At 34.4% G+C, this 72,089-nt stretch overlaps 3 protein-coding genes across 3 annotated transcripts; 1 reads left to right on the forward strand and 2 right to left on the reverse strand.

The window, feature by feature from the left end:
* Window positions 1-854: 854 nt before the first annotated feature.
* LOC120131029 (OVARIAN TUMOR DOMAIN-containing deubiquitinating enzyme 7-like) lies at window positions 855-27,605 on the reverse strand. The gene is made up of 14 exons (XM_039148139.1): window positions 27,494-27,605; window positions 23,052-23,077; window positions 22,633-22,739; window positions 22,378-22,453; window positions 21,421-21,560; window positions 21,270-21,347; window positions 21,076-21,160; window positions 20,813-20,962; window positions 20,512-20,632; window positions 19,811-19,935; window positions 19,649-19,710; window positions 1,624-1,659; window positions 1,223-1,364; window positions 855-1,032 (listed from the first exon to the last, which is right to left on the reverse strand). Exons 1-13 carry the CDS (start codon window positions 27,603-27,605, stop codon window positions 1,235-1,237), a joined length of 1,248 nt encoding a protein of 415 aa, XP_039004070.1. The 3' UTR covers window positions 855-1,032; window positions 1,223-1,234.
* Window positions 27,606-27,991: 386 nt separating this feature from the next.
* On the forward strand, window positions 27,992-33,058 carry LOC120131030 (PI-PLC X domain-containing protein At5g67130-like). The gene is made up of 10 exons (XM_039148140.1): window positions 27,992-28,059; window positions 30,329-30,433; window positions 30,517-30,655; window positions 30,750-30,872; window positions 31,046-31,183; window positions 31,340-31,438; window positions 31,549-31,852; window positions 31,944-32,167; window positions 32,250-32,336; window positions 32,573-33,058. Exons 1-10 carry the CDS (start codon window positions 27,992-27,994, stop codon window positions 32,762-32,764), a joined length of 1,479 nt encoding a protein of 492 aa, XP_039004071.1. The 3' UTR covers window positions 32,765-33,058.
* Window positions 33,059-33,162: 104 nt separating this feature from the next.
* On the reverse strand, window positions 33,163-34,476 carry LOC120130539 (F-box protein At5g67140-like). The gene is made up of 5 exons (XM_039147761.1): window positions 34,303-34,476; window positions 34,060-34,206; window positions 33,732-33,867; window positions 33,560-33,658; window positions 33,163-33,451 (listed from the first exon to the last, which is right to left on the reverse strand). The coding sequence occupies exons 1-5, from the start codon at window positions 34,389-34,391 to the stop codon at window positions 33,239-33,241; spliced, it is 684 nt and encodes a 227-aa protein (XP_039003692.1). The 5' UTR covers window positions 34,392-34,476; the 3' UTR covers window positions 33,163-33,238.
* Window positions 34,477-72,089: the final 37,613 nt, after the last annotated feature.

Below are 72,089 nucleotides of genomic sequence, written 5' to 3' on the forward strand. Positions count from 1 at the left end.
TTTAGATAAAAATAATAATGTTTCAGATAATTTTTTTAACGATTTATTATTTAAATAATAACAAAACCAATAATACTTTTTTTTAACTATATATTAAAAATGTCACGCTGTAAAATTTCTCTCAATCGTCATTTAGTGGTTTAATACACTTTCTATTAGATACATCAATCGATTTGATGCTCGAGATCTTACCACTTGTGTGACTTTTCTGAGGTAAAGGGGCATCTAATGCAACTCTACCTACAACATAGATTATTTATAAATAGAACACGTGCTTTTCTTTCGACAAAAACAAATGCATATATGCGTGCGTGTGTAATACATACGAAGAAATAGGCTAGTAAACTAACCTAACGAATACGAATGGGAATGGGGCATATTCATGGGTATCATATTAAAATTTAATTATTTTAGATTATTTTAAAATAATTTTAAAATATTTATGGGTATCATGTTAATTGAATTTAATTGTTTTTGGTTTTTTTTATTTCAAATTAATTGAATTTTAAAATATTTATGGGTATCAAATTAAAATTTAGGGTAAAGTAAAGTAATGGTCACTGAACTTTTTTAAAACTTTCATTTAGGTCACCAACTTTTAAAACTTGCAATACAATCCCCCAACATTTAGTCCGTTTGTAATATGATCCCTCAATATTTAATCTGTTTGCAATATGATCCCTGACGTAACTTTTGGGAGATCATATTGCAAACAGACTAAATGTTGGAGACTGTATTGTAAGTTTTAAAAGTTAAGGGACCTAAATGAAAACTTTAGAAAAATTCAGTGACCATTACTATACTTTACCCAAAAAATAGAGTTGGGAGTGGATAAGCAGAAACTGTCAATCCTGCCTGCTTAACAATTGGATGGATAAGGAATCCCGGGAATAAAGAACGGTCATTGCAAAGCGGGCATTGAGAACTCGTATTCTTTTTCCAGAGACTGCCAGCATATGTCGTTGTCGGACAGTTGGAAGCAAATTGGAAGAGCATGTAAGGATAAGATCCTACCTATAGCATGTATTAGATCTACAAAGCAAAGAAAATAAATAATCAGCAGGTTGTACTTTTATAAAATGGATTAAATTTTTCTGCCAAATGTGCTGTTTCTTCCTCGAGTAAAATGAGAATAAATTCTCATTGAAAGATTAGAATGAAGAAATATATGCAACCAGGCACGAAAGTCATTGAGGATGGTAATTGTGGCAAAAGAACTCACATGATACTAAGCTCATATGCAAAGTGCTCCCACGTCAGGTGGCCCTCCATCAGATCCAGGAGATGCTGCAGATTTCGCAGATACCCCTTTCTTGCCTTGTTTCCGCTCCTTTTTACCCTTTCTGACATCCATTGTTTGGTTACTAAACAGAAAAAGGTTCACAAAAATAAGTGCTTTTTGTAACAAGTCAAACACTAAGAAACTTGACATGCAAGAAATGCATCTAAACTAAGCAAAGAGAGAGAGAGAGAGAGACTCGAGCTCCGATATCATGTGCTACAAAAGAATGTCCAGAACGTGCCAGTGCTTAGTTGAACTCGAGTAATGTATCTAATACATATTGCATTTAGCTTAGATGGCATAAATAGACCCAAAAGCAAACTAGAGTTTAGGTGGTATACACTATAAGCTTATTCGAGGACCTCCCTGAGACAGATCTGTCGTAACCGGTTTTCGTCCGGGCACGAAATATTATATTTGGCGAGAAAATTGATGTGAATAAATGGTTTTGAAAATAATTTGGGAGTCGCCATCGGCCTTTTGGATCAGGTAGGTCGAATACCTAAAAAATTATCTTTTAAAAGAGTTTTTAAGAAAACATCAGTTAAAAGATAAATTGATCTGCGTTTTAACCAAAAATTCGTTCTTTTTAATAATAAAAAGGGATTCGTGGTCGGTTACGTTTAGGGAAGGATTAGCACCCCTACAACGCCCAAAATTGGTACTTTTTAATTATAAATTGTCTCTTATTATTAAAATTTAAAAATTCAAAAATATATTTAATTTATAATCCTATTATTTTCAAAATTATATTAAAAAATATTTATTTATTTAAAATATCCGAAAAGAACTTCTAGGTGCCTTAAGACAGCTCTTTTCTTCGATATTGATAAATATTAATTTAAATAATATTGTTTACTTTTTAATTTTAAAATATCAGAATAGGACATCCAGTTGTATTAAGACTGTCCTTTTTCTTCGATATTAAAAATAAATATTTAAAAAAAAATATTATTTATTATATATTTATAAAAATATTTAATAAAATATTTAATAATATAATAAAAATACAAACAATATATTTAAAAACAATAAAATAAATGAAAACATATAAAATAACTGAAAAAATAAAATTAAAAATCTAATTCAAAATTAATCTAAATTATAGGGATTAAATATGTTATTTCTTTATTTGGTGACTAAAATAAAATTATCTAAAATTTGGATATTAGAATCAAATAAATTAAAAGTATAAACTAAGGTTTAAAATATTATTTATTAAAATTAATGGATTAAATCTGTAATTTATCCTAAATATATTATTTTAATATGAAGGACTAAAATAAATAAAATTAAAATTCGAATACTAAATTAAAAATATTATAAATTCAATTTAGTGACTAAAATGTAAAATTTACAAATACGAAGGACTGCGGACGGGGTTTAACTATTTCATAATTACGCGCATAGTCCTTCCCGAAACGACGTCGTTCGGGAAGGACTATAAGAGTCCAAATCGGCTGGCCCGAAGGGCCAGCCATTTCATTTCTTCTTTCTTTTTTTTTTCTTTCTCTCAAACAGAGAGAAGAATTCTCTGTCTTCTCTCTAAACTGAGAGAAGCTCAGCCGGCCGGCAGCCGTTAGCCGGCGTTCATCCGCCGTCAACCACCGACGCCGGCCACCATCTTCGGTGGCCGGAAATTTTTTTTTTACATCTAAATGTAGATCGGACCGTCCTAATGACGGTCCCGATACTTTTTTCCGTTAAACGACTCCCAATCGGAGCAGATCTACAAATATACCTTCGGTTTTTGTTGTATCCGGCGAGATCCGGTGGTCGAGGCTTCCTCGGTAAGTCTCTTCTTCCTTTTTCTTTTTTTTTTCTTGGTTTTCTTGCTGCTGAGATCGTTGGTATTAGTTTGTATTTTCTCTGTTTTTTTTTTCTATGTCTCTCTCTATTCTTTTTTTTTTCTGATCTCTCTGTCTCGTTCTATCTCCCTGTCCTCTTTTTTTTTTTTTTCGCAGATGGGTGGTGGCTTTTATAGCCACCACCGTTGTAGCTGTCGGACCGGTCCAAAGAAGGGCTCTTGGTGAGTCACCGGACTACCAGTGGTGACTCACCGAGTAGCCATGGCGTGGACGGCTGGTATATTATCTTCTGGAGTCTTCGGTTGGGACGTGGCAGCGGCGGAGGCGGCGAGATAGCAACGGCGGCCGCGTGTCCCTAGGGTATCAGACCCTAGGGTTTCCCTCTAGCACCATCTGGACCGTTGGATCTTGCCAGATCCAACGGCTGTGAGCTGAGGCGGCTGGGTAGATTAGGTTTAGGAAACCCTAACTGGAAACCCAAGTATTTAGGGTTTCTGGTTGGATTTGGACCGGTTCTGGTTGGTTTGTAACTGGGCCGGTCCAGTTGTAATTGGTCTGTAATTTATTATTTATTTAATATATTTTAATAATAATAATATATAATAAATAATAATAATAATAATAATACTAATAATAATAATAATAATAATATGGATAAAAAATTAGTATCTTCAGCTGCCCCTCTTTGCTCATTCTTGTGTTAACAAGAATAGAGCAAAGATGAAAAGATAATAAATTTTTTTATCCATTTGGCTTTACTGTGATCATAATGGATATATTGAATAAATTATTCTCTTTCTATAGATGAGTTCTTCTTATTATGAACTTTCTGCTGGGGATGATGATGACCTCCTTTCTGTGATAGAGTCATTCAAAAGGTTGAATAAGCTCTTGATGAGTTCTTCTCATTATGAACTTTCTCTAGAAAGGCTAATGCTAATCTATCTCCTTCTGTGATAGTATCAAACAAAGGTTGAACAAGCTCTTCTCATTATGAACTTCTTCTTCCTTCTTCAGATGAGTTCTTCTCATTATGAACCTTCTCTGGCAAAAATAATCCATCAAGTGATGAATTCAAACAAAAGGTTGAACAAATTCTTCTCATTATGAACTTCTTCTTCCTTCTTCAGATGAGTTCTTCTCATTCATGAACTTCCTCTGGCAATGTTGATCCATCAAATGATGAATTTAAACAAAAAGTTGAACAAGTTCTTCTCATTATGAACTTCTTCTTCCTTCTTCAGATGAGTTCTTCTCATTATGAACTTTCTCTGGCAATGTTGATCCATCAAATGATGAATTTAAACAAAAAGTTGAACAAGTTCTTCTCATTATGAACTTCTTCTTCCTTCTTCAGATGAGTTCTTCTCATTATGAACTTATCTGGTAATGAATGATCCATCAAGTGGATTTGAAATCTTTGCTAAAATCTTTGAAATTTCTGTTAACAATTCAACAAGAATAAAAATGAATGAAAATGCATCTATTTTTGCAAATGCCTAAATATGATGCATGAATATTAAGTTGTTTGATTTCAGACTGGTGAATTGAGTATTTCTTCAATTATAAAAACCCAATATATCTGTCTTCTTCAAATCAAAGAATCTATCATCTTTGACAAATGTAGATGTAGATATAATGTCACAAAACCTCTTGAGAATAAAACTCAATAGTATAAACTTTTGAAAAGCTTGCATTCAGGCAACATGTTGATTCTGATAACAACTCATCTGATTATGAAGTGACCTTTCAAGATGATTTCACAGATATCGATAGTTCTTTTAATACCGAGAAATCTTGAATTCTGATTCTGATGAGGAGAATAAACTGTTATACTTGACAAAAATGGGATTCTCAAAGGCTGAAACTTCAATAGCCATGTAGAGATGTGTGGTCCAAATTCATCAATTGCAGAATTGGCAAATTTTATATGTGCTGCTTAAATGACTAAGGCTGCTGATGCACTTCTTCTAGTAAAAGATAGGAAGTCATTATGCAATGATCCCAATTATAAGCAAAGGCAAAACTTGGGCTATGATTTTTGAAAAGGAAGAAGTAGAAGAAGCTTGAAAATAAGCTTCTTAATGAAGATGATCATGCAGTTCATCTTTCAATTCTAACGATCAGTTTTGGGGTTCCTACTGAATCAGATCAGATAACTCAAAGAACACTTCCAGAAGATGCTATTGGCAAATTCATCTTCTAAACTCAATGATTGTTCTGTCCAACCAGATCAGATAACTCAAAGAACACTTCCAGAAGATGCTATTGAGCAAATTCATCTTCCAAATTCAATGATTGATTATGTCCAACCAGATCAGATAACTCAAAGAACACTTCCAGAAGATGCTATTGAGCAAATTCATCTTTCAAATTCAATGATTGGTTCTGCCAAATCAGATCAGATAACTCAAAGAACACTTCCAGAAGATGCTATTGAGCAAATTCATCTTCTAAATTCAATGATTGGACTAAGATATCACAACATTTATTTGATGTAGAGCCATAATTTGTAGATTCGAAGTATTTCCATGCTATTACACTGAAAAGGGCTATATTCATAATTCTGCCAATTAAGAATAGATTTTCTCTTATTCTGCTTCCTCCATGTGTTGATGCTTTTCCATTGACAAAGAAATGATGGCTTTCATGGGATCCAAGAACAAAGTTGAACTGTTTATAAACATGTACAGGAAGTGCCAAATTGACAGAAAGGATCTGTAAGGCTTTTGAAGCTTATGACAATGAGCTACCTTCGAGTGTCCAGAAGTATGTTCTTGATGAGTGCTGAAAATGGAATCTAGTATGGGTTGGAAGGAATAAAGTTACTCCACTTGAACCTGATAAGGTGGAAATGCTTCTAGGTTTCTTTAAAAACCATATACAAGGATCTGTATAGAAACATGTTTCCTAGTGATATCAATGTCTTGTTTCTTTTTGCTGGAATCAGTACTGCAAAGATCATCTTCTACTGTTTTAGTATATCTTTGAAAACAGATGTGCAAGAACTGAATGGTGATCGGTTGGAGCAATTGATGAGTAGATTTGGCGGATTCGACCTTGTTGTCGGTAGCACTACTTGTAACAATCTTGATGTTCATGGCTTTAAGCTAGTGATGATTTGCCTACTTTGTATTCCATGTATTTAAAAGTATTAACATAAAGTGATATTCAGAAATCTTTAAATTATTTCAAAATTATGTTAATTCAATAGAAAAGAATAAATTGAATTTCCAAAAATAAATTGAATCTCAAATAAATTGAACTTGAAATAGATATAATTGTATTCAAAGTTATGACAAGCATAAGAATAAAAATTCAAATGTCTCAACAAATTATAAGCATAAGTATTTCTAAATTAATCAAGTTGACACAATTTAGAGTAATGATGTAAGCTTTTGTCTGGAAGATCTCAAACGTTGTCGAAATGCTTGTAGATGTGAAGTTTCTCCCAAACTGTCAAAATCTTAAGAGAATTCAATTGCCAGATGCCTAATATCAAACTGCATTTGAGCCGCCTTTTCAGGTTTTCAACTCAAATCCTTCCTTTGGTTACAAGATGCCCTTTGCGGGTTTTCACCTTGACCCCCTTTCTTTTTCTTCTCTTTTTTTTTTCTTTTTCATTTTCTATTTTTTTTTCTTCTTTTTTTTTCTTCTTTTTTTCTTTTCTCTTCAAGCATAATATTTCTTGACAGAATCCGAGTTTATTGGATTTTTCAGAATTTTTCCATCCATTTCTGCCAAGATCAACGCTCCTCCGGAAAAGGCCTTTTTCACAACGTATGGCCCTTCCCAATTAGGCATCCATTTCCCACGAAAATCTTTATGTATAGGCAAGATCTTTTTTAGTACTAGATCACCCTCTTGGAATTCTCTTGGATGTACTTTTTTATCATGAGACTTCATCATCCGTTTTTGATACATCTGTCCATGGCAAACAGCTTTCAATCTTTTCTCCTCAATAAGGTTCAATTGATCAAATCTAGCTTGGATCCATTCAGATTCATCCAGTTTTATTTCTCTCAATATTCGGAGCGATGGAATCTCAACTTCAATTGGTAAGACTGCTTCCATCCCGTAGACTAAAGAAAAAGGCGTTGCCCCAGTAGATGTTCGAACAGTAGTTCGGTATGCATATAGAGCAAAAGGTAACTTTTCGTGCCAATCTTTGTAAGTTTCAGTAGTCTTTGTAATGATTCTCTTGATGTTCTTGTTTGCTGCTTCAACTGCCCCATTCATTTTTGGACGATATGCCACTGAATTTGCATGTTTGATCTTAAACTGTGCACAAAGTTCGGTCATCATTTTGTTATTCAGGTTCAGAGCATTGTCTGTAATGATCCTCTCTGGTAGACCATATCGGCAAACTATCTCTTTCTTTATGAACTTGCAGACTGTGGACCTTTTAATATTGGCATATGAAGCAGCTTCAACCCACTTGGTAAAATAATCAATTGCCACAAGAATGAAACAATGGCCATTTGATGCTTTTGGTGTGATTGCCCCAATGACATCTATTCCCCACATAGAAAACGGCCAGGGTGCTGTCATTACATGTAAAGGAGATGGGGGTACATGAATCTTGTCTGCATATATCTGGCATTTATGACATTTCCTCGCATAATCAATGCAATCTGTGTACATAGTAGCCCAATAGTATCCATATCTCATTATTTTTCTAGCCATGGAAAGACCATTTGCATGTGTTCCACATATTCCACTGTGTACTTCTTCAATGACGTTTCGAGCTTCGCTGGTATTTAAACATCTCAATAGCATTTGATCACTGCTTCTTCTATACATAATTTCTCCATCAAGAAAATATCCAGCAGCCATTCTTCTCAAAGTTCTTTTATCAATTTCCGATGCATTTGGTGGATAACTTTGATTTTTGATATATTGCAAGATATCATGATACCATGGTTTACCATCTACCTCTTCTTCCACATTATAACAATGTGCAGGAATTTCATATACTTGCATTTTGATTGGCATCATATCAACTTTCTTAGTTGCCTGAAACATAGCAGCTAACGTAGCCAAAGCATCTGCCATTTGATTTTCTTCTCGAGGGAGATAATTGAAGGTAATTCTCTCAAATTCTTTCACTAATTCAAGGGTAAAATTTCGGTATTCCAACAATTTGGGATCTTTTGTTTCCCATTCTCCTCGCAATTGATACACCACTAACGATGAATCTCCATATATCTTGAGAAATTTGATTTTTCTTTCTATAGCTGCTTTCAACCCCATGACACAAGCTTCATATTCTGCCATGTTATTGGTGCAAAAGAACTCCAGTCTACTTGTAAAGGGATAATAAATATTTTCTGGAGAAATTAACACTGCCCCAATTCCTCGTCCCAAAGCATTAGATGCTCCGTCAAAGTAAAGCTTCCAACATGCAAATTCATCATTTGTTTTGACTTCTTCATTCATGGATATGCATAACAAATCTTCATCAGGAAAATTGAAGTTCAAAGGCTGATAATCATTTGATACCCGACTGGCCAGGAAATCAGCTATGACACTTCCTTTTATCGCTTTTTGGTTGACATATACAATATCAAACTCAGATAATAACATCTGCCATCTAGCCATTCTGCCTGTCAAAGCTGGTGATTCCATTAAGAATTTCAAAGGATCAAGTTTTGATATCAACCAAGTAGTATGATATAACATATATTGTCTGAGTCTTCGAGTAGTCCACACCAAGGCACAACATAATTTTTGTATTGGTGGATATCGAATTTCACAATCAGTAAATTTCTTGCTCAGATAATAAATAGCTTTTTCTTTTCTTCCAGATTTATCATGCTGTCCTAGTACACATCCCATCGAATTTTCGAAGACCGTCAAGTAGAGAATTAATGGTCTATCAGGCATTGGTGATACTAAAATGGGGGCATTGGATAAATATTTCTTAATAATATCCAAAGTTTCTTGACATTCTTCATTCCAGACTTCAGGATTGTTCTTTCGAAGTAATTTGAACACTGGATCACATTTGTCAGTCAATTGAGAAATGAACCGAGATATATAATTTAATCTCCCCAAAAAGCCTCGAACTTCTTTTTTGTGTTGGGTGGTGGAAGATCTTGAATTGCTTTACTTTATCTGGATCAATCTCAATTCCTTTTTTGCTGACTACAAATCCCAAAAGTTTCCCAGAAGTTACCCCAAAAGTACATTTAGCAGGGTTAAGCTTTAATTGATACTTCCTCAATCTCTGGAAAAGCTTCCTCAGATTTTGAATATGTTCTTCTTTCGTTCTGGATTTGGCAATCATGTCATCTACATATACTTCAATCTCTTTGTGCATCATGTCATGAAACAAAGTTACCATGGCTCTTTGATATGTTGCCCCTGCATTTTTCAATCCAAATGGCATCACTTATAACAGAATGTACCCCACATGGTTATAAATGTTGTTTTCTCCATGTCTTCAGGATTCATTTTTATCTGATTATATCCTGAAAAGCCATCCATAAATGAAAACCATGCATGCCCTGCAGTATTGTCCACCAATGTGTCTATGTGGGGTAATGGAAAACTATCTTTCGGACTAGCTTTGTTGAGATCTCTGTAATCCACGCACATTCGAACTTTTCCATTTTTCTTAGGTACGGGAACAATGTTGGCTACCCATTCTGGGTATTTAGATGCCTGTAGGAAACCTGCATTGATTTGTTTCATCACTTCTTCTTTGATTTGCAACAACATTTCTGGCCTCATTCTTCTGAGCTTTTGTTGGATTGGTTTATATTCTGGATTGATTGGAAGCTTGTGTATCACTATATCTGTGCTCAAACCAGGCATATCTTGATAAGACCATGCAAAGATATCTTTGAACTCTTGAAGGAGATTTATCAATTCTTGTTTTATCTGGACTGTCAGAGTGGTACCAATTTTCACCTCTTTTATTTCTTCATCTGTTCCCAAATTCACAGTCTCAACCTCTTCCTTGTGTGGTAGAATTTTTTGTCCTCTTTTTCTACCAATCTTAATAGTTCAGTAGGAACATCACATTCCAGTTCATCTTCACAACCATTGATTTCTTCCAGACATATAGGCTGCTCTAAATTTATCACTGGATTAAATCTAGGAATAAACATGCTATTAACACGGTGACACCTGCAAATTTAAGTCGGAACATTTCCGAAAGAATATAGTAAATTTATGAAAATAAATAAATGTAAAAATGTAAGAAAATATAAAGAATGATTGCCATCTGAAAATTTTAAAGAAAATTTCTTATATTTAACATAATTTCTTTTACAAGATAACAAAAAGTTTTCATATTTTTGAGCTAAACATAAAGATTAGTTCTGAATATTACTCTGCATTAATATTAAAAACTATAGGAAGATCTTCAGTGGTCCAATTGGTGAGTGTTTCTCCAGGAAGACATGGTCGAATCCTATCCAAGTACTTGCCAGTCTTGTTGTCATTCATGATCATGTTGATAAATAATCCATTCATAGCTTCTTCAACTATGTCTTGATCTTTCGTCAACTTTTCTTCTTTAAAGGCTTCAACAAGCTGCTGTTCCACATTAATTGTTCCCCCTGATCTGAATATGGTCTTCAACTGTGGGAAATACATGTGTTTCCAAAGGATTTCTCCCCCTTTCAATTTTGCCTTTCTGTCTTCACATCTTCTTTTCATCTCTTTGTTCTTTTGCTGAAGATTGGGCTTAAATCCCAGCCCAAAACGGTCTTTTTTCATCTTTATACTGATAGGAACTGAAATCCCTTGAAGATTCTTTCCTAGACCTCTCCCAGCTTTAGCTCCGATGCCTAAAGTTTGTTGTACCGTCATCTTGGTGCAATCAGACAATTTGGGATATGGAATTTTGCTTCCTTCCGCAATAAAGGTTGCATTTACAAATTCAAGAGCTCGAAAAGAGCATTCAAGAGCCTCATCATTGGTGTCGATATATGGAACATCGCTTGTTACAGGCGCAATGATTTCTTCTTCAGCACTGACGCATATTAGTTGTCCATCAACAACAAATTTCAATTTCTGATGTAATGAAGAAGGAACGGCTCCTGCTGAATGAATCCATGGCCTCCCTAATAGACAATTATATGGGGGTGGATGTCCATAACCACAAAGTCAATATTGTACACGACTGGGCCAATTAACAACGGTATTTCCATTTTCCCAAGCACTTCTTTTTGAGTACCATCAAATGCTCGCACCACATTCTGATAACTCTTCATGTGTGATTGATCCAGAGGCATTCTTTGAAGTGTGACTAGAGGCATCAAATTGAGAGCAGACCCATTGTCAATCAATACTCCTGGCAACACATGACCATGACAATGTGTCGTGATGTTCAAAGCTTTTACTGACCCCATTCCGCCTTCTGGTATTTCATCATCTGTGAACGTTATGTAATTGTCAGCGGCTATATGTCCCACAATTCTGTCAAGTTTATTGAGGGATATATCTTCGGGGATAAATGTTTGATTGAGGATTTTCATCAAAGCATTTCTATGTGCTTCTGAATTCATCAAGAGATCAAGAATAGAAATTCTCGCTTGTTGTTTGTGTAGTTGTTCAACCACACTATACTCACTATGTTTCAAGAATTTCAAGAATTCTTGAGCTTGCTTTTCTGTCACAGGTTCATTGAATGCTGGAAGGGATTCATCCTCAAATACCTTCTGAGGTATTGCCATGGCTTTTCCTTTTGCTTTCACTTGTTCTGAAGCATTGGATGTTTCGGGAGAGTAACATCTCCCACTTCTTGTAAAGAAACCGACCTCGCTCACTGCTTCAGACGTCAATGTAGTACTCAAACTCTGTATTTTCTCTTCTGTTTTATCTAGAGAATCAGATCCTCCTACCATTGAAACATTGGTAGTATAATTCCAAGGTACCCTGCGGGTATCTTTGTATGGAAATGGTAGAGGAGTGGTAATAACTACTTTTGACCTTATTGGTGCCGGAATCACCGTGGATGATTTCACATTAATGATCACAGGATCATTTATTCTTTGATTTGGTTTAGAATCCTCTGATGAGCAAACATCATCTTCTTTTTTCCCAGGTTCTTCTTCAAAGAATTCTATTTCTCTGTTGTTCATCAATTTTTGCACCAAGTTTCTAAACTCAGGACATAGTTGAATTTTATGCCCTTTCTCCTGATGATATTCACAATAATTCTTGCCTTCATTCTGCTTTGGCCTGAATTGTTGTGGAATTATACCGGCTAAAGAAAGTTGTTGGAATATCCAAACAAATGGAGATTTAATTTCAGAAATGTCAGTCTTTGCTTTCTTTCTGTTCTCTTCCTGAATTGCATTCACGTTTTTATCTCCATGATTTGGCAATGGATGACTTGATGCGGATGGTGTATTGAATTCCAACTTCCCAGTGTTGATCAAATTTTGAACCACCCTTTTGAATGCTAGACAGTTTTCAATAGAATGTCCTGTAATTCCTTCATGGTAAACACAGTGTGCCTTTGTATCATACCAAGGAGGGAATGGTGGTTGCATGGGAACCAAAGGATAGGGCCGTATAACATCTGCTTTTAACAGCGAATCATAGATCTCTGCATATGGTACTGGTAAAGGTGTAAAAGACAACCTTTCATTTTCCTTTCGAGATCCTCTGGACTCTGCTCGATTATTGTTTGTTTCCTCTTTCTTAACCCTTGGCTGGGTTATTGTAACACTTTTCGATGAATCCTTGCTGTAAGAATTTGCATTGTTGACTTCATTCTCCTTTTTCCGGTACGCAGGTCTTTTGGAACTAGACCCATCATTTGATTCAATCTTGCCACTTTTCAAGACATTTTCAATTAATTCTCCAGAAATGACCAAATCTGCAAAATTTCTGGTTGCATTCCCCATTAGATGGTTTAAATAAGGAGCCTTCAATGTATGGACAAACATCACTGTGGCCTCTTTTTCTGACAAAGGTGGTTGAACTTGGGCTGCAGTGTCACGCCATCTCTGGGCATATTGTCTGAATGTTTCGTTATTCTTTTTCTCCAAATTCTGGAGAGTCCATCTATCAGGAACCATGTCTGTTACATGGCGATACTGCTCTAAGAATGCTTTAGCCAGATCTTTCCAGGATCTAATGTTGGCTTTGGTCAATTGAGTATACCATTTTAAAGCCGGTCCTGTCAAACTATCCTGGAAGCAGTGAATTAGCAATTTCTCGTCCTTCACATATCCTGCCATTCTTCGACAAAACATAGTAATGTGGGATGAAGGGCATGTAGTACCGTTATATTTATCAAATTCGGGAGCTTTGAACTTGATAGGGAGGATTAGGTCTGGAACCAAACTCAACTCACTAGCATCAAATCCATAGAATGATTCAGTTATTTCCACGGATTTCATTCGCTCTTCTAAGCTCTTGATCTGTCTGGTCAGTTCTTCATTTACTTTTTGTTTCTCATTTAGCTCATTCAAATCTGGGATCATCTGATCAGTATTAAGATCCCCTACTTTCACATCTGATATAAGCGGATTTTTGCTTGAAGATGCGGGATCCACTTGTTGATCTTCATGTGGTTTAGCTTCTTGTAATGCAGATGTACGAGCATTGATTTGTATAGGGGTAGTACCAGAGTGATAAATTGGTTCTGGTGAAAAACCTAGAGGATATATGGGTTCTTGGTCGAAAGATACAGGATTTTCATGCATTTTTCCACTGATAGCCTGCCTTTTAAACATGTCCTCTATCTTCTTCATCATACTGTCTTGTGAATTTGCAATACTGGCTTCAATTTTTTCCAACTTCATTCTCATTTCTTCTTGTTCTTTATGATGCTGTTCCTCAATACGCTGTATTTTATCCTCCATAATTCTCTTAGTAGCTTGTCTAGTACCGTAGTGATGTAGTATTTCTCTTTTGGCCAGAGTAACTGCGATTGAAAAATCTTTTAATATTATTTTTTCAAATTTTAATTAATGAATTTTAACTTAATAAATAAAATAATTCATAGTGAAAATTATGAAATGGATGATGAATGTATGCAAAATGCATGTATGTAAAAAAACATTGATCCCAAAAAGTTAACTGTCATAGAACAACTTTCATCGGCATACAAAAGTTTCTTTATAATAGTTCATAACTACAGATAAGGCATAGCTTTCCTATTAAGCTCTATAACTTCTTTCATTAACCATGAAACCTTCTTTCCATACTTAGAAACTGGATCAACTTGATGCTCAATTATTTTGGCTTCAACAGCTAGTTCCCCAACATATCTGGCAACTTCACTCATTTGAACCATGGCCTCGAACACCATATTACTTCTTTCTTCACTTCTTTCGACATAGAACTCGGTTGACTTTTGCCATTGCTCATTCGTTCCTTCAAGAGTTTGCTCTAACTCAGTGATTCTGACTTGGCAATTGTGCAGAATTTTTTCAAGATCTCTAATGCGTCTTCGCAGTGAAGCATTTTCCTCATTACTTTCCTTGAGATCATTAGGTCCTAGACGAACCTTTTCTTGAAACAATGATTCTTCAAGTTGCAAAATGTAAGTATTAAACTCTGAGTTTTTGTTTCTAGACTGCTCCAGATCCTCTTCAAGTTTTGTTCGTGCTTCTTGCGTTCTTTGATTAAGCTTCTGGATTTGAACATCTTTGTTTCTGCATCTTTGCATCCAATTGCTAGCCACCTCCTGCTCTATCTCAAGTCTGGTGTTGAAATTTTTCCTTTCCAGCTCCCATTTTTCCTTTTCAATATTGGATTCTTCCATCTTTTGGCCTCTGACTTCAAGTTCAGCAATCAACTGGTTCATTTCAGATTCAAATCCCTTGAACATGCTATTTTTCTCGCCTTCAAATTTATCAAAGATGTCATTCTTCATCTCTTCTAAATCTTTGGCTCGATCCCTTTCTCTTTGCATTTCATTCATGATCTCGCGGTGTTCAGCCTTGTGTTTTATAATTCGCTCTCTTCTGTCAACCTCGAAATCTTCCATTTTTTGCTTTCCTTTTTCCAGACTTTTGAGTAGACGGCTATTCTTTCCTTTCAGATCTTCAACTCGTCTTTTCTCAATGTTCAATTCTCTGGTCATCTGTACCGTCGATTGGCTGGGTCCTGATGCTTTTCGGGATTTATATAACTCCTGGTAATTTTTCTGTAAGGCTCTGTACTCATCCTCACCTTTTTCTTTATCTTTTCTCAACATTGCACATTGTGATGAATGAAAGTCAATGTCAACCCCCAACATAGCTTTGTCTTGTCTCATTTGCTCTAACTCTTTCGACCAGCCATCTCTTTCTGCTTCAAACTCAGCTCTCAAGATTTCAATCTCTGATGGAACCACCTTAATGCGATCTTCCATAGAGATATCCTCATTTTGATCTGGTAGAGGAATATTTTCGTTTTTTCTGACAGATCTCCAATCTTCATAATCAGGAGTTAGCATTTCTTTTGCTGCTTTAGCTCGAATACAAAAAGTTGTTTTCCAAGCTGTAACGGCTTCTATGATATTTCTTTTATAATTTTTGCTATGAAATGCGAACTCAGATGACTGTAGTCCAGCAGTGACAGGTACAAATTGACGACCTTCATACTGTCTTATAACCAGCAGTGGTGCATATCCAATTCCTCCCCATAATCCGAGCAGCATTATCCAGTTGTAATCACCACATCTGTAAAAGAACTCCCTTTGTATTTGCCACGGGGCTCGCCAAACAACGTCATTGCTTTGCAGATTTCGAAAGGCATTAATCCACATATCTTTCTTAATTTCTTTCGGCCATTCATGCTCTAGAAATTCTTTTAATGGTGAGTAATCCGTATTGAAGCGTCGGTATGAAACCTTTTCTGTCCTCCAGAAATGACTACGGATCCAAACATATAACAACTGAGTACACCCTGAGAATCGTCCACCTCCTAACCTTCTGCAAGCATTTAACGATCTGAAGGTCTCTGCTAGGATGGCAGAAACAGGATTAATCTTCTTCGGTAGCTGTTCAAACAAGTCTACCACTGCAGCTTCAATATATCCCAATACTTTTGGGAAGATGACCATACCATATATACCCAGAGCAAATAGATCGAATCGTACTTTAATATCTGGATGGCTCTGAATAAGTTCTCTGATGTTGGTCCAAGCAATGCCTTCGCTTTCGCCTTTTTGTTTTGTACGGGATGCTACCCATTCTTCTCGTACCCCGGCAATCTTTGCCAATTTAACTCGAAAGGGTTGAGTTTTAATTGACTTTGAATAGATTCGATTCTCCAAAGCCCCTTCGATATGTAGCAAAGTTGTGTATTCTTCAATAGTAGGGACCAAGTCTTCCTTATTGAGAGTGAAGCAATTGTACCCTGGATTCCAGAATTGAATTAGGGCTCTGAGTAATTCATCATCAATTTCAACATAGAGCAAATATGGAATGTCTCCGTAAGTCTGATAAAACTGCAATTTTTTGTTTGAATCCCAACTTTCCCAAATGCTTCGCAAATCCTGCATATCATTTCTTTTTAGTGAAACTGAAGCATAACTGGCCAAGTCAGATACATAATCATCCTGCAGACTGTCTCCTTCTTGTCTTTGTAAATCCTCAGCCCACTGTCTTACTTCTGAGTTTAGAATTATTTGATTTGAACACTTTTTATCCATAGATGAAGGCTTTCCAATGCGACAATTAACACAAGGATCAATGTCTTTTATCCTGTATGATGCAATGCAAACAGAAAAATAATGAACACACAAAAAGAAAATAAGTTAGTTTAAAGAATAATAACATTTACATAAATATTCTTTATTTAAACATGCTTTTCTGAATTTAAATAATTTAAATAAACATGTAATTTAAACAATAAATAAATTAACAGAAAAGACAAAATTCATTTCTCCTGTGTGTACACCTATTTTGGACAAAATTTCGGCATGACTTCGGATTGGAAGAGTTTCTAAGGTTTTTTATATGCAGGGTTTCAGATCTAGGAGTAAAGGTACTCGAATTGTCCATGTTAGTGCCCCCTTAGGCTGCTAACCCTCAATCCTAGTCCATTACAGACTAAAGTGGATCGAGTTCAATTCGAGGGGATACATTTCTCTATGCCTGACACGGAGAATAAATTCTCACGAAGACATAGAGCATATGAACCCCGAAAGTTACTTGCTAGGTCTGACACGGAGAATAAATTCTCACGAAGACGTCGCTTTCACTCCCACTTAAAAGGGACAACTCAATTATAGAGCTTTATGTAATGCAATGCAAGTGTTGTGTGTGAGGAGAAATGTTCAAACCTTCAACAGAGAAATAAATAATGAAATAAAATACTTGCAAATAAAATAAAACATATAAATATTATGAAAATAATAAGTAAATATAAAAATTTTGAAAAGAAAGAAAAAATTAAATATATAGTTTTTAATTTTTAATTAATAGAGACAATTTATAATTGATTTTTAAAAGTTTGACCAGTCCCCAGCGGAGTCGCCAAGCTGTCGTAACCGGTTTTCGTCCGGGCACGAAATATTATATTTGGCGAGAAAATTGATGTGAATAAATGGTTTTGAAAATAATTTGGGAGTCGCCATCGGCCTTTTGGATCAGGTAGGTCGAATACCTAAAAAATTATCTTTTAAAAGAGTTTTTAAGAAAACATCAGTTAAAAGATAAATTGATCTGCGTTTTAACCAAAAATTCGTTCTTTTTAATAATAAAAAGGGATTCGTGGTCGGTTACGTTTAGGGAAGGATTAGCACCCCTACAACGCCCAAAATTGGTACTTTTTAATTATAAATTGTCTCTTATTATTAAAATTTAAAAATTCAAAAATATATTTAATTTATAATCCTATTATTTTCAAAATTATATTAAAAAATATTTATTTATTTAAAATATCCGAAAAGAACTTCTAGGTGCCTTAAGACAGCTCTTTTCTTCGATATTGATAAATATTAATTTAAATAATATTGTTTACTTTTTAATTTTAAAATATCAGAATATGACATCCAGTTGTATTAAGACTGTCCTTTTTCTTCGATATTAAAATAAATATTTAAAAAAATATATTATTTATTATATATTATAAAAATATTTAATAAAATATTTAATAATATAATAAAAATACAAACAATATTTAAAAACAATAAAATAAATGAAAACATATAAAATAACTGAAAAAATAAAATTAAAAATCTAATTCAAAATTAATCTAAATTATAGGGATTAAATATGTTATTTCTTTATTTGGTGACTAAAATAAAATTATCTAAAATTTGGATATTAGAATCAAATAAATTAAAAGTATAAACTAAGGTTTAAAATATTATTTATTAAAATTAATGGATTAAATCTGTAATTTATCCTAAATATATTATTTTAATATGAAGGACTAAAATAAATAAAATTAAAATTCGAATACTAAATTAAAATATTATAAATTCAATTTAGTGACTAAAATGTAAAATTTACAAATACGAAGGACTGCGGACGGGGTTTAACTATTTCATAATTACGCGCATAGTCCTTCCCGAAACGACGTCGTTCGGGAAGGACTATAAGAGTCCAAATCGGCTGGCCCGAAGGGCCAGCCATTTCATTTCTTCTTTCTTTTTTTTTCTTTCTCTCAAACAGAGAGAAGAATTCTCTGTCTTCTCTCTAAACTGAGAGAAGCTCAGCCGGCCGGCAGCCGTTAGCCGACGTTCATCCGCCGTCAACCACCGCCGCCGGCCACCGTCTTCGGTGGCCGGAAAATTTTTTTTTACATCTAAATGTAGATCGGACCGTCCTAATGACGGTCCCGATACTTTTTTCCATTAAACGACTCCCAATCGGAGCAGATCTACAAATATACCTTCAATTTTTGTTGTATCCGGCGAGATCCGGTGGTCGAGGCTTCCTCGGTAAGTCTCTTCTTCCTTTTTCTTTTTTTTTCTTGGTTTTCTTGCTGCTGAGATCGTTGGTATTAGTTTGTATTTTCTCTGTTTTTTTTTTTCTATGTCTCTCTATTCTTTTTTTTTCTGATCTCTCTGTCTCGTTCTATCTCCCTGTCCTCTTTTTTTTTTTTTTTCGCAGATGGGTGGTGGCTTTTATAGCCACCACCGTTGTAGCTGTCGGACCGGTCCGAAGAAGGGCTCTTGGTGAGTCACCGGACTACCAGTGGTGACTCACCGAGTAGCCATGGCGTGGACGGCTGGTATATTATCTTCTGGAGTCTTCGGTTGGGACGTGGCAGCGGCGGAGGCGGCGAGATAGCAACGGCGGCCGCGTGTCCCTAGGGTATCAGACCCTAGGGTTTCCCTCTGGCACCATCTGGACCGTTGGATCTTGCCAGATCCAACGGCTGTGAGCTGAGGCGGCTGGGTAGATTAGGGTTAGGAAACCCTAACTGGAAACCCAAGTATTTAGGGTTTCTGGTTGGATTTGGACCGGTTCTGGTTGGTTTGTAACTGGGCCGGTCCAGTTGTAATTGGTCTGTAATTTATTATTTATTTAATATATATTTAATAATAATAATAATAATAATAATAATAATAATAATAATAATAATAATAATAATACTAATAATAATAATAATAATAATAATATGGATAAAAAATTAGTATCTTCAAGATCCACAACAAGACTTGTATTTTTTCTTTGATCCACATGGGCATAACTTGTTTCTTGGAATCTTCTGCAGTTCAGAAATTTAAAGAAGGAAAAAGAGTGACAATCTTACTTTTAAACCATACACATACATTTTTTAAGATATTATTTTCATCACAGCATTAAACCTTTTCATCCGGTTGAGAAGTGCTACCATCAAGGGTTTTATTGCCATCACTAGATGGACCCTGTTCTGTAGGCTTCTCAACAGTTTCTTCCTTGTGTTGTTCATTGTTTCTGTTTTCATCATTACCTGGATACCATATTTAAGAATAGGTAAGTACTACATCACATATGTCAAATCATAATCTCTTTAAACATCACAGAAAGAAAAAGCAAAGTGAAACCTCCCCAAATGTCAAGCAGGCATCAAGTAAAATGATCAGATTTAACAGTGGTAATAAAGAAGATCTATCTACTGTTTTGAATCACTAAGAAACTAAAGGCAAAGCGACTTCAACATGAATTTCTACCAGTTAGTGCAGTTCCATTTAAAGTAAAAACATATATTTCCTAATCAACTCCAAAAATCTTCACAGGAGACAGATTCATAAATCCAATAAAGCTAGGATGGTCTTGAATGGGCCCAACAGAGAAAACTGTGGCCCTGCATTTTTCACAAATATATTATACGAATAGGATTTTCATATTTCATCTTGTAATGATCTTTCTTATCTCATCAACAACTGTCTTAGTAACTAAAATACCTACATAAGATGTTATAAAAACAAAGTGGGCGTTTTCATTATAAAGAATAAAATGAAAAAGTAATGTAGGGAGAACCCTAACAAAAAGTCTAGAATTAGCCTATGTACTGACCGGCCATTACCATAAGAACCATTTGCATGACAAGAATGTGAATCATCTGTGGCTGCACCTTCTTCATCCCCTTGTTCTGCTATCAAAAACTCAATAGCAGCATCAACATCACCATCCACCTGTACTAAAACCTGAAGAAGAGTACAAGTAAAGTTTGCGTAATGGAGGAAATTCAAGCATGCCATGTTTCTTGAACATGCAAAAAAGGGACTTAAGGCCGTAACTTTGAAATGACAGCTACACAGGAACAAAGACACCACATAAATATATATATATATATATATGTGTATGTATGTATGCTAATTCATCACCTGTTCAACTTTATCAACACTTTCACAGCCACTTCGAGCCATTACTAATTTGATTGATCCTGCATTGATACTGTCCTTACCAGCTGCCCCCTTTGTCTTACTAACTGCAGCTTTTGCTTGATTAGATGATGCTGAGATATCAGCATCCGCCTTTTGACAAACTAGAAGTTAGTAGACTATAGTTACCAATATAGACGTTCAAACTTAAAATCAGAATAAATACAAGAACCATCACAGTGAAAAATTATAAAAGAAAGTCAAACCTTAATTACAATTGGAATTGCTGGCCCATTACAGGGGTCTTCTTTTGATCTTACACTATTGTAGTGTTCCTCGTCATGGTATGATCTGAAAAACATTTGTATTTCGTTTAGCAGAATTAGATACTATAGACAACAATCAAAGAATGTGAAAGAAATGAGCAGTGCTTTCAATAAAGGAGCACTATAACACTTACAAATGGATCATGCTAGTTGCTCTGCCATCAAAATTCTTTATGTACCAGCGTGGTGACATGTTCTGTATACCATGCAAAGTGTGAGGGATGACTTCCATGATGTCCAAAGCTAACCATAGAGAGAGGAAAAGATATGATCTTACCGGTGTATGCATATATTCTTCGAGTAACAAGAGAAGCTGTCTGCAGTTCCATATGTCCAGCCCATGTGCCATCCTTTTCCATGGACTGACAGTATTCATCAAATGGGACATCATCCTCGATAAAGGGTTCGAATATTTCATGCCTTTTCTGTTAATATCAGATAAAAGTTCGGATTACCTACAACTTAGAACCTTCAATAAGAAGAAAAGATGGAAGAAGAATGGAGGGGAATGGGAGAAAACAAGCAACATATCATAAGTCGTCCAACCATCCAAACGAGCAACAAAATTTTTGAAATATCATCTATGTAAAGAGAATCAGCAAATTTCTGTAATATATATATATATCTTTTAAAGAAAAAATCAGTTAAAATAAGGCATATCACACCAAATTGGCACTCCTCATCATTTGTTTCAACATTTCAATTGTTTCACTCACACGAGGGATTGCATGTGATCACTAGAGTTAACTGCTTTCTTTTGAGGGGAAAGAATCTAACTAACCTGATTTCTTTTTCTTGTTTCTGCACATGAATTCAGTGTAGCTAATAGTAACTCATATTAAAAGGTCATATCCTTATCTTGCAATTTCAAGATGCTATTGTACTCGTATCAATCAGTTCTAATCATTGATAATAAAAAATATGGAATACTCCTAGGTATAGGAACAAATAAAATTAAACTAAACAAAACTAAATAACAGTACTTACCAGGGTTTCAAAAAACGGTCCGCGACCGTGATTTCGTCCGCGATATAGTGGTTTCGCCACCGTCCGAGTTACCCGCGACGGCCGCAATCACGGTAAATCCAAAATAATCGAAAAAGCGACCGTGATTTGAAACCCTGGTACTTACAGATGTTTAACATATTTCTAGTATCCAATGCAAACATCTAAAAAGAGACTCGGAGATTCTTACAAAGCTATAATGGAAACAATAAGCAAGTGTTGATAATCATTATTTACCACTATATATTGCACCACCATGCAGCGGTATTTTCCATGTTGCTCTTCGTCACCTTCCAACTGATCAGCAAGGGCCCTGATAGCTAACACGAGTGAGCAACTTCAACAAAACCAACAAAAATGCACACCTTTACAATGACAATGAAGTACCAAAATCAGATATAGAGAACGTAAATGGCATGAATGCTACAGAATATATTATAAAAGTGTTCAGAAAAGAATAGGGGGCAAAAAAATCGAATTAAAGATACAAACCTGAAAAAACAATTACCATCTGCAGTCACTTTGATGATCTTTAGGCTCAATGCATCGAGCTGGGAAAGAAACTGCGAGTTATCTGCCTGCTTTCCCAGCTTTTTTACCTATCCACCAAACAAATTTTGTTGGGTAATTTACAAGGATGAAGAAACAATCAACCATGAAAAGCATAGCCTGAACTTTCAGTTATTTGGCTGTTGTTTATATCAGTAGCATTCACAAATTGCACAGCCCAAACCTATTTAAAGCACGCCAATTCATTGTAGTATGAGTCCCCTTGTATTCCACAATTGATATCCAGAAGCAAAAGTTGAACTTCATAGATACAAAGCTCTACTATAAACTGAATTTAGAAAGCAGGAAAAAAAAGGAGATCAGATAACATATAAATAAACAGAAAAAGAAGTAAAACTTACATGGGGTTTGGGTTTGGCTTTTTGTTCTTCTTCGATAAATTAATAGGATTTGTGTCTTCCCGACAAATGAGGAAATGAGGAGAAGAAGATGCCGGTGATATGGTCTCGAAACGACTCCCGACACTCAGATTGAAATTGCGGCGACACGGAGGTTAGGATTATTGTCGAGTTAAGCCGCGAAGAAAGCTGATTGGGCTCACTGAGTTTCAAATCTTATTAGCTTTTCAATGACTATCGTTTTGAGCTTCTGCTTGGGCTTAAAAGACTTGGGCTAATTAGAGATTTTAGTGCTAAAAATAGTCTGAAAACTCGCACCATTTGTCCTTGTGGGTAAAAATGTTATATGCATATAAAGGTTTAATTTACAAATTAGCCTTTCAAGCACATCAGTTTCTCACTTGCACCCAATATAAATATTTTCTGTTTCTATTTAGCCCTCAAAATATACCAATTTCCACTTCATGAGCTAATATAACTAATTTTATATAATTGTTGATTTCAATTGAAATTCCATGTATGAGTTAATCACATGCATGGATCAAATACAAGTCATCAATTAATTGACCCTCTAATTTTCATCCTATGATCCAAAAAAAATTGTCATTCTTTCATAGATGACACAGAAAAAAAGGGCAAGTGTTCTGAATTCAGTGCTTATTCCCGAGTATTGCACGTTCTCCTTTTTTTTTTTTTATAATATTGTGCAGTCTGAAATTTTTCTAGGTAAACAAACATCTAAACCAGGCAACGCCCGAAGTGCACGTTTTCTGGAAGATGCACATCGTGTATTTTTTTTTTTTTTAAAATGAGTAACCATTTCCTACCAACTAAAGCGAAACTACCTTTTTTAAGTTGGCATTTAAAAGAGGTAAAAACAGGGGAATTTGGTTACTTGAAGAAATACACAATTGCCACATATTGTAGCATAAACCCATGTTTTCAACAGCCTAATGCCTTGTCCCAAAGTCCAAACCCATCCATCTACGTCTTCAACTAACTCTGCCAGTTTAGGCTGCAACTTTCAACTTCCCTCAAAACAATAAAAATCTTAAGTTTGAACTTTTACTAATTCATTAAAGTAATTGTTTTTAGATTAGAAAATTGAATCTAGCATTTTTATAGTTTTTGGTAAGAATAAGATTAGAAATTTTGGTCTATTTGTTGGGTTATCATAAATCATGGGCTTTTTTTATCGAAATATCACTCGTACACTTAATAATTACCTATCAGTCACCCTTTCTCTTAATATTACCGATCTAGCACCATTTCTGACAAAACACGGATCGCCATCCATCCGTGCCTTTGCAGGGTTCTGTCCGAGTTGGCGCCACGTCAAAAAAGGCGCGGATCGTTATCCACGTCTTCGCAGGATTTCTGACATGTACGTAAGGTTCGGATAATGATTCACTCATTCAATTATTGGTTGCTTTAAACCCTCCCCTCCTTTATAAATAAAAATCACTCTAAGCAAACATCACCATATCAAAGTTACTTGCTTTTTTTTTTGTTTTTATCAATTCTTTTTTTTTTTGTAAGGTAAAACTATTTTTTATTATATTATTTTTATTTTATATATGATTATTTGAATAATTTTTATTATACTAATTATTTTGTATTATTTTTGCGGTTGTAAAATTGGAAAGTGAGATTATACCTCGAGATATTTTTGCCGATACGGTAACAATATAAAATTATGTTATTTAAATTATTGTGAAATTTTTTAATTTTTTTGAGTTTATATTTTAATTTATATACTATTTATTTAATTAGGCGTATTTCAACTATTGTTTTTACAGATATAAGACTCTCAATCTTTCAAACTCTCAAAATGACGTGTATTTCAGCTATTGTTTATTATGATGGAGAAAATTTGGAAGATGAAACCGGAATCGTCTTCGCATCAAATCATTCTGTCTAAATATCCTTCAAGAAAAACATCACTCTTGAGGAGCTGATAACGAAAATTTCAAGGAAGGTTCATGTTGGAAGTACTAGAAGATTATCCTCACTTCAGTACATATTTTCAACAGTAGTATTTCTGTTAACTTATATAGCGTTCAAACTATCCAACGATGACGATGTTGCTATGATGATTTATTCTCAAAATTAATATTCAGATGCTGATACACAGATGTATGTGAAATTTTTTGAAGTGCGTGTTGTTCGTGGTATGTCATTATACTCCCACTATGAGTTAACTCAACAAGCTGATCAAGTTAACAACCGAACTCAAGTAATGTGTAATGATTTTAACTCGTTAATGGGAAATCCACATCATGGTGTCATCCCATCCAGTTCAATGGGGAGACATTCATCAACAACTTCTTACAATCTGTACCGAGTTGGCTCCACAAACAATCCGTATGGCAACATCGTGTCCAGTTCAAGGGGAAGACATTCATCTGCCAATTTTTTTACATGAATATGGAGATGCCCTCGACGCAACAATCTGTGCAGTACCTATTTGACATGATGCCTTAAAGTTCCAGGTGAGATATTCAACTGTGAGCTTCTTCGACCTCAATGTCGATATGCCTTCAAGTTCAAGGGGAAGACATGCAACTACTAGCTTGTTTGACCTAAATGTCAACATCGTGGAAGAACCCTTATCTCTACCAGAAGAACCTCTTCGTCGGCCAAGTACAGATGATACTGAGACTGGACTATTCGTTCAGCCAGAATCACCGCAGTTCAATATGGACTCCAATAATGATGATGTATATGAAGTTCCCATAAATACGGTACACATCAAACCTCCAGCACACATGTATGAAGCTAACTATGGTGCAATGTACGGGCCAGAATTTGCGAATATGCCTAATGTCGGTGACTAAGGATTTAACACATCAATCAATGATGATGAGTTATATAAAGGAATAGAGTTTCCATACAAAGAAGAAACGATGATGTCAATTAAGAATTACAACATTCATAATTCTGTTCAGTCCAGAGTCGACCGTTCAACCACCGAAAAATATGTCTATCAGATGGAATTTGATGGTTCGCGTATCGAAGAGAAGAGAAAAATAATATATGTGAAGTAACAGTATACAATGGTCCTCACACATGTTGTGCTAGAGGGATCAAGTAGGATCATCCATACTTGGACTCTTTCATTATCTGTCAATTCATCATGCCCATGGTAAAAACAAGCTCCCATATAGCTATTACGGTGCTGATTTCAACTATACAATCGTAGTATGGGTATATCGTCTCATACAGGAAAGCATGGAATGCAAAGTAGAATGCTATTAAAAAACTTCACGGCGAATGGGATGCATCTTACAACGAACTACCAAGTTGGTTTAGGGTAGTGCGCAGATTGAATCCTGGGATAATTGTCGACTTTGAAACTTGCCATGGATACCACAATGATCGAGGGCTTTGCGATCGATGCCATTTCTACCTGTTTTTTTGTACTTACCTACAGTACATTAATGTAGTGAAATATTGCAAGCCCGTGGTCCAAATCGACGGAACATTCTTGTATGGAAAATACAAGCAAGTATTACTATTGGCAGTTGTCCAAGATGATAATCGCAACATTCTTCCAGTTGTTTTTTCTCTTGTTGAAGGAGAAAATACATATTCTTGAGCTTTTTTCTTCAGAAACTTACGCTTACATGTTGTCACGAGAGAAAAAATCTGTGTCATTTCAGATCGTGTGGCTGTGGGATTCAAGCTAACTCATTCAGAGTTAATCTACGAGACCTCTTCAAGGGATTCAAGCTAACTCGTTCAGAGTTAATCTACGAGACAGATGGTGTGGCTATGGGTTTTTTCAAGCTCTAAAAGTATTCATGCTCTCATGTCATAGCAACTTGCTCTCATACCAATCAAGACTATAACCGTTTTGTGAATCTCGTATACCAACTTTCAGAAGTGTTTAAGGTATATGAATTTGAGTTTCCCCATAGGTAATGAGAAATACCCTGATAAGGTTCAAAATTGGCTTCTGATTGTACCAGATCCGTCCTTAATTGAGGAAGCCCGATCGTCCAAAATCCACTCGAATTCATTGTGATATGGATATTCGGGAGACGTCCAGAGAAAACAAAAGATGTGGGCATTGTAGAAACCTAAGACACAATAGGAAAAAATATCTATCTCTTTTGTCATCAAGTAACTGTTGATGATGTGATTGATGTAGTTGTTGTTTATGAAATCTGAGTTTTTGTTATTTAATTTTCATTTACTTTCAGTGAATGTCATTTGAGCATCACCGATTAATTGAAAATTCAAGAAATTAAATAATAAAAACAATTCTAACAAATTAAAAACAATAAAACGATACAACTAAAAAAATAAATACAACTAGATAATAAAATCAATTTGAACAATTTAATAATAAAAAAATTAAGAAATAAAATAAATAAAAAAGTCCATAATTAAATAAAAGTTTACAATTGCTGGTAAACAAACAAAATTAAATAAAAACATACTGAAGTAAACAACTCTATCGATGTCGACGTCTTGAATGTGTTCCGCAAGGCTGTAGTTGTCTGTGGCGACGAGGATTTCTTCTAATAACTTGTTCTGCCTCCTTACTCTCATTATCATCATCATCAGAAGTAAATACATTTTGTTGATGAGGGACGAATGACGATGTAGCACCTCCATAGAATAAAGATCCTGGATGTGTATGACTGACTATCCCACCGCTCATAGAAAACTGTGAAAACTGTGAAAACTGCGAAAATACTAACATCAATGGGTGTGAAAATTACACCAGAGGTGTCTGTGCATGTGGTAAAGCTTCACCCACCAAATAACTAACATATGAACCCCAAGTTGGATATACAAGCATGCAATTATAATATCTGTCAGGAGGGGTCATAAAACTTTACGGCGGTGGCAACATTTGGTATGGAAGTGGTGGCGTCTGACCCGACTGTAGTGGCATATGAAATGGCTACGGTGATATCTGAAATGACTACGGAATGTACAGTGATGTAGACGGTGGTTGTTGTGATAGTTCTAGTGTTGCAGCTGATGACGAGCCAGAAGTGTCCGTCAACGAGTCATAGGACGATGATGTTGTGACGGTAGACGTCTTTGTTGACGTCGATGAATGCTCCTGTGTCGCGCTTCCTCGGAAAGTAGGAACGATTTCATGATCATGTTGAACCACTCATAATATCCACAACCGAGTAATGGTCCACATAAATGGGTTATGTATGGGGAATGCACCCACGTCGATCCTCTCATATCATTACCCACTCAACGTGCTTCAGCAGTCAGTCGACTTCTTTTTTGCCCCATCTATAGATGATAAGCAAATCGTCGAGATTCTTAGGTGCTTCTAGAATAGATTGTACAAAACCAAATTGACAGAGCACACAATTAGTAAGATGTCACTCGACAATAGCAAACATATCAGAGGGACTACTGCCATCCAAATATCTAATGAGCTCTTAAGTGATGTGGGATGCAAATCATAATTTCTTCAGTAGAATAAAGAGCCCATTGAAACTAAAACAAATATATATAATTCTTATCAAAATAATATTCTAATTATATAACGATAATTAAAAGTAGATAATAATAATATTTAAATACATACATTTGTACCAGTCTTCTGATCAATGAGTAGCATAATTTCTTCCAATTCATCAGGTAAATCCCGATGATATTTTCTTGCACTTGACCACCTATTCAATGAAATAATTTTCATTATATACTCAACAAAATTATTTATATACGAAATCAGTATTGAAATTACCTCAATAATAGCGGGCATAAAAAGGGCATGAAATACCAAGCCCAAGACTGGAGAAGAATGAGACATCCGCCAATAGCATTTTTTCGATAGTCAGTAGCTCGACACATTTCCCTATACAAAAATGTCAAAACTGTAGAGCCCCAACTGAGTGTGCCAGCATGATGAAAATCTGTGAGGTGACGCAACCACATACAATGAACTTGGTTGTGAGATTTGTCGGACATCAGGATCCCTCCTATGAGCTGTAATATGCAAGCCTGTGCATACATTTCAACATGCTCCTCGGAGGCGTCACAACTCAAATGTTGGAAAGTTGTATCCAACCAATTTAACGGTATTCGAACACCGTTGAAATTAAGCAGGACACCCCAAGATACTCCTTGCACAAGGAATGTCAGTCACCATGCATCACCCCAAAAATCACATTCCCATCTACCAGAAGCCCCAAATGCATGAAAACATTCTCTAACGTAATTGTGCACTCTCTACACGGAAGATGAAATGTGTGTGTCTCTGGTCTACACCTCTCAACCAATGTTGAAATAAGGTTGGATTCAACGTTATAGTGCCCTTCATATTTTGCTACGTAACCGAATTCAGCCTTGACTAAATACGGTCATACAGGTTACGAATAATGATTCTAATATACGGTTTATCTCATAATTTAATAAATATTATAGAAATTAAAATATAATCTAATACTAAACAAATTAAATAAATAAAACATTTACAATAATTAAAATTACAACAGAATTTTAAATTGTTACCGTATCAACAAAATGTCTCGAGATATGATTCCCATCTAAACGTAACAAACTGTCTTCCATTTTATAATTACAAAAATTAAGAAAAAGTTAGTTTAATAAAATTTAATAAAATAAGAAATTATTGATTTATTATAATATAATAAAAATATTTTACATTCTTAATAGAAAGATTGATACTCGGAAGAATGAGAGAATTTGAGATTTTAGTGTGGTTTAAAGGTTGTGTTTGGGGAAGAGGGGAGGGGTAGACAAGTTCCCATAAATGTGGGAGGTTGACAGTTGGGGTATTAAAGGAAATGTGTAGATCATTATCCGCGTCTTACGTACGTGTCAGAAATCTCGCGAAAGCACGATAACCATCCACGTCTTTTTTAACGTGACGTCAACTCGGATAAGACACATATTACCATCAACACCTTTCTTGTTGTGACGCCAGTTCGTACAGAACGCCGCAAAGTTATATGTGTTTTGTTAGAAAGAGTGTTAGATCAATAATATTAAGAGAAAGGGTGCCTAACAGATAATTATTAGACGTATAGATGATATTTCGGTAAAAACGTCAAATCATGGTGGCTAAAAATACTGATAAATAGGATGAATTATTTCATGACTTATCCAGAGCCACTACAATTGAGTACTTGTTTCTTCTGTTACTCACCTCTTCCCTCGTCAACATTCCCTCCTTGTTCTAATGGAAGTTGCCAGGTTCCTTCCTACTTTTTACAATTCTTTTCACGTTGTTTTATGATCTCTACAGACTGAACTTAAAATGTTGGACAATTTTGCAGCTTCTGGATTCATGTTCTAAGGCTACAGATTTTGGGAACTGCCCTACTTTGGGCAAGACTCAATCTTTTTGTATCAGAGGCAAAGCCACCATTCCCTCTTCGGTTGTGAGCTTCTTCTTCTTCTTTTAAGTCAGTTCAGTTATGTTGCTTATAGCTCTTTGCCGTCGGTTCAGTTGTAATAAACCATGATCGCTAAAAATACAAATAAATAGGATAACTTGTTTTACGGGCTTATCCAGAGCCACTGCAGTTGGGTACTTGTTTCTTCTGTTACTCGCCTGTTCCGTCATCAACATTTCCTCTTCTTGTTCTAATGGAAGTTGCCAGGTTCCTTTCTTCTTCTTCTTTCCTTTCACATTCTCTTTCCCTTTCGTTTATGATCTCTACAGCTTGAACGTGAAATGTTTGACAATTTTGTCAGCTTCTGGATTCATGTTCCAAGGCTACAGATTGTGGTACAGGTCTTTATTGTGGGAACTGCCCTGCTTTAGGCAAGACTCAACCTTTTTGTATCAGAGGCAAAGCTGCCATTCCCACTTCAGTTGTAAGCTTCTTCTTCTCCTCTTCTTTCTAGCATCTTAATGATGGGTTTTTGTCGTTTTGAGCAAACATGGTGTAAATTTGTTTACTTTTTGGCAAGGAAGCTCTTTGCTTCCATTTGTGTGTGTTATTTGGTGATGGAGATAATTTTTTTTGGTGTGAATTGTGGGGTGGTAGATTGGTGGATTACCTTTCAACAAATATTCATGGTTGGTCACACACAATTCCTTCAGCATAGTGAATGCTCCAGCTTTACCAGGTGTTCAAAGATTGACATTTTATAATCAAGAAGACACTGTTACCAATCAATTGAAGGTCTGTAGTTCTATTGTCTTTAAATCACCTTCTTATTCTTTTAGAATCTTAGGGAAACTATAAGTGAAGGAATCATATAGAATGGAGAAACTAATAAAAACAAATAATTTTCTTCATTTTTCAACTAATTTGCTTTGCTTTTTGTTCATTGTTTAGAATGGAGTTAGGGGGCTGATGTTGGATATGTACGATATCAATGGCGATATTTGGCTCTGCCATTCATTCCAAGGGCGATGTTTCAACTTCACTGCCTTTGTAATATATTATTTTCTATCTTAAGGATTCAACAATCATCTTTTCTTTGGTAATATCTATTTTCATGTTTTATGGAATCATTTGTAATATGCTTATTGGATGGTTTTCAGCAACCTGCAATTAACACCTTGAGGGAAGTGGAAGCATTCCTGAATCGAAATCCAACAGAGATTGTAACCATTATAATCGAGGACTACGTGCATACACCGAAAGGGCTGACTAAGCTTTTTGCTAATGCTGGTTTGAACAAGTATTGGTTTCCGGTGTCCAAGATGCCGAAAAAGGGTGAGGATTGGCCTACCCTAAATGAAATGGTGCGAGTGAATCACCGGCTTTTGGTCTTTACTTCGGTTGCTTCGAAGGAAGTGGAGGAAGGAATTGCCTATCAGTGGAAGTACTTATTGGAAAGCGAAGGTAACGATTATGTACATACAATCCCTTTGTTTATGCCTTCATACCGTATACTAGCTATGTAGTAACGCCTTCATGGTGTTTTGGGTTTCAGCTGGAGATCCAGGGGTAAAGCCAGGCAAATGCCCAAACAGAAAAGAATCACAGCCGCTTAATTCGAAAAGTGCCTCTCTTTTCCTTATGAATTACTTTTCGACTTTCCCAGATGAAGATCAAGCTTGCAAAGTGCATTCAACACCACTAGCTGACATGATCCTCACCTGCAACAAAGAAGCCGGGAATATGATGCCGAACTTCTTGGCAGTCAATTTTTACCTGGTATTCAGATGTAACTGATATCTATAAATTTGTTTTAAACTATGCAAAGCACTAACCATAGAACACGGGATAAATCATGCAGAGGAGCGAGGGAGGTGGTGTTTTTGATGATCTGGATAGCATCAATGGCCAGAGACTATGTGGATGTAATACTATTGCAGCCTGTCAGGTTTGTTGATATGCATTTACCATTCGTGTTCTGATTTTCATCTAAGTCCTTTGAAGGCTAATTTTGCAACAAGCCTTTGTTCCACTGATAGAAACATTTTATATGGCATACAGCCACAAGAATCTACAAATTTCAACTTTTTTTTTCTAATCCAAATTTTCACCAATGGCTATCAGATATTACTTATCATTGTCTGGGAGAGACTGAAACAATATCTCTGTTTTGTTCTTATGCAGCCTGGGGCACCCTTGGGATCTTGCAAGAACATTTCAATACATACTCCAAGTCCGGCGATAGATAACCTCGGAAGCTTTTCTGGACCCGTTGAGTTCTCAGGATCCACTTCAACAATCTATCATCCTAACCACTTGATTTTTGCCTTGTTTTTATTTCCATGGATCAGCTCATCATTTCTCTGGAACAGGTAGTTTTTCAGGATATCATCTACACTTCTTGGAGGGCTTATAATATGCGATGGTACGTAAACTCCAGAGTCAGAATTTGATTACAATCAAAAGATTTCTTGAGATTCCTCTGTTGAGGCAAAAGTAAATATACCTAGTTGTTCATGTATGCAATCTGCTTCATTATTGTATGATTTATCAAGTTAGCTGCAAGGTTAAGTTGCTATTAGTCTGATAAATTTGTATGCATTAGATATGAGCAGTATTGTATTTAAGAATAAAGTGTTTACCAATAGTACTTATACAGCAATTTTAGCTTGCGTATTCTAATGGACTACATTTTCGTATGGTAATCTAGCTACGAATTTGTTGAGTGTCCTTTTTTTAAAGATGATTGAACCAACCAATTTGAACACAGTTTCTTGGAGGTAAAGTTTCAATTTATTGAATCAACAAATTCATAAAATTACAATTGATATACCCAGAAGAATGAACACCTTATATTACAGGTAACATTGCCACTGCCCCAACGTTTAATGGCAAACCTCGTGGTTTGATCTGAAGAGCTGGTCGGATAGTAAGCAAACCAATGAAACAGTCCCATGGAACTCTAGTTCCCCACACATTGATCGACTCTAGTTTTCGACATTTACTTACAAGAACAAACAGTCCTGTTTCTGTAACATGACGGCAACTCCACAGGACAATGCTCTGAGATTAAATGATAATTAATGAACCAAAATTCAGAATCTCAATCATCTCTAAAGAACAAACAAACTTCAAGAAAAAAGAAAAAGAAAAAAAGAGGGGGGGACTAACCTTTAAATGTGAACAGTTATCGGCAATGGCAGATAAGGATTCATCGGTGATAAAGGTACCACCGACGTTGAGGTGTTTCAAGGAATTGGCTCTGGTCATCTGTTTGAGAAAATCAAGTTCATCAAGTGCGGGCCAAGAAGATTGACTAATGAGTAAAAAGGCTTTTACATACCATTTGAACAACACCTTTGTCAGTGATCCCAGTCATACCCCAAAGTGAAATTGATGTCAGGTTGCTAACACACTTTGCTAATGAGATCTGGTATAGTCCATCGTCAGTTATTTGACAACCCCAACGACTTCTTGAACTGTAATTGTAATAAGAAATTAGTACAAGAAAATGATTACCATATATAAAATTATGTTAATCGAATTCAGTTCCAATACTTGACATATCAGGCAAGTACCAATACGACATGTTCATCATATATATATATATTCAGAGAAAAAGAAGAACGAATTAAGAAATCATCAAACAAGGAACCCTAGAAGTGATTTACATGTCGAGTTCTTTGAGGCTATAAGCATGACGAACGAGACGAGCAGTGGAATCATCGTCCATTTTACAGCCAGCAAAACTCAGGGATTGTCTTCTAGCCAGAGCCTGTGTCACTGCTTGTTTCCATTTCCTACAAACCCCACTTGCCCTACCAAGAATAATAATATAATCTCTCCATAACAATCACCATTCAAAAGAAGCACAAAATAGAAGCATAAATAAACAAAGAAGAAGAAAAACATACTGGGCTAAATCGGTGAATGAAGTGATCATCACCAGTATATGAGCCAACAAGTCTATCGGCAATCGCTCCATCTCTGTCTCTTCCTCCATTAACCTTCAAAAACACAGCACAGATCTTTTAATTTTCTTTTGAGGTTTTTTAGTTTCGTATTACGTCAAGAAAGGGGAGTTGAAACTTGAAAGTTGAATAGAACTTTTATACAACCAACATAACCCAAAAAAATGTGGTCATTGTTTTGTCATAATTTCGTGAATATTACCTTTAAAAAAACAAGGTTAAATTAAACATTGACCACCTAACTATTACTCCTTTTCATTTTGACCATCATTTTTGAAATTTTATCAATTGGGTCACCTAATTATTTAAATGAATTCAATCAAGTCTTAACACGTGGCAATTAATAAAATTAGTACAATTACACATTTGATCCTCAATACTTATATATTATATCAATATAGTCATGATTTTAATTTATTAAATTTAATTCTCCAATCAGATATTGACCCATGTCATCGTATAATTAATGATTACTTTTTTATACTTTAATATATTTAATTTAATTATTTTTCGTCCAATCATTTTAAGGGTGTTTGGGAGGACTTGAACCCAGGTCTTTGGAGAAGAAGTGTGTCATCATATCTGTTGTATATATATATATATATAGATATATGATAAGATTTGAACTTAGACTAATTATAAAATTTAGCAACATAAAATCACTAAAGCATATATTATATTTAGTTAAATATTTAGATATATTTTATATATTTCTTAAACACTAGTTTATACAAGATTAAAAAAGAAGCTAAATTTAAATTTTAAATGATTAAAATTGATTTCTAATTACACATATTAACTATGTAATCTTATAAAAATTAATTAAAATAGAAATGATTTGTACATTTTAATTTTTAATAAAAATTAAATTATCAATTAAATTAAAAAGTGTCAATTTTTAGATTATATCTATAATCATTATAAATGTTAAACATTAGTTCATACAAAATTAAAAAAAGCCTAAATATAAGATTTAAACATGATTAAAATCGACTTTTAATTCTACATTTTAACTATGTAATTCAATAAAAATAAATGATTTGTATATTTTATTTTGTAATAAAAAAAATAAAATTATTATTAATTAAGTTAAAAAGTATTAATTTTTAGACTGTATCTATAATCATCAATTAAAATCGACTTTTAATTATACGTTTTAGCTATGTAATCTAATAAGAATTTAATAAAATATAAATGATTACTCTAATTTTTAATAAAGTAAAACTATTAGTTAAATAAAAAATATCAATTTTGAGACTATATCTATAACTATTAAATTTTCAATGTGAAAAAATAGAAATATTAAATTTAGTTTAAAATATAAAAATTTAAATTTAATTTCTATTTTAGTCTTGTATAAATTAATGTTTAAAATATACATAAATCTATAGAAATAACAACTAAATATAATATATGCTTTACACCCATTTTCCTTTTCTTTTTTCTGATATTAATTTAAGTATAACATATATATATATATATATATATATAGCGAGAGAGAGAGAGAGATTGAGTACTTAGGGGGACACTTTTCATCTCTAAAGACCCAAGTTTGAGTCCTCTCAAACTCTTTATGCTTTTCTTTGTAATTTATTTTCCATCCAATCATATGATGTCATGTGTAATTATTTAGTTAAATAAAAAACAATTAAATTAAAAATATTAAGTTATTAAAAACAACCTTTAATTATACAATGACATATGTCACTATCTTATTGGAGGATTAAATTTAATAAATTAAATAAAAATCATGACTAAATTAATAGCATATATAAGCATTGAAGATCAAATATATAATTATACCATTTTATTAAATATAAAGACTAAAAATTTCCATATTAGATTGATTTTAATCGATTAAATCCATATAAGTATTGAAGAATATGTATGAAACCTAATTGAAACTAAAATCAATTAGGTTAATTCTTGACAATGATTCATACACATTCTTCAATTTAATCGATTTTAGTTTCAAAATTTAACATTCATTGTCAAGATTGAAATTTCAAAACTTGAAAAATATAAAGACTAAAAATTACCATATTAGACCAATGAGGCCTCTGTTGTGATGGCAAAGGTTGAGGTCCTAGAACCTTGAGTGCTTCGGTTCAAGTTCCCTCTAACTTAAATTATCAAGCGTACGAGTATATATTGATTACCATTATAATTGCAACTTTTGAAAAGATTAAAGTAAAGTATAGAGATCAAATATATAACTTGCATATAATATAGGGATCAATAGAGAAATTCTACCTTATCTGAATGGTGGCCTTTGCTTGGCTACTTTCTTACATTAGCTGTCATACCGTGCGTGTATGTCTTTGTAATTCTCACGTGGCCTGGGGCCACTAGATCCGTTTCTTGTCTAAGAGGGTAAACTACAACCATGAGCCTTTTTTAGTCATTAAACTAAACATATTATCGATTTAGTCACCAAAGCTATAAATTTTGATCAGTTTGGTCATTGACTGATATATAGTTAAGTGTATTGATGATGTGATAGTGTTTAAACTGGTATAATAACATATTTTCTTTAAGCTTAGGAATGAAATTAGAATAATTGAAAATAAAAAATAAAAAAATAAAAGATAAATCATTATTATTTTCTTTTTATTTATATATCCGTAGGAAGATAAGAAAATTGGGCAAACGCAATTATTTATTTATTTATTATGTGATAATTTCGTATGAATTATTGTGTTTATCATATCAATCAACTACAATTTCATTCAAACATCAAAGATAACTTTAATCAATCATCAATGATAATAATAATTTTTTTAACATTTAAATTTAGAATGTAATATTATTTGAGATACCCGATATCTATGTCACATATAATTCTCAGTATGAGAATTATAATAAAATAATAAATTCAGTCGATAACAACTTCAATCAATGGATAAAATTAAATTATGTTTGTGATAACTCATATGAATCATTTGTGTAATGACATGGTATATGTATGATTAATAATATGATAACAATAAGCCTTCATATATTTATGTATTACTCCAGGTTAGTTTAAGACTCATTTGTATTCATATGCACAAATTGATATGCTATATGTGTTATATATCGCATGCCTTATTTTTTTCACTTAATATTTATGTATTATTTGTCTCATATTGTACTATTGAGTAGTTGTATTTTACTGAATTTTGTAGACTCAACATTAATTATTTCCTTACGTAAGTAGTTAAATTGTGTTGAGTTTGATCAAAGCACCAACATCATTTATGAGTTTTAGTGTAATCTGTATCTGAGCACAATGTTATACCACTTTAATAGGGCATCATTAATTATAAGACCCTTATATATATATATATATATATATATATATATATATGGTCTGTAAATTCATATGTATGTATATATTGTTTGATATATTTTGGTAGGGAACTTGTAAGTGAAAAAAATAAATAAGATATATGCAAGGGGTGAGATTCTAATGTGGTTCGATCTTGCCCAGTTTCACTGATGAAAAAATATAATAATTCATTATAAACGTAGAGATCACGAAAGGTACAAATACATGATATTGATAACTCTCCAAAAGAGTTATCTTTTAAGATCTTTTCACCTAGGTTAAGCTTGAACTTCAGCATTATTAGGAACACATTAGGATCATTTGTACATGTTTTTGCATCATTTGCATCATGTGAGTTAGTTGAGAAACTTTGGGCTTAATTTGCTTTTATTGCTGGAAACTGATACACCAATGTTGTGGCATTCATTGAAACTGCAGATAATACTGCGATGAAGCTGAAACAACTAATGACCATCAAGTAGTTATAAGAATCTTCTAGAATGGACAACTGGTGGGGCAGTTGTCAAATGCTGGAAATCACCTGAAACATGGAGAAATATTTTTGGTTAAGGGAAAATTCTCCTAGCCTATAAATAGGAGGGGTAGTCACACCATTTAAAAACATAACTTTTCTCTCCAAATTTTCTTCTCGTATTTTACCTTTTATCAGCTATGGTTGCTTAGACCCATCGTTAGGGAGTGTTGTAGCATCTTGGGGGAATCTTTGACGTGTACCAGCGACGGTAAAAAAGATCTTATCATGTTTTTACTTTTGTTCTTCATTAAGATAGGGAAGTGCAAAGTACATTTGAGATTTGTTGTTAAACTTTGGGAAGTTATTTTGGTATTAGACTTTGATGTGCGTTTAAATGTTCTTGCTATGATTTGTATTTAACTCCATGTTTATGTTTTTGTACTTTTAAGATAATTTTATAAATGAATTTATCTTCATGTATGTCTTATTGATGATGTTTAGTAATGAATGTTATTAATATTCCATACTACTTATGCTCAGCATTAGGTTTGATGAAAAACAAATTTATATATTGAGATGCATGCTGCCAATAATCTAACCTTGTTAATTGTTTAATCACTTGAATGAATGGAGGTTGATTCTTGTTAGTTAAATGTTATTAATCTTTACTAGATAAATGAATGTAGGGGTGTGCATAGTTATAGTAAGAGTGGCCAAATACCTTCCTAACCCATTCGATTCTTAACTTAATGTTTTCTTAATGTTGTAGCGCTACCTGACATTATTTCCCTTGTAACGCCCCAAATCTTGGGTTAGGAGTTACGGGTTAACCCGAGATAATTTAGACAAACCCATGCATCTTGTAAAAGTGTTGGACCCAATTAGAGTAGGGATTGGGCTTGGTGTAGGGCCCAATTGGTATTAAAAATGGTATTTTTAATCTTAAGGTGTAAGTTGAAGGACTAAAAGAGCAATTAACCCATTTTCAAATACAAAAGCCGAAAATCCTTAATTAAGGATGATATCATGTTGGTTCATCTCTTCTTTTATCCCACCAAACACTCTTCTTTGTCTCATCTCTTTCTTCTTCTCTCATTTTCCAAATGTTGTGCAAAGGTGGAAGCTTTTAGACTTGTAAGCCTAGTTTGGATTTGCGAAGGTAAGAATACTCATCCTCACCTCTCAGCTTTAATTTAATCCCTCGACCTCAAGTTTTGGCTATAGAAGCCAAAAACGAGTTTTAGAGGGGTTTAAGAAACCAAGTGATTTTCAATATGTTTTTAGTTTATTTAAGTTCTAGGGAGTGTTCTTAACTTCAATCCAAGATCCTAGATGAGTTAGTAACTCATTTTCTTGTCTTTGATTAGTGAAGGAATTGGGAGAGAGATTCAAGGCTAGAGGGAATGAGAAATTAACCTTTGGTTGATTTGAGGGCATTTTCAACAACTAAGAGACTAAGGTAACACATTTACAACTCTTTCATACCGTCGGTGAATCATAAGAATGCATCTAGGTAAAGAGCTTGAGTTGTGGAACATTTCACGAAATTGGTGTTTTTAGCATGTTTAAAGACCTATTATGATCCCCTACATTATACATAAGACTTTAAGAACACTTGGGGACCATAGTAAGACACTTAGAGTGGTTTAATTAGGCAAATTTGTGCCCAAACAGAACATTTATGGGTTCGAGTATTGGTACTGGAAGGACATTACCGATATTGTTCATAGGATGGCTTAAAAATAAAAGAGTTTAGGAGGACTAATATTGATACTCCTCCAAGTAATATAGATACTAATGGCTCGATCTCGATACTCGTAGGGTAGTATCGATACCGAAGAAGCTTAGTCAATCATAATATACCATTTTCATATAGATATTTATGGGAGTATCAATAGTAAGGGTAGAGTATCGTTGATATTAATGGTTGGATGTTGGAGTTATATACCCAATATCAGACAACAATTGGGTGAGCCTTATGCAGTGTGTTCCAAAGAAGAGCGACATTATTATGGTGACAAACAATAAAAATGAGTTAGTGCCAACAATGACCACTACTAGTTGGAGAATATGTATGGACTATAGAAAGCTCAATAAGGCTAAAAGGAAATATCACACTTCTCGTTTCCATTTATCGATCAAATGTTGGATTGTCTCATCGGTAAAGTTTTCTATTATTTCTTAGGTGGGTATAGTGCTATAACCAAATAGTTGTAGCCCTTGAAGACCAGGAGAAGACAACATTCATGTGTCATTATGGTACTTTTGCTTTTAAACGAATATCATTTGGTTTGTGCAATACTCTAGCAATATTCTAGTGTTGCATAATGACAATATTCTCCAATATAATTGAATATTACTTGGAGGTATTTATGGATGATTTATCTATTTTTGGGCAAGAATTTGATCATTGCCTTACCAATTTAGCAGTTGTGTTGAAACGATGTTAAGAAAACAACTTGGTATTGAAATGAGAGAAATGTCATTTCATGGTGACCGAGCGTATAATACTAGGGCACGCATTTCTCACCAAGGAATTGAAGTAGACTAATGCTAGGATAATTCCATAGCATTCAACGTAAGTGCACGTATCGTATCAAGTAATAAAAGTTGCAGCTTTTGATAGCTACGAGCGTCGAATCCCACACGGAGCACACATTTTCAATAGAGTTAAATTATCAATTCAAAAAGATGCTTGTATTTAAGAGACTAGATAATCAACTATAAAAATCAGAATATCAAAGACCAGACAGTGCTACAACATTCTAGAGAGCATTAAGTCAATTATCAAATATATTAGGATAATAAGTGGCAATTTTTAAAACAATCATGCGATAAATCCTATTCTAATACGTTTAGAAATGATTAAAACATTTAATTAACACAAATCAATCTTCTTTAATTAAGGTAATCAAACTATTAACAAAGCTAAAAAAATGATAGTACGCTCCTCAACATATAAAATTACTTCTAAGTAAAACCAATGCTCGAAGATGTGCTCGCAGATCCACTTTATTATCCCACAGACTGCAGCATTTCAAACATCACCGATTTTAGCTCGAAATTGGAAGCATGAATTGTTGGTCACACAATGCCAGGATGTAGATCATCGAGTGTTGGCACCACTTTCTCTCGAATGGGTCGATTTCATCCATGTTATAGTCTTGCTATTTCTCTACTCCATTGCCAACCGATAATTCAGCATCATCTCTATGTTGTAGCGGAGGTAGAGCATTGTTACCATTTCCAATGTTCATATTCGCGAGATGTCCAGTAGTTTCTCTTCGACGACGATGAAATGCTCTTTCTATCTCTGGATCAAAAGGCTCTAGCTCATTATCACTCTAGGACATAAACAAATGAAACTAGTAAAAAATACCAACAAAAAAAATAAACCAATAAGTAAATATTAAAATTAACTCCAATGCAAAACCAATGCTCCCCGAAAATGGCACCAAAAACTTGATACTAAGATAATGTTAAAGCATTAAATGCAAGTGCGCGTATCGTATCAAGTAATAAAAGTGGTAGTTTTCGATAGCTACGAGTGTCGAATCTGACAGGGAGCAAGCATTTCCACTAGAGTTAAATTAATCAATTCAAAAGATGCTTGTATTTAAGAGACTAGATATCAAACTATAAAAATTAGAATATCAAAGACCAGGAAGTGCTACAATATTCTGGAAAGCATTAAGTCAATTATCAAATATATTAGGATAATAAGTGGCATATTTTAAGAAAATCATGCAATGAATCTTATTCTCATGTGTCTAGCAATGATTAAAAACATTTGATTAACACAAATCAATCTTCATTAATGAAGTAATCAAATTATTAACAAAGCTAAATAAATTGCAGTATGCTTCTCAACATACAACATTAATTCTAAGTAAAAACAATGCTACGGAAGTACAATAAATATCAATAATATATATTTCTAAAATATCATCAATAAGTCATGCTTGAAGTCACTAATATTTCTAATGTAACTTCAAAGAGTAGCAACACATGATCATCGCATTCAAACATATTTCAAAATAAAAACATAAAAACCAAATATCATCCACATATTTATAATATCCCAATGCTACTTTCTATTCCCTGAACGACGATCTCTTTAACTGACGATGTTACTCGACAAAGCCTCCTAGATGTTATAGCACTCTCTAGATAGGGACTTAGGCTACCATGGCTTGAGAAAGGTAAAACGTGAAAAAGATCTTTTTGGAGGTGAAGAATGTAATGAATTGTTGGCTAAAAAAGCTCTCCAATTTATACGATAGAGGAGCTGACCTTCATTAAATCAGATTCTTCCACATTGCAAGTAATTCTAGCCTTGTGACAGCTGACAAGGTCAATTGTCCGTCCAGAAGGTTCCCATAACCACCTGATAACTCATCTTTTGTTGCAACATCCCCTTTCGCTTTAACCAATACTACAACATCAGTGTAATACTTTTCAATAATAAAATATAAATCAGCCCAAAGTCACCCACTTAATTCTCATGATGAAAATATGTAAAAATATATTAAATATGATCCTAAAATGCTCCTAGGAATTTTGAAATACAAGTTAAACTTATGTATGAAGAACTCAAATGATAACTCTTTTGGAGAGTTATCACACCCCAGACCTAAATGTTTGCTTATCCTCAAGCAACAACATGCATGCAACTAATACTAATAGTAATGCCATATAATAGTAACAAAACCAAATAAAAAATTACATTCCTTTTTCAATCCTCAGACAATGTTGCAGTAGAACATACAACATACATATAATCTTAAATTATGGAATACAATTTCAACTTATTAAAATCAGAGTCCAAAGAGTGTAAGGTGTGCAATGTAGGTGTATCCAATCAATACTTAGCTAAGTTAGAAAAATTTGTTCCTACTCTGTTAATAATTTTCAATGCTATTGTAATTATCCTATACTAATGTTGGAGCATTCCAACTTATTACCTAAGACTATGTTTGAGTTATTACCAACTTTTCCAACTTATTTCCTTATTTTTTAAATAAGAATAATTTCTATAGAATCTAATAAAGATAAGAGATTTGTAATTCAAAATTTTCTAATTTATCTAAGTATTGAGAATATACACCTAAAGTGTTAAAAGAAAATTCTAAGGACCCTAACTTAAACAAGTCTCTATAATATCCCTATAACATTTCACAGTTCAAAATTTTCATCATTGGGCATCATCAAAATTCTATTTAAAAACTTCATTGATTTTATAATACTAATTATACAACATTATCTATGCAAATTCTAAATGCAACAACAAAATGCAATACTATCTTATCTTAATTTCCTAAATGCACTAATTAAACAATACCAATGAACAACACCCCCCCCTGTTAAAGAATCGAAAAAGAAAATGAAAGAGCACAAGATTTTTTAACAAGGTTTGACAATGTGCTTACGTCCTCGGTGCCTAGGCGGCGCTAGAAGTTTTATTCAATGTCTCATAGGTTTATGTTACATCTCTATTTATAATAAAAACCTGGTATATCCGCTCCATCCCCTATCCTCTTTATCGGTATATTTTATGAGCCATATGTAACAAATCTCCACCTTGGCGAATATCCTGCCCCTTAGGAGACGTCAATGTGGGTTGGGTTACCTTACTTCTTTAACAACTCGAAACATTCAACAAGTTCAAGCAATGCTTGAACTTGTCTATCGTAACTGGCTTGGTGAACATATCAGTGGTATTCTCATCAGTATGTACCTTCTGAAACAAAACCTCTCCAGATGCAACCAGCTCTCTGATCTTGTGGAACCTTACATCAATATGTTTAGTTCTAGCACGATACACCTGATTCTTAGCCAAGTGAATAGCAATTTGATTCTCACAAAGCAACTGAACTCCACCTTGCTGAACACCCAACTCCTTCACTAAACCAGTAAGCCATAAAACTTCTTTTGCAGCTTCAGCCGCTGCCATGTATTCAGCTTCGGTTGTAGATAGTGCCACAACAGATTGAACAGTAGACTTCCAACAAATAGGCCCTCCACCAAGAGTAAACATATACCATGTTGTAGATCTTCTATTAACTAAGTCACATGCATAGTCTGAATCCACATATCCTACAATCAAAGGATTATCCTGCTGACTACCAAAATCAATTCCATGTCCCACAGTACCCTTTAAGTACCGAAAGATCCACTTGACTGCTTCCCAATATTGCTTACCAGGTTTAGACATGTACTTGCAAACTTGACTAACAACATGAGCTAAATCAGGACGAGTACATACCATTGCATACATCAAGCAGCCAACAACATTAGAATACAGAACCTTTGCCATACATTCAGCTTCATTTTCTGTCTTAGGACACTGTTCTGATGAGAGCTTAAAGTGATTTGCCAATGGAGTACTCGCTGGTTTTGCACTGCTCATCGCAAACCTTTCTAGCATTTTCTCAACATAACCCTGTTGAGATAGTCATAGTTTCCTTGAGTCTCTGTCCCTGCAAATTTCCATTCCAAGAATTTTCTTTGCAGTACCTAAATTTTTCATATCAAATTCCTGACTCAATAAAGTTTTCAAACTGATAACATCATCCATGTTCTTCGCAGCAATTAGCATATCATCAACATACAATAACAGAAAAATAAAAGAATCAAGGCTCTTAACATAGACACAACAATCATACTCACATAGGTTGTAGCCAATCTTGATCATATAGGAGTCAAACCATTTATACCACTGTCTCGAAAACTGTTTCAACTCGTACAAAGATTTCTTCAATTTGCAAACTAAATGCTCATTTCTAGGTTGAGTGAAACCTTCAGGCTGTTGCATGTAGATCTACTCTTCTAAATCACCATGCAAAAAACTATTTTAACATCCATATGCTCTAAATGCAAATCCCAACTAGCCACCAATGCAAGTATTGCTCGGATTGAAGTGTGCCTGACCACAAGAGAAAAAATTTCATCATAATTAACTCATTTATGCTGTGAAAAACCCTTTGCTACCAAACGAGCCTTGAACTTCTCTCCCTCTTTTTTTGTTACTTCTGGTTTCTTCTTATACACCCATTTGCAACCAATCGGCCTCTTACCCTTAGGAAGGGGAACTAACTCCCATGTGCGATTGTGATTCAAAGACTCCATCTCCTCAACCATGGCAACCATCCACTTGTCATTTTCATGACTAGTAATTGCATCATGAAAAGTAACCGGATCATCACTGCTAACAGTAAGTGCAAAAGAGACCAAGTCTTCAAAACCCAATCTGTTTGGAGGCTTTATATTTGTCTGTCTCACCTTGTCTCTGGCGAGACTATAATCCTGCAAATCATCCGTAGCGGAACCACCAGAAGGTGGTTGAGAAATTTCTGTTTTCTCAACTGGAAACTGCTTGAAATCCACCACTGTCGTGTCTTTCTTCTGTTGCAACATGGACTGTTAATCAAAAACAACATCACTACTGATCACAATTTTCTTCGCAACTGGATCCCAGAACTTGAATCCTTTGACACCTTTCTTGTAACCCAGAAAAATGTACTCCTTCGATTTTGCATTAAGTTTGGATCTCTCATCAGCAGGTACATGCACATAAGCAGGACAACCAAAAACCCGTAAGTGATCAAAACTAACATCATGAACAATCCATACCTCTTCTGTAACTTTCCCAGCCAATGATGCCCTTGGCAATCTGTTGATAAGATAACACGCCATGTTAACAGCCTCAGCCCAGAAGTGTTTGGGAAGCCCCGTATTCAACCCCAAACATCTGGCTCTTTCATTCAACGACATGTTCATCCGTTCTGCAACACCATTCTGTTGTGGTGTCTTGTGCACTGTAAAATACCTCTTAATCCCATGATCCTTACAAAACTGTAGAAACTGTGAATCTGTGTACTCCGTACCATTTTCAGACCTCAAACACTTGATTTTTCATCCTGTTTGGTTTTCTATCTTAGCTTTCCACAGTTTGAACTTCTCAAAAACATCAGACTTATATTTCAAAAAATACACCCAAACTTTCCGTGAAAAATCGTAATAAAGGTAACATAATACCTAGATCCACCCAAAGACAATGTCGTGGAAGACCCCCATACATCAGAATGCACATAATCAAGAATCCCTTTAGTTTTGTTCTTCGCAATCTTGAAACGAACTTTAGTCTGTTTACCAAGAACCCAATACTTGCAAAAGTCGAGCTTACAACTTTTAACACCATGCAACAGATTTCTTTTATGTAATTCAGCCATACCACATTCACTAAGATGACCAAGACACATATGCCACAGTTTGGTTGTATCATCACATGACTCAACAGAATGAACTCTACCTACAACGGTACTCCCTAACAATCTGTAAATATTCCCTGTAGTCATCTTTCCTTTCATCACAGTCAAAACTCCTTTAACAATCTGAATGGTTTCCCTATCCTCATCAGCCTTAGGGATAAAACCATTCTTGTGTAAAGTGCCCAAAGAAATCAAATTCTTCTTCAAATCTGGGATATGCCGAACACCACTCAACGTCCGAACAGAGCCATCATACATCTTAATTCTGACCTCACCAATACCAACAATATTGCAACATCGATCATCACCCAAATAAATAGAACCAGAATGAACCGACCTGTATGTCGAAAACCATTCCCTCTTTGGCGTGATGTGATAAGAACAACCAAAATCAAGAATTCAAACATCTGTCAATTGAGTCGTTGAAATAGAGAGCATATCACCCTCACTGCAATCAAAATTGTCATCCTCGACCACATTCACAGACTTAGAAGAGTCATCACGCTTCTCATCAGTCTGCTTTTTCAACTTCGGACAGTCTCGCTTCATATGACCTGCCTCCTTGCACTTGTAACAGTGAATTGTCTTATTATCCCTAGATTTGGATCTGGAATTCCGCTTGCCAGACCCTGTCTTCCTTGGCTTCCATCCACGGTCTCGATTACCCTTGACATATAAGCTATATGCTTGAGAGCTTTCCCCTACATTCTGCTTCCGTTGGTTGTGAGCCAACAAGGCTACAGTAATCTCCTCAACGTTGATAGTCTCTTTCCCATATGTAAGAGTAATCACCATGTGTTCGTAAGAGGGAGGCAATGAACACAACAAAATCATCGCTCTGTCTTCATCCTCAATTTTCACATCAAGCCGAGCCAAATCAAAAACGATTTAATTGAAGACATTCACGTGTTACGCCAAATCATGATCATCTTGCATCTTCAGCCCATACAACCGCTGCTTTAGATACTATTTTTTCGTTAAGGATTTGGACATAAATTGACTTTCCAACTTCCTCCAAATTTCGTCTGGAGACGATAGATGCATGACGAGTTACATGACCTCGTCCGCCAAACATAATCGTATGGTTCCTGTCGCTCGCTGTTGTAATTCTTCCCAATCTTCCTCATCCATCGACGCCGACTTTGTAGGTTGCAAAGCCTTCAGGATCTCTTGCTGCGCCAACAGATCCTTCATCCTCGTTTACCATAATCTGAAGTTACCCTGACCATCGAATTTTGCAGCTTTGAATTTTTCTCCTGACATCTTATACCAATTGTTGAAGAATCGAAAAAGAAAACGAAATAACACAAGATTTTTTAATGAGGTTCATCAATGTGCTTAAGTCCTCAGTGCCTAGGCGGCGCTAGAAGTTTTATTCAATGTCTCATAGGTTTAGGTTACAGCTCTATTTATAATAAAAACCTGGTATGTAATTAACCCTGTACCGTACTGCGAGGCATAGGCCCCGCACCCGCAACCTATCTAATCACTTTGCTCACTCCACTCCATCCCCTGTCATCTTTACTAGTATATTTATGAGTCATACCTAACACCCCAAACCTCAGGGATGTATTGTCCTCATTGTAAGCAATCAACCAAGTAAAATTAAAATCAACAAAATAAACTAAAACATGTTAAAGGGAAACGAAACTCCCCTATGTGGGTTTCCCTGGGCTTTTCCTAAGACTGATCATGCTGGGACAAACACGCTTTGTTGTCACTTTTGTCTTCATCAAGCCCTTCCACTTTTGATTGGTCGAAATTGACATGGCTTTCGCCACAACAGCATCAGAGACTGGCGTGCTACATGCTATAACATTCATCTTAGCTTTTGGTACATGTGCATGTGTTTGCACCGCTGGTTCTCCCTTGTGTCTCTTAGCATTGTCAACTGGTGCAACAGAAGTGCTCTTAGGCAGACTCGCAATACTAGTTTGTTCAACTTCCTCAATAACCTTGCTAATAATTTGGGCAACATCCAACTCGCGTTCTTCCCTGGCTGCAACATCATGGGTAGTTAAGTCCAACAAATGTTGTGCAGCTTCCTCCACAGTCTTTTCTTTCTCGTGCAGGTTGATAATCTCCCTGTCTATCTCAAGGATGCCAATCTCATCGGAGCCAGCTTCAAGAATCTCAGTTGAAATCACCGAATCGACTTTTATCTTGGTTTCTTCATTATTTGATTCAGCATCAGACTCTTCCTCTTCTTCATTTTTCTTAGTGTCAGTAACCATTGCTTCTCATTCATCACCTGGTTGTGTAGCCTCAACACCCTTAGTGTTGGTTGAACTGTTCTAAGCATCGGGCATGGCTGACTGCATATGATTAATAAACATCTGGGATGAAAACACAAGGAACATGCCTTTAACACCCTTAAACATTTTAGCAAACATATTTTTCATCATTGTGTCTCTATTTTGAGTGTACTTCTAGTACTGCACTTGAGGATTATGCATATGGGACTAATTTTAGAGAGAATGGCTCAGCAATGACATGATGCTTTCTTGGTTCGCTACTACAGATACTAGAGCATTATGTAGCTCTAGTGTAGCTTGTCCAAATTAGGGTGGAGGATGCTCAACAGTATTTGGATCTACAGGGTCTTCAGGAGTTGTATTAGGATCGAGTCATTCTCATAACAACGTTCTCTTAATAAAATAATATGTAATGAGGCTTCGATTTTCAATAATCTGGTCAGAAGACAAAGTGGCTACTTGTGCTTGATAGCACATTAAAGTTATCAATGAAGGGAAAAATAGATAACCGACTGTCTTTTAGGCACAAGAAAATAAATCAGCAGAGATAATTTTACCAACATCGATTTGTCGCCCATATAAAATTGAATGTAACAATAGAATTCTATCTTTAGTAATGGAAGATGAGTTCTTTGTAGGCATTAATCTATTGTGAAGGAATATGAACCATACCCTCAAGTCTCGATGGAGGTCCAAGCGCCTCATCGTGTGGACCCCTATGGTTTATTTGGTTTATGAGCGTCCAAGAAAGCACACATCCACACCAACTTAACTCCAAAACATTCTCCGTAAGATTCTCAACAAACTCAGTGTGCTCAAAAAGCCCTTCTTCAATATCCAACAACGTGTTAATGGGCTTTGCTCACTAGTGGATCATTTTCTCTTTTACAAACACCAAGGGTTTCTTTTTATCGATGAGGTTGCTGTAAAACTCCCACACCATTTATTGGTCAACCTCTTTAGGCCAAGATAAGAACATAATTTTCTCATTTCCTCTTGGAAATGGTATCAACTATATATGTGAATGCTTGTGGGTCTTCCTTGGTAGAGAAATCAATCCTTTCTCCAAACAAAAATCTCAACCAGAAAATTCCTCCGTGTATCGTCATCGCTATTTATCCTCCATAAATCTCATAACTTCTTCACTGAAAACAATCATTTGTTGCATAGAAGATGTTATCGACGAAGGGGTAGCGTCCAACCTAAAGTTTTTGCAATGATTTTCTTTTTTGGGAGCCATAACATAGGAGTTAAATAATTTGGACAATGAAGAAAATAAAGAGAAATAAAAATAGGTTCTTTAGAATGGAACGACTAAAGTGAGGACGAGAAGGTAAATAGGGAAGGTTAAATAAATGTGAGGGTTTTTAAGTGGCCAAAGATTGCGTGTGAAGGTGGTAAAAAATTAGGATTTAAAATTTAAAAGAAACGAATTGAATGAGATAAAGATAAAACATAGATGAACGGTGATGATTGGCTATAGAGTGCGTAAAGGTGGAGATAATAAAGGGTGTGGTATAACTCATAATTACTTTTTACCCTTGAACATTTACCTTCTAGCTGGCCATTTTTGCCAACATTCTGAGTAGCATTTGGTATACAACATATCAACAATTGTTGCACAGTGAGGTGGGGACTTCTGTTTTGTGACGGCTAAAAAACGGTGTGACCGGTTAAAATTTAGACCGGTTATGTTATATCATTTAACCAGAAATATTATCAAGCACAATAACATATTAAGTAGCGCTTATATAATGTAATAGGTAGTGCTTATATAATGTAATAGGTAGCACTTATATAATAAAATAGGCATTTAACCGGAAATATTATCAAGTACAATAACATATTAGGTAGCGCTTATATTGACATATTTTCTCATAAAATCGGTAAATTTCAACCGGTTACATTGTAAATTGGCCTATTACATTATAATTATCGGTTTCGATGTTTTTGGGATCGATACAATTTTAAATGTATAGACACTTTATGCGTGCACCTGTTTGTGCTTTCATTTTAGAAAAAAAGTATCGACACATATTTAAAGAGTGTCAATACATAATGTAGACATATTTGCTAATTAACCGGTATATTTTTACAAGTTAATAATTATCGACAGTTTATGCGTACACCTCGTCTGGACAAGTGTATCGACACAAATTTAACAAGTGTCGATACTTTATGTTGACCTATTTTCTCATATTTTTAGCTGTTATATTGTTATCGATCGATACATTTTCATAAAGTGTCGACACTTTTTAGGCGCTATAACTTCTTCTCTTTTAAATTCATATAGTGTCGATACTTATATTAAATTATCGACACTTTCAATATATCTGGTATCCTTTTACTGGTTTTGTCATATTTTTACCTGTTATATTGTTATGGATCGATACATTTTTTAAAAGTATCGACACTTTTTAGGCGCTATAACTTCTTCTCTTTTAAATTCAGAAAGTGTCGATACTTATATTAAATCATCGACACTTGCAACATATCCGGTAGCGTTTTACCGGTTTTGTCATTTTGAGATCGGTTTTGTCATATTTTTACATGTTATATTGTTATAAATCGATACATTTTCATAAAGTGTCGACACTTTTTAAGTGCTATACTTCTTCTCTTTTAAATTCAAAAAGTGTCGATACTTATATTAAATTATCGACACTTGCAACATATCCGGTATCGTTTTACCGGTTTTGTCATTTTGAGACTGGTTTTGTCATATTTTTACTTGTAATATTGTTAATTTACCTATTACATTATAATTATTTGTTTCGATGTTTTTGGGGTCGATACTTTTGGAAAATGTATCGACACATATGCTTACATATGTATCGAAACAAATCTTTGTGTATACTAATTTTGTCATTAAAAAATATATTTTAACCACCTACATTGTAATTTTACCTATTACTTTAAAGTTATTGAATGTTGTAGTTATTGTACATACCTGGATATGTCCTGCAAATTTAATGTTGTACCCACCCTTCAATTACCACTACCAATACCACATCCTATTGAAAGCACCACTGAAAACATGTTGTTCAATGAACCTTTACTTACATCTCCATCAACTCCTGTTGGGACCACTGAAATTGCACAACAAAATTTTTGCCATGGATCATACCGATGCAGACAATGTTAAGCCAACCGATGAATGCCATGAAGTACATAATGTTGATGAATCTAACATATTGGTTGGTAAGATCTTCTCTTCACGTGATCATGCTTGGTACTTTTACAAGGGATTCGCATGGGAACATGGGTTTAGTGCACGTAAGGGAACAACACGGCTTGACGTGGAAGGGAATGTGAAGACACAATAATTTTGTTGTTCTAAAGAAGGGTTTCGAGTATCAAAAGTCAATATTATTGATCGTCAACGTGCTCATACGCCAGTCACAAGAACAGGATGCAAGGCTAGAGTCATAGTTACAACAACAAATACAAACGATCAGTGGGTTATAAGTAAGTCTTATCAGAAACATAATCATGCATTGTGCATACCTGCTATGACACCATTTATGCGTTCTAATAGAGTTGTAAATAAGGCTGATATCGAGGAGGCAAAAACATTGAAAGAGGTCGGTGTTGACACGTCACAAGTAATGAACTATTTAACGCAGCAGGCAGGGGGCTATCACAATGTTGGATTTACACATAAAGACCTCTACAATGCACTTTAAAGAGGTAAAGCAAAGGAAATCGTCGATGGGGATATGAATGCACTTATTGCTTACTTTGATTATAAGAAACATGATGATCCTGAGTTTTTTTGTGACATACTCGGTAGACGAATCAGGGGCGTTGCATAATCTTATTTGGTCGGATTCTACATTGAGATCAGATTACATATGCTTCAGTGATGTAATTACGTTCGACACAACGTACAAAGATAATTTGTATGGTCGACCAATTATGCCTATTGTCGGTGTCAATCATCACTATAACACAATTGTGTTTGCTACTGTCATAATCGCCGACAAGACGTCCCAATCTTTCGAGTGGGTGCTACATAATTTTTTAGAAGCCATGATGAATAAATCACCTATTTCAGTTGTCACAAATGGGGATAGGGCAATGCAGAGGGCTATCAAATATGTTATCCCTAATGCTAAGCACAGATTATGTTCTTGGCATCTTTCTCGCAATGCACAAGTTAACATTGATGACCCAAAATTTACAACAGCATTCTCAAAATGCATGGCTTCCTGGTGGACAATCGACGAATTTGATATTCAATGGCGTTTAGTTGTTTCAGAATTCAACGTCAAAAATCATCCATGGGTGATTGAGAAGGGAAATACTCGGCACTTATGGGCATAAGCATATCTAACCGGTTATTTCTTTGCTAATATTCGCTCAACACAAAGGTGCGAGTCTATGAATGCTTCACTTGCAATTGCACTAAAACACAAGAATACTTATTTAGATGTTGTTCGTGCAATTGAAAATGGAATTAGTAGAATGCGCTTGAACGAGTTGAAAGCGGATTACTTAAGTTCCCAGATGAAGCCCTTACATATCACAAAACTGGTTGAATTTGAAAGTAATGCTTCTGAGATTTTTACGCGCGAATCTTTTCATGCGTTCCAAGAAGAACTTCAACGGGAGACATTGTACCGGATTCAAGAAGAGATTCAGTCCTTATCAGATGGATGTCAATATTTTTATTTGAAAAAGTACAAAGAAAAAAATAGGACATTTGAAATTATTTTTGATTCTCGTACGGAAACCCTAAATTGCTCATACAGAAAATTCGAGATCGTTGGACTTTCATGTCGTCATCAACTTCACGTTTTGAAGCACTTGGATTACACATATTTGCCCGGGTCTTTGATTCAAAGTAGGTGGACTAAGGATGCGAAGGCTTCTGCACCCAGTTTTGTTGATTTGAATGTGCCTCCAGAAATAATGCAAATGGCAAGGTTTGCTTCTCTACGTGCAACAACAAGTATGCTATGCTACGCTGCATCAAAGACAGACGCGTCTTTCAAAACCGCAAAAGATGAGATGAAAAGACTAACAAAAGAATTTGAGAACTCGTTTGGTTTGAATGATTCAGTCAATCGGAGCAGTGTATTAAACAACGTTCGCGACCCTCAACGAAAATAACGCAAGCGAAAAGAAGTAACAAAGAACAAGGTCGAGAAGAAAATTAGGCGATGTGGGTTTTACAACGGTGAGGGACATAACAAACTAACATGTCCTCAAGTCAAGCTGGGTTTGAATATAAGTATGCAGTCTACTTCAATTGATTTTTTTGAAGACGGAATGGAATGGTTATTCAGTCCAACACATGATGTTAGAGATATTTGGAATAATGCAGAGAACGATCTCCATATATCATAAGTATCAACATGACTCCTACTGTGTATAAGAAACATGTACAACAACCTATTGTTATTGCTAACTTTTCTCATCTCATACATAATTACATTCACATTCAAATTGTCAGTACGTTATGTAAACCACAACATTCAATCTACGACTTTTAACAATTTAACCATAAACTTATTTTTAATTCCACTTACAAAATCATCACCAGTTGCCCCTCTAGAACCGATCGTTTCCATCCGCCATCAACTTCAGATTATCCAGGTTAATCATGTTGACTGCATAACCAATAAAACCTGGGGGTCCAAATGGTCAGCTAGGAATTGGTAAGGCAAGTTTCCTTTGGGGGTTTAGGGACTGAATCCCTCCAACGTAAGAAGTTAATGTTTGAAGATTACAACTATATTCGTATAAAATTAAAAAACAATTCTTCAATAACTGAATACAACTATTTAATGTAATGCTCAATCATGTACTCCTTACTTTGTAGGGATTCAGTCCCTAAACCCTTAAAGGAAGCTTGTTTTACCAATTCCTATCTTACCATTTGGACCCTGAAAGGGTATTTTATTGGCTATGCAGTCAACATGATAATGAGCTTCCTGTATCATTTTGCATTTAGTCAGAATGTAGAGATTTGAAATTTGCAATCAATTAAAAGTTCTTAAAAACTTGAATCCAATTACCATTTCAAGAACAATTACATGAATACATTGATACTTTCTGGTCGCTTTCAATTTTCTTCAATGTTGATACACTGGGGCTCCCTCCATTTGAAGGTCATCACCGTCGAAGTGGAAGAGTTCTCTACCTTTAGGGTTTTCGATTTGAGTTTTATATAAAAATAATGAAGGGAAAAAAACACGCGTAATTTTAAAAAGTGTTGACACGAATTTAAAAAGTTTCGACACATTATGTTGACCTATTTTCTATTTACACCGGTAAATTTAAACCGTTTACATTGTAAATTGACCTATTACATTATAATTTTTGGTCTCGATGTATTTGGGGTCGATACTTTTTATAAATGTATCGAAACTTTATGCGTGGACATCGGTTGGCATTAATTATGGACATAAGTATCGACACAAATGTAAAAAGTATCGATACATTATGTAGACCTATTTGCTCATAAAAATGGTATATTTAGACCGGTTACATTGTTAATTTACCTATTACATTATATCTATGTATTTCGATGTTTTTAGTATCGACACTTCTTATAAATGTATCGACACGTTTTAGTGCAATTGGTTTTGAAATACATTATGGACCAAAAGTATCAACACTTGTTTTATTTTTGTCGATACTTTTTGTACACATGTTTTCTCAAAAACTGGTATACTTAGACCAGTTACATTGTTAATTTACCTATTACATCATAATTATGGGTTTCGATGTTTTTGGGATCAACACTTGTTATAAATGTATCGATACTTTTTTGTGCACTTGGTTTTTAAAATACACGCTGGACAAAAAGTATTGACACTTGTTGTATTTGTGTCGATACTTTATGTATACATGTTTTCTCAAAAACTAGTATATTTAGGCCGGTTACATTGTTATTTTACCTATTACATTATATCTATGTATTTCGATGTTTTTAGTATCGACACTTCTTATAAATGTATCGACACTTTTTCGTGCACTTGGTTTGGAAATACATTATGGACAACATGTATCGACACGAATGAATAAAACAAATTCATTATGCACATTATCACTAGTGTTGTTATTTGAGAAAGGTAAGTTGTTACCTTAGAAATGAAATTTGATGTTTTCTCCTAATGCATCCATTGAGTAAGTTGTTTTTTGGATTGATGGAATTTCGGTTTAGGGCTAATATTTATAGTGGAGCCGAAATTTACATTAATTCAAACTCAAACTCAAATTGAAATTTAAATTCAAACTCTTATTATAAATGAAATGAAAATGAAATGCCATGTTAAATTGAACATGTTATAATGTAATATTTACTGTATAAGTCACATGTTATAATGTAATATTCATATTAAAAGACACAGTTACTGTGTTATATGATTTAGTTTTTTTGAATGGAATAAAAATATACACACAATATAATCAAACCAAAACACACATACACAATAAATTTATAGATAACAATGTTCAAATAATGTGCCTACAACGAAATTAATCCAATGGAAAATGGTTATCGCTAACGAAGTCCGGAACATTAGGCGCCTTCAACAAATTTTCCAAATACTCGCGTATTTTACCACCTTTTGCTGAGGACATAAATAAATAATTTCAATTATCAAACTAATCAGGTGCAATTTTACTAACAAGAAACTAATTTTTTTTATAAGGAACAAGAAACTAAATGAGCATATCAGGAATAAATTTGTGTCCTACTTAGAGCATTGTCGTCCGAATGAGAAGCAGCGTAGAAAGGATATGGACATATGTAATTGTTTATCTAATAAAAAACATAAATTGTTAATCAATCAATCTATGAACAACTGTTTAACTATGAAAATATGGCATGAATGTAACTTACCTGATTATGAATCATTTTTCGCGGTGAATCATCGACCAACAGTGTATTTAGGGCGTTAAAATCAATAAACTCGTTCCAAACATCATTGAGATCTTTACAGTAGGTAAACTTATCTTCTGTTTTGCACTTACTTTGATCCTGTTTACAAACAGTCGAACATAAATATGTAGGAATCTTAGACAATTTAAAGTTAGCAAATTGTAATGACAATCATCTTACCCAAACGAATAGAAAGTGGTCAGAGAACAAATGTAGTTTATCAAGTACACGGTCCATGTTATGCCTGAGATTGTAATCAAGTTTGAATGTTAACATTTAATTGTATATTAACGATTTTGGCTATAGTAATTTGAATTGCTCAATAGTTCTAACCTCATCTTGGATGACCAAATGACAACAACAAAATTCTGTAAACAAAATTGCATAAATTCATATAATCCATTTCTGAGGATAACATCTGCAACATGAAGAAAATGAGATTAAAGTTGTACGCTTATATGTTAAAATAATGGATATAAATTAACAGAATTGAAACCTTTTGGATGTCTTGGGATGTAGGCAAGGACACCATTGACATAAAAAATTACTAGTTTCTTGTAGGCGGCATCGCAGACACGATATACTTGTTTAGATCATCATCATCGTCATCATTGTCATCATCATCTTCATCTTCATCGTCATCTTCATTGACCACTTAGTTGTCCACATTTGTTAAAATAAAATAAAATACATTTAAGAACGTGTAAATATTTATAAACTTAAATAATTAATTACCTAACTCGTTTGATGTCGTTGCCGTAATTTGTCACGCAACATGAAGACTTCATTGTGCAATGATGAAATATCGGCTCGCATTCCGCTCACAAGGGAATCGATATGCTCCCGAAAATTGACCATGTATTCCATCACTGTCGTAATTGAGACATCCTGTCCAACTTGAGCTTCTGGAGCTGCTGCAGCTTCTTCCATCATTGCGTCTCCCATTGGTTGGTCGTCTTTATTGTCCTCCCTCTCTAGATCTAATTCGACATCCTTGACACGCTTTCAACCGACTTTTTCAACAAAATCATATCCCGTTTTTTTAACAAATAACATGTCAATCTTGTGGGTTAATCGAACAGGGGAGTCAAACGAAAAATCAACTTCTTTCTTATTCAACAGATGGGTGATGACACATCCATATGGTAGTGAAGTTGAAATTAATGTTCCCTTTGTGACTATATATGCAATTGTATTAAAAATCAATTTAGCAATGTTTGGAGCCGTTTTGGGTTTGGATTTATACTTTGCTATCCACCAATAATTGATGTCTCGAATCATTGAATGTTTTCCCTCACTAGGCCGAATAAACCAAGTCAACATTTTGTGAAACACTCTTGACTCTAGATCTAGGTGAATTGGGCTATTTCTAGCAACCCGTTTAATTGTAGACCAATCTACATCATTTTCATATGAATCCCCTTTATTCGCTACACCTAAACCCTTCGCAATAGTTTCCGAAGATATATATATCCTTCCCCATGACATGGGTATTAATTCCTATTATATTACTCTTATTAGGCTCATACTCGAAGTAAGCATTGTTGTAGAAGACTCTAACTAGGTTGGGGTAATATTTTGGTTCTACACCAAGGAATTCAAGCCAACCCCAAGATGTAAACGTGGATTTAAAACTAAAAGCATATTTATCATCGAACAAGAAACCCAAGTCAATGAGACGTTCGAGACGAATCTTCCTTACTTTAAAACTCCTTTGCCATCTTTCTTTCTCCGCGTCAGATCTAAAGTTGTTAGTTTCGAACGACCTGATTTCCTCAAAAAGGGCAATTGTTTGAGAAGGAGGTTCTGGTTGAGAAGAGTTGGATTAGGAAGAGGTGGGTTGAGAAGAGCTTTGAGAAAGACCCCGATTCTGACGCTGACGTTTTTGAGCCATTTTGGGTGTGGATGCTGTTACATTGGAACAAAAACACATTAAGGAAAAAAAGACCAATCTGTAAATCAAACAAACCCTAATTTATGGCAAAATATCGACAAATCTACCTGAATATCTGATCGTAACAGTTATGAATGTTAGTATTCGTCGGAGTCGATGAGTTATCTTCTACCTTTAGGTTTAGGGTTTTTCGATTTGGAGTTTGTATCATATTTATAATGAATAAAAAAAACGAGTAATTTAAAAATGTATCAACACAAGTTAATAAAGTGTCAATACATTATGGTGACCTGTTTTCAAATTAATCCGGTATTTTTATACTGGTTACATTGTTAATTTACCTATTACATTATAATTATGGGTTTTGATGTTCTTGGGATCGACACTTGTTATAAATGTATCGACACTTTTTAGTGCACTTGGTTTTGAAATATATTCTGGACCAAAAGTATCGACACTTGTTTTATTTGTGTCGATACTTTTTGTACACATGTTTTCTCAAAAACTGGTATACTTATACCAGTTACATTGTTAATTTACCTATTACATCATAATTATAGGTTTCGATGTTTTTGGGATCGACACTTCTTATATATGTATCGATACTTTTTAGTGCACTTGGTTTTGAAATACATTCTGGACCAAAAGTATCGACTCTTGTTTTATTTGTGTTGATACTTTTTGTACACCTATTTTCTCAAAAACCGGTATACTTAGATCGGTTCCATTATTAATTTACCTATTACATCATAATTATGGGTTTCGATGTTTTTGGGATAGACATTTCTTATATATGTATCGACACTTTTTAGTGCACTTAATTTTGAAATACATTCTGGACCAAAAGTATCGATACTTGTTTTATTTGTGTCGATACTTTTTGTACACCTGTTTTCTCAAAAAACGGTATACTTAGACCAGTTACATTGTTAATTTACATATTACATCATAATTATAGGTTTCGATGTTTTTGGGATCGATACTTATTTTATATATATCGACACTTTTTAGTGCACTTGGTTTTGAAATACATTCTGGACCAAAAGTATCGACACTTGTTTTATTTGTGTCGATACTTTTTGTACACCTATTTTTTCAAAAACCGGTATACTTAGACCGGTTACATTGTTAATTTACCTATTACATCATAATTATGAGTTTCGATGTTTTTGGGATAGACACTTGTTATATATGTATCGACACTTTTTAGTGCACTTGGTTTTGAAATACATTCTGGACCAAAAGTATCGACACTTGTTTTTTTTGTGTCGATACTTTTTGTACACCTGTTTTCTCAAAAACCGGTATACTTGGGCCGATTAAATTGTTAATTTACCTATTACATCATAATTATGTTTTTCGATGTTTTTGGGATAGACACTTCTTATATATGTATCGACACTTTTTAGTGCACTTGTTTTGAAATACATTCTGGACCAAAAGTATCGACACTTGTTTTATTTGTGTCGATACTTTTTGTACATCTGTTTTCTCAAAAATCGGTATACTTGGGGTGGTTAAATTGTTAATTTACCTATTACATCATAATTATGTTTTTCGATATTTTTGGGATCGACACTTATTATAAATGTATCGACATTTTTAGTGCACTTGGTTTTGAAATACATTCTGGACCAAAAGTATCGACACTTGTTTTATTTGTGTCGATACGTTTTGTACACCTGTTTTCTCAAAAACTGATATGCTTAGACCGGTTAAATTGTTAATTTACCTATTACATCATAATTATGGGTTTTTTGTTTTTGGGATCGACACTTCTTATAAATGTATCGACACATAAGTTTACATATTCTCTCATTAAAACTGTATATTTTACCTATTAAGTTTGAGAACCATACTTGGACAAAATGTTGGAATCAAATCTTTGTGTTTATTAATTTTGTCATTATTATATTCTATTTTGCCACCTATATTATAAATTTACCTATTACTTTAAAGTTATTTCATTTTGTAGTTATTGAACATACGTAATATGGAATGGTCATTCAGTTATGCACATGATTTCAATTATGTTAGTGACATTTGGAATAATGCATACAAATTTGGAATCAAAATGTTAGTGACATGATCTCCATATATCGTAACTATCAACATGACTCCTACTGTGTAAAAGAAACATGCACAAAAAACATTTGGATAACTTTTCCCATCTTATACATAATTACATTCACATACAAAATTAAAAATCGTATACAAAATTAAAAATCTTATACAAAATTAACCCTACATTTACATCATCCCTTCTCTTTGTTATTCTTGTGTAGCATGACAGCTTTTGTCATCTTCTCTCTTAGTTGATTTTGATTGTGGCTTACGAGAATATTCGCATACGATCCCATTCTCCAACAACCTATATTCAAATTGTCAGTACGTTAAGTATTGTAGACCACATCATTCAATCTACGACTTTTAACAATTTAACCGCAAACTAATTTTTAATTCTACTTACAAAATCACCAGTAGCCTCTCTAGAACTGATCGATTCCATCCACATCATCACATAAATGCCGCAATCATGTCCATTCGCTTGCTCGTTCATCTTATGCTCCGCGAATTTGAATCTTTGCAAGGGGAAATTTCCTAGAGATCCACATGCTTCTACCCAAATTTTTTTCTTATTATAACTATCTAATATTTTCATCTGCATTAAAAAATATGAAGTTTTGATCCAAAAAAATCATGCATTATAATTTACATAATTTTCTATCATACATACCAATCTCTTAGCATCATTCAGTCTCTGTTTAGTTGCTTCAGATGTAATCAGACTATCATATACAGTTGCAACACGGTCTACCATATCCAACACCAACATATACCAATATGAATTATTGTGGTTTATTGTGATCATGATCTGCAACAAATTTCACACCCAATTTGACAAAATTCAACATTATATATCCAAAAACATCATTTATGCCTATTCGTATGGTGTCTTACCTTCTCACAGTTGGTGAATTTCACATAGTTATGCAATATGGCACCCCAAAAACTCGCAATACCCTCAACATTACAGATGTTGTCCAACGCCTGTTTCTGCAATTACGTGACAATAATTATTAATTTATCGTCTATAACATTACTTTTCAACATTTATTAATTTAATTCACTGCTAAGTGGTATGGAATGTAACCAATCATCCGACCTGATTTTTTAGAATCGTAGCATACTGTCCAGGCGAGCAAATCAATAACCTAACAAAATTAATTACACAATCATAATATATTCAATAGGTTTTAACTTTTAATCGATTTCTACTTACCACACTGCCAACCCATTCACTAGGCTTCAACGTTGCAACGTCGGATACACTAGCGTATTGATTTCCCATTGAGATTACAAAATATCTGTATGAATCATTAGGATTAATATATTGTCATGAAATATTTAAATATCTATCACAAAGCAATATATTTAACTTACCCTGATTCTAACCCACTATTCCATAAATAATCACAAATTACAGCTTCGACCGGTTCAATTCCGCTTGGAATAACCGCTTTTTCAACCTACAGTTTTGCATACAAATTTTTGTCACAACAACATGATAAAAATCAAATTAAGTTTTCTTTTATTCAACTTACCTTCTGCTTCTTCTTCTGGGGTGCAGGACATTCCGAATCCAAATTTGCATCTCTAACACTCTCCGATGTATAGATGTTAGTGACATCCTTTCTCCCCATTTCCTCCATCTTCTCTTCTTCAAATTTTTTCAGTTCATCATATTTTTTCTCTACATAGCTCTTCATCTTTTTCATTTCACCCTTCATTTTCCCCCTTCATCCAAGTTTTTCTCAACCACCTCATTCACCCCTGTAAGTTCACTCCTCAATTCCACAATCTCCTTGACAACTACATCAATTTTTCCACCCGTCAACAGATTAAGTTCCCTCAACACCTCAACTTCATTCACCACTACATCTACATTTCCTTCCACTTCCCCCTTATGTCTCTCAAATGTCTCTTCGAGTCTTGATTGTGTTTGATGAATATCAAAAATGATTTTTTTTTTAATATCAGCCAATTCAGACATCAAAATGTCGAATTTACTCTTTTTTAATATCTCTTCTTCCTTCTCCACTGCCTCCTCTACCTCATCTGCCTCTTCTACCTCATTGACAATAACCTTCAAAATTAAATTTGTATTAAGACATTGATTATATTCTTAATATTATTTAATTACATTTATTACCATTTCTAGCTTCCTCGATCTATCCAACTTCAACTTCACCATCACTCTAACTAACTCTTCCTTCCCCCATGCACGGATGCGTGCCACTCCATTTCTTTCATAAGCCGGCAAACTATCACAGCTCGACCAAAAATCAAACAGTGCAACCTGCATTTATAATAAAAATTATCATTTTATATAATAACTATACTATCATTTTATATAAAAAAACAAAAACATTATTCAACTCAGTTACCTCTGAGATTGCTATGCACCCTTTGAGGTATCTCTAGCTGCCCTTTTGAAAGGTGATTATTGATTCAATCAATCTCAAATGGACATATTCAACCCAATTGAATTCACCCTTCAAGCCTTCATCGCAAATGAGCTTTCATATATTCCTTGTTCATTGACGTATCACCCGTTGGACAAAGAAATATCCCGACAAGGTACAATAGAACTCGGGCCTTCAGCTCATCCCCCCGTAAGATCCACTTTTGATATCCTCTTCAACTTCAGCATATGTCACCTTCTGATTCAAACCAAATTTGGAGGCAAGTGCTTTCCAGTTCTTACTCCTACAGACTTCTACAACACTTTTGCCTTTGTTTTGTACCCCCAAGACGGCTGCAACAGTCGATACCCCCAGAGGGAATGAATAATCACCATATTTAGCAATACATTGTTTGACATCAAATTGATCCATCAAGGATCGACACAATTCCCTCTGAATTGGTCGATCCCCTACTTCTATCAACGATCCAAACCCCATTTCCCTCAGCACATTCAACTGATCCTTCTCTTTAAGGTGTTCAATTAATGAATTCACCCTTTTTATGCTGCACCTTGTCGACACTTCCTACATTTTTAACAATATATAATGTTATTGTTCTTATATATCTTGTATCAACGTATTTACAAGTTTAATTAATACCTTCTTTTCATGTGCTTTCATCCGTTCTTTGTATTCTTTACTATCATTCCTTGACTGTGTGATGTAAGGTTCCTTTTCAGCATCGCTCATCGAATTCCATTTCGACCTCACATCTTCTGTCACCTAATATTAAGCATAAACGTTTCTTAATCAATACATTAACGCTAAATAATAATCAATGTCAATTTCATTTTACATACCGAACCGCTGTGTGTGCCATCTTCCTTCATCCTTTTGCATTCGGCCATACTGTCAACATTTAAAATTTGTAATCAATTTAAAGTTCTTAAATACTTTAATCCAATTACCATTTCAACAATAATAACAAAATTACATTGATACTTACTAGAAGTACATATATCCACCCTTTGGTTGCTTTCCACCCATTGACTTCATTTTTCCTTCATATATCAGTTTGCGCAAATCAAATCAAATACTGCTTACATACCCTTTATTCAATATACAAAAATCAATAACCACTCTTTGTGGTAAAACGGTTGGTCTTCAAAAGAATTTGAATGGTCACTACAACAAGTGTCGGCACATTTATACAACCTAAAATATCATTTTCTGCCTATAATATCATTTTTTACCTATAATATCATTTTTTACATATAATATTAAATAAAAGTATCGATATCGGTCCCAAATGCTTCTTTACTTCGAAAACCCCAAACAACAACACATAAAAACCATATTTCTGATTACTGTAATAATAAAAAACTAGGGTTTCAACAACGTACCTTTCGATTCGACTGCAGCAACAAACAAACAAAACTTCGCCGGAGAAACGCCTTCTGAAATGCAACAACAATTACGCTTCGATTTCAAAAACTATATCTATTTTCAGAGGAAATTTAGCTATGTCTTTATTTTTACACCGGATATGTTATTTATATTTAATCGATACAACTACCTAAGTGTCGATATTTTTATGTCAAGTGTTGATACTTTCGATAGGATATTTACCTATTTCTTTGAAAGTATCGATAATTTATTACACGTACTTATTAAATTGTCGATACTTTCAATATATCCGGTATCGTTTTACCGGTTTTGTCAATTTTAGACTTGTATTGTCCTTTTTTTACCTGTTATATTATTATAGATCGATACATTTTTTTAAAGTATCAACATTTTATAGGCGCTATAACTTATTCTCTTTTAAATTTCAAAAGTGTCGATACTTATATTAAAGTATCGACACTTTCAACATATCCGGTAGCGCTTTATCGGTTTTATCATTTTTAGACCAGTTTTGTTTTATTTTTAGCTGTTATATTGTTATCGATCGATACATTTTCATAAAGTGTGACACGTTTTAGGCGCTATAACTTCTTCTCTTTTAAATTCATAAAGTGTCGAAACTTATATTAAATTATCGACACTTTCAATATATCCGAAATCCTTTTACCGGTTTTGTCATTTTGAGACCGGTTTTGTCATATTTTTACCTGTTATATTGTTATGGATCGATACATTTTTTTAAAGTGTCGACACGTTTTAGGCGCTATAACTTCTTCTCTTTTAAATTCAGAAATTGTCGATACTTATATTAAATTATCGATACTTTCAATATATCCGGTATTGTTTTACCGGTTTTGTCATTTTTTAGACCTGTTTTATCCTATTTTTACATGTTATATTGTTATGGATCGATACATTTTTTTAAAATATCGACACTTTATAGGCGCTATAACTTATTCTCTTTTAAATTCCAAAAGTGTCGATACTTATATTAAAGTATCGACACTTTCAACATATTCAGTAGCGTTTTACCGGTTTTGTCATTTTTAGACCGTTTTTGTTTTATTTTTACCTGTTATATTTCTATGGATCGATACATTTTTTTAAAGCATCGACACTTTGTAGGCGTTATAACTTCTTTTCTTTTAAATTCCAAAAGTGTCGATACTTATATTAAATTATCGACACTTTCAACATATTCGGTAGTACTTTACCCGTTTTGTCATTTTTAGACCTGTTTTGTCATATTTTTACATGTTATATTATTATGGATCGATACATTTTTTTAAAGTGTCGACACGTTTTAGGCGCTATAACTTCTTCTCTTTTAAATTCAGAAACTGTCGATACTTATATTAAATTATCGACACTTTCAATATATCCGGTATCGTTTTACCGGTTTTGTCATTTTTAGACCTGTTTTGTCCTATTTTTACCTGTTATATTGTTATGGATCGATACATTTTTTTTAAAGTATCGACACTTTATAGGCGCTATAACTTATTCTCTTTTAAATTCCAAAAGTGTCGATACTTATATTAAAGTATCGACACTTTCAACATATCTGGTAGCGCTTTACCGGTTTTGTCATTTTTAGACCGGTTTTGTTTTATTTTTACCTGTTATATTTCTATGGATCGATACATTTTTTTTAGAGTATTGACACTTTGTAGACGCTATAACTTCTTCTCTTTTAAATTCCAAAAGTGTCGATACTTATATTAAATTATCGATACTTTCAATATATCCGGTAGCACTTTACTTATTTTGTCTTTTTTAGACTTGTTTTGTCATATTTTTACATGTTATATTGTTATGGATCGATACATTTTTTTAAAGTGTCGACACGTTTTAGGCGCTATAACTTCTTCTCTTTTAAATTCAGAAACTGTCGATACTTATATTAAATTATCGACACTTTCAATATATCCGGTATCGTTTTACCGGTTTTGTCATTTTTAGACCTGTTTTGCCCTAGTTTTACCTGTTATATTGTTATGAATCGATTCATTTTTTTAAAGTATCGACACTTTATAGACGCTATAACTTATTCTCTTTTAAATTCCAAAAGTGTCGATACTTATATTAAAGTATCGACACTTTCAACATATCCGGTAGCGCTTTACCGATTTTGTCATTTTTAGACCGGTTTTGCTTTACTTTTACCTGTTATATTTCTATGGATCGATACATTTTTTTAAAGTATCGACATTTTGTAGGCGCTATAACTTCTTCTCTTTTAAATTCCAAAAGTGTTGATACTTATATTAAATTATCGACACTTTCAACATATCCGGTAGGGCTTTACCTGTTTTGTCATTTTTTAGACCTGTTTTGTCATATTTTTTCCTGTTATATTGTTATGGATCGATACATTTTTTTAAAGTGTCGACACGTTTTAGGCGCTATAACTTCTTCTCTTTTAAATTCAGAAACTGTCGATACTTATATTAAATTATCGACACTTTCAATATATCCGATATCGTTTTACCGGTTTTGTCATTTTTAGACATGTTTTGTCCTATTTTTACCTGTTATATTATTATGGATAGATACATTTTTTTAAAGTATCGACACTTTATAGGCGCTATAAATTATTCTCTTTTAAATTCAGAAATTGTCGATACTTATATTAAAGTATCGACACTTTCAACATATCCGGTAGCGCTTTACCGGTTTTGTCATTTTTAGACCGGTTTTGTTTTATTTTTACCTGTTATATTTCTATGGATCGATACATTTTATTAAAGTATCGACACTTTGTAGGCGCTATAACTTCTTCTCTTTTAAATTCCAAAAGTGTTGATACTTATATTAAATTATCGACACTTCCAACATATCCGGTAACACTTTACCTGTTTTGTCATATTTTTTCCTGTTATATTGTTATGGATCGATACATTTTTTAAAGTGTCGACACGTTTTAGGAGCTATAACTTCTTCTCTTTTAAATTCAGAAACTGACGATACTTATATTAAATTATCGACACTTTCAATATATCCGATATCGTTTTACCGGTTTTGTCATTTTTAGACATGTTTTGTCCTATTTTTACCTGTTATATTGTAATGGATCGATACATTTTTTTAAAAGTATCGACACTTTATATGCGCTATAAATTATTCTCTTTTAAATTCAGAAATTGTCGATACTTATATTAAAGTATCGACACTTTCAACATATCCGGTAGCGCTTTACCGGTTTTGTTTTATTTTTACCTGTTATATTTCTATGGATCGATACATTTTATTAAAGTATCGACACTTTGTAGGCGCTATAACTTCTTCTCTTTTAAATTGCAAAAGTGTCGATACTTATATTAAATTATCGACACTTTCAACATATCCGGTAGCGCTTTACCTGTTTTGTCATTTTTAGACCTGTTTTGTCATATTTTTACCTGTTATATTGTTATGAATCGATAATTTTTTTTTAAAGTGTCGACACGTTTTAGGCGCTATAGCTTCTTCTCTTTTAAATTCAGAAACTGTCGATACTTATATTAAATTATCGACACTTTCAATATATCCGGTATCGTTTTATTGGTTTTGTCATTTTTAGACCTGTTTTGTCCTATTTTTACCTGTTATATTGTTATGGATCGATACATTTTTTAAAGTATCGACACTTTATAGGCGCTACAACTTATTCTCTTTTAAATTCCAAAAGTTTCGATACTTATATAAAAGTATCGACACTTTCAACATATCCGGTAGCGCTTTACCGATTTTGTTATTTTTATACCGGTTTTGTTTTATTTTTACCTGTTATATTTCTATGGTTCGATACATTTTTTTAAAGTATCGACACTTTGTAGGCGATATAACTTCTTCTCTTTTAAATTCCAAAAGTGTCAATACTTATATTAAATTATCGACACTTTCAACATATTCGGTAGCGCTTTACCTGTTTTGTCATTTTTTAGACCTGTTTTATCATATTTTTACCTGTTATATTGTTATGGATCGATACATTTTTTTAAAGTGTCGACACGTTTTAGGCGCTATAACTTCTTATCTTTTAAATTAAGAAACTATCGATACTTATATTAAATTATCGACACTTTCAATATATCCGGTATCGTTTTACCGGTTTTGTCATTTTTTAGACCTGTTTCGTCCTATTTTTACCTGTTATATTGTTATGGATCGATACATTTTTTAAAAGTATCGACACTTTATAGGCGCTATAACTTATTCTCTTTTAAATTTCAAAAGTGTCGATACTTATATTAAAGTATCGACACTTTCAACATATCCGGTAGCGCTTTACCGGTTTTGTCATTTTTAGACCGATTTTGTTTTATTTTTACCTGTTATATTTCTATGGATCGATACATTTTTTAAAGTATCGACACTTTGTAGCCGCTATAACTTCTTCTCTTTTAAATTCCAAAAGTGTCGATACTTATATTAAATTATCGACACTTTCAACATATCCGGTAGCGCTTTACATGTTTTGTCATTTTTTAGACATGTTTTGTTATATTTTTACCTATTATATTGTTATGGATTGATACATTTTTCATTTGTATCAACACAAACCGACAAGCTAAGTTTGTCGGTTGCCAAATTTTTTAATATTTCTTCATGATTTAGACCTACTACATTATTATTACTCAACATTTCCGGTAGCGCTGAACCCATTTTGTTAAATATATTATAATGTATCCGATAACGCTGTATATTAGACGTATATTAGCCCGCCTTTCCTGAGATAATCCCCAATAGGGGTAGAGTGCAGAATAGAAGAAAAATAACCGAAGCTGTAGCGAAATCTTGTACAAAAGAATAAAAGAAATCAAAATATGAAAAAGAAATATTCATGTCAAAGCTGATTTATTCAAAGTGTTAAAAATATTAAAAAGAATGGGGTTCTCTTAGTGTGATAGAAAAAATGTGGAGGTTGTTTTGTTGGCAATAATGCTTCAAACATTTCCCATTAACTTTGAATGTGCTTCTATCCACCAAGTTCTTTAGTTGCACATCTCTATGAGGGAAAAATTCAAGTACTTCTAAAGGTTCCGACCAAAGAGATCATAGCTTCATAGGAAATAACTTTAATCAAGAGTTAAATAGCCAAACTTTTTGTCCAACATGGAATTGTCATGGCAAGATATGTTTGTCATGCCACTTATTACTCTTGTCCTTGTAGATTCTAGCACTCTCATAAGCATCATTTTGAAGCTCTTCCAATTTATTGAGATCCAACATCCTTTTATCACCAGCAGCATCAAGATTAAAATTCAACTTCTTCAATGCCCACATAGCCTTATGCTCCGGCTCCACAGGTAAGTAACATGGTTTGCCAAAAACAAGGCGATAGGGAGACATTCCCAACGGGGTTTTATAAGCTGTATAAGCCCATAATTCTTCCTCAAGATTTTGAGACCAGTCTTTTTTCGAATGATTATCAACCTTTTCAAGAATTTGTTTGATCTCAAGGTTTGACACTTTAGCTTGGCTGTTGTTCTACGGATAATAAGTTGTAGAAATCTGATGATTCACTCCATAACGATTTAATGCTTTAGTAACTTGTGTTACAGTGAACTAAGAACTTTCATCACTGATAAATGCACGAGGTGTTCCAAAATGAGTGAAAATGTTTTATGGAGGAATTATAGAACCACTTTAGCATTGTTGGTGGGCAATGCTACAGTTTCCACCCATTTTGAGACGTAATAAACAACAACCAAGATAAAAAGGTTCCCACATGATGAAAGGTATGATCCCATGAAATCCAACCCACATACATCAAACAATTCAATTTCCAAAATAGGCTGCATTTGTTGGGAAATAACCGAGTACGAGAAATTTTCCTATAACCAGATTAGTGAAAATGAGAAATAAAAGCGGAAAAATAATACCCGAAATTGATAACGAAGTTCAGCCAATTTGCTTACGTCTCCGGACTACTGCAGATCTTTTACTAAGAGAGAAAATTTTTAGGTGTTTACAAAACACTCACTACTCACAAGAAAGCTCTCTAGTATTGGGAGAAAGAAATGATTTTTGGGATGATTTTGAAGCTAAATGAGCTAGGGTATTTATAGTTGAAACTTAGGGACCAATCTTTGTAAATACCCTAAGTCCAATGACTAAAAATAATTTTCCCATGCCTAAAAATCAATAAAATTCAGCAACCCCTTAGCAGCCCATTAGCAGCCCCCTTTTTAATTCATTTAACAGCCGTCGACTGCTTTTAATTTTCAACAATCTCCCACATGAAGACTGATTTTAATCTGTCTTCACACCTCGATCAATGCAGCAACATTTCTGGTCTTGTTATCCTAGCATGCCAACTGAAGTTGAACACAACTTCAGTTTTTCCGTGGTCACCATCTTTGTCAACATGTATGTCAGATTTTGAGCTCCACTAATCTTTTCAAGTTTCAAAATCCCATCTTCCAGAAGAGACCGGATAAAATGATATCTCAATTGTATGTGTTTCATCCTGGAATGAAAAGACGGATTCTTTGCTAGATGAATAGCACTTTGACTGTCGTAGTACAAGACATTGTTTTCTTGTTTCTTGCCTAACTCTTCCAAGAAACATTGGAGCCACGCCATCTCCTTGCTGGCTTCCGTAACAACGACATATTCTGCTTCAGTTTTGGAGAGAGCAACTATCTTCTGTAGTTGAGAAACTCAACTCACTTCGGTTCTTCCTAGAGTATAGACATACCCTGTAGTTCTCCTTCTGATGTCGACATTTCCGGCTAAGTCAGCATCTACATAGCCTGTTAGTAACGTATCTCCACCTTTGAAATAAAGTGCTTTGTTTGTAGTACCCCGTAGATATCTAAGGATCCATTTGACTGCTTCCCAGTGTACCTTGCCCGGATTATTCATGTACCTGCTAACAGCTCCCACTGCATGTGTAATATCTGGTATGGTACAAACCATGGCATACATTAGACTTCTAATTGTTGAGGCATACGACACCTTCACCATGTGTGCACGTTCTTCCTCCGTCTTTGGTGATTGTTCTTTGGAGAGTCTAAAATGAACACCTAAAGGTGTACTTACTGGTTTAGCATCTTGCATGTTGAACCTGGAGAGTACTTTGTTGATGTACTCAGCCTGTGATAACATCAAAGTCCCCGACTTTATGTCTCTCTTGATCCCCATCCCAAGAATCTACTTTGCAGCGCCCAGATCCTTCATAGCAAACTGCTTCGACAATTTTTGCTTCAAGTTTATAATCTCTTGCATATCTGAGCCTGCAACGAGCATGTCATCAACGTACAACAATAAAATAATGAAGCTATTGTCGAACCTCTTGATGTAGAATTAATGATCTGCTTGGCATCTTGTAAAACCACTGCTACTCATGAAGCTATCGAACTTCTTGTAATAATGTCTATGAGCTTGTTTTAAACCATACAAGCTCTTCTTCAACCTGCATACCAGGTTTTCCTTGCCTGCTTCTATGAAGCCTTCTGGTTGCCTCATATAGATTTCTTCCTCCAAATCATCATGAAGGAAAGCTGTCTTTATATCTAACTGCTCAAGATGTAAATTCTCTGCAGTTACAGTTTTCAACACCAGTCTGATTGTAGACAGTTTTACGACTGGAGAGAAAATTTCATTGTAGTCAATACCTTCTTTTTGCTGAAAGCCTTTGACAACCAATCTTGCTTTGTAGCATTTGCTCCCATCGTGCTCTTCTTTGATCCTGTAAATCCACTTGTTGTGGAGAGCTTTCTTGACTAGTGGTAATTCAGCTAATTCCCATGTCTGATTTGACATAAGCGAG

The sequence above is a fragment of the Hibiscus syriacus genome, unplaced genomic scaffold (assembly GCF_006381635.1).
Source record: "Hibiscus syriacus cultivar Baekdansim isolate YM2019G1 unplaced genomic scaffold, ASM638163v2 tig00110548_pilon, whole genome shotgun sequence".
Taxonomy (NCBI): Eukaryota; Viridiplantae; Streptophyta; class Magnoliopsida; order Malvales; family Malvaceae; genus Hibiscus; species Hibiscus syriacus.

What these genes read in the sequence shown, in the direction of transcription:
- LOC120131029 (XM_039148139.1), bottom strand. Translation starts at nt 27,605, where the DNA reads ATGAGAGTAAGGAGGCAGAACAAGTTATTAGAAGAAATCCTCGTCGCC. An exon ending in TGGTGGTGCAATATATAGTG is followed by an intron (nt 21,561 to 22,377) that starts GTAAATAATGAT and finishes TGATATTAACAG; the next exon opens with AAAAGGCATGAAATATTCGA. An exon ending in TCATGCAAATGGTTCTTATG is followed by an intron (nt 19,936 to 20,511) that starts GTAATGGCCGGT and finishes TATGGTATCCAG; the next exon opens with GTAATGATGAAAACAGAAAC.
- LOC120131030 (XM_039148140.1), top strand. Translation starts at nt 27,992, where the DNA reads ATGTACAGTGATGTAGACGGTGGTTGTTGTGATAGTTCTAGTGTTGCA. An exon ending in CTGCCATTCCCACTTCAGTT is followed by an intron (nt 30,873 to 31,045) that starts GTAAGCTTCTTC and finishes GTGGGGTGGTAG; the next exon opens with ATTGGTGGATTACCTTTCAA. An exon ending in TGGCAGTCAATTTTTACCTG is followed by an intron (nt 32,168 to 32,249) that starts GTATTCAGATGT and finishes TAAATCATGCAG; the next exon opens with AGGAGCGAGGGAGGTGGTGT.
- LOC120130539 (XM_039147761.1), bottom strand. Translation starts at nt 34,391, where the DNA reads ATGGAGGAAGAGACAGAGATGGAGCGATTGCCGATAGACTTGTTGGCT. An exon ending in ACAAAGGTGTTGTTCAAATG is followed by an intron (nt 33,659 to 33,731) that starts GTATGTAAAAGC and finishes TTTCTCAAACAG; the next exon opens with ATGACCAGAGCCAATTCCTT. An exon ending in ATAACTGTTCACATTTAAAG is followed by an intron (nt 33,452 to 33,559) that starts GTTAGTCCCCCC and finishes ATTTAATCTCAG; the next exon opens with AGCATTGTCCTGTGGAGTTG.